Source organism: Eublepharis macularius, chromosome 19 (assembly GCF_028583425.1).
Source record: "Eublepharis macularius isolate TG4126 chromosome 19, MPM_Emac_v1.0, whole genome shotgun sequence".
Lineage (NCBI taxonomy): Eukaryota > Metazoa > Chordata > Lepidosauria > Squamata > Eublepharidae > Eublepharis > Eublepharis macularius.
Genome location: NC_072808.1, coordinates 16,445,261 through 16,516,412, shown reverse-complemented (window position 1 = coordinate 16,516,412; position 71,152 = coordinate 16,445,261). Strand labels below are relative to the sequence as shown.

Here is a 71,152-nt window from a genome sequence, read left to right as displayed (position 1 = left end):
GGGAAAAGATGTGTATCCCAAGGAATCATATGGTTGCCCTGGGAAAGCAAGAAATGCCCAGGGCTGGCACAGCTTAAGCTCTGCAGCTGGCAAGGGGGGGGCACACTCTAACAGGGACATGGTGAGAACAGCCAACAGTGTGGGGTTGTTTGCAGATTTTTTTTGCCCCACCTCTTTTTTTCTTTTTGCATTTTACTCTGCAGAAGGGAAATTTGACTCTCGAAAGCTCACGCCCTGGAAATCTAGTTGGTCTCCAAGGGACTATTGGAGCTGAATCTTGCTCTTCTACTAATGACCAACATGACTACCCACCTGCAAATAACTTAATGACTCCAGATATCCTCCAAGCATGGTGCCTGCCTGCCTGCCTGCCTGCCTTATTTCCCAGCAGCTGTTCTTCCTTTATCCCTCCCTCTTTCTCCTATATTTTGGTTGGGGGCTGTCTGTAGGCAAGAAGTGGTCTTCCACCCAGGGCTTGTGAGAGAGAGGCATCGTTTTCCAGGATGGGCTGTAGGTCACTGAGGATACGTTGGATAAGTTTGAGCTGGGAACTATAGGTGACAACCAGTAGTGTTCTGTTGTTGGTTCTTTTTGCTTTGTCCAGGAGCAGGCTGTTTCTGGGCACCAGTCTGGCCCTGTCGATTTGTTTCTTCACCTGATTTGGTGGGTACTGTAGCCCCAAAAATGCTCATCAAGCTTCTGACGAAGAGAGCTGTGGTTCTCGAAAGCTTATGCTGCAATAAAGTTGGTTAGTCTTAAAGGTGCTACTGGACTCTTTACTATTTTGCAACTACAGACTAACATGGCTAACTCCTCTGGAGCTACATTTTGGGCTGCTAGCTTCCACCTCCCCCCATATGACCGCCTTCCCAGCATCCTCTGGAAACCAAACTTAGAGTCAGTTGAGTCAGTTGATTACCTTTTTCATAAAGGAGTTGTCCTTTATGAAAGGACAACTATTGTTATTGTTAATTTTCTCTTCGCCTCCCAAAGGCTCTGTCAATTTCACCTCCCCTTCTAGGAGGTGAAGTGAAATTAACAAACCCTCTGGGGAGCATCTCCCTGGCTCTGTAGAGAGGGGAAATTGACAAAGCCTTCCAATCTCTCTTAAAACTCAGCTTCCCAGCTAACATTGAGACTTTCTTCACCTGCATGTCCTCCGGTAATTCGTCTCTTGTAGCTTGGCTCTGAGATAGGTGGTTTGCCATTACCCGCCACTGCAATCCTGAAATGCTTTAAAGTCCCAACGTGAAAAAGATCCTGGTCTTCCTTGAAGGTCTCCCATCCAATTACTATCCAAGACAGCCCCTGTTTAGCTTCTGAGATATGATGACATCAGGCTCACCTATTCAGGGCAGGGCACTCTCTTCTAGCAATGTGTTAAAGTCTAAGCTAGCAGCTCCTGCCAGGACTGGATATGAGATACAGCATGAAAGAGCTTTCCTATGCTTGGCCTCTGAATCAAGGTTGAGAAGGGGGCTCCTTCACAAGTCTCACCCAGGGCGCATGCAGCAACACGTCAGCAAGGGAAAGAAAAATTAAGCAAGACCTTTCGATTTATGCCAGGAAATGTTGCCCCTATATCAGTTTGCTTCAGTCAAGTAAGAGAATGAAGAAGCGGTGGGGGGAAATGGGGGGGGTATTGGCTTATGTAATCAATCAATCTATAATAATATAATGGGATCCTGATACAGTCTGGAGGTGTATCCAGAGGACAGGAGAAAATCGGGGTCCTGCCTGTATGCTGAATCCTGTACATCCAGGTTGCAGATTCCTACCAGTCTGTATCTGGTCATGGCTGCCTCTCCACCAGGGCAATTTTCAATCGCATGTGAAATCCAGCTAGAACCGCTCCTGCGGAGAAAGTCCAGCATCTTCCTCCTGCTTCGTCAGCAGCTGTGATTTAACATCAATGTCTGGCAGTAGCTCTGGAGTCTAATTTCCATAGAAAGCTCTCTCTCTCTCTCTCTCTCTCTCTCTCTCTCTCTCTCTCTCTCTCTCTCTCTCTCTCTCTCTCTCTCTCTCTCTCTCTGCTTTTTCTTCCCCCCAGCAAAGAGAAGCAGGCTGAGAGGATGGGAGGGCTGGTGGAGTAAAACTGTAAGGAAGGACTGGGAGGGCCAGAGGCACATGAAGGCAGAGGGTAAATGACCAGAGCCGCAAACCCAGCAGATTTGCAGGGAAGCATGTGGGCCGCTGCACGGAAGAGACCTGAAGGCCGCATAAAATGTTCCTTACCGAAAGAACACCAGTATTGGTCAATGGCAATTTAAGGCCAGCCAGAGCTGTTCCGCATGTCCTTAGGAGACAGATGGATGGCAGGAGTTTCTTTGTTGCATGCCGAGAGAGTCCGCAAGCGGTGGGCACCCAATGCTGTTCTGACTCAAGGCTGCAGGGAGCTGATGTGTCGAAAGGCAGTGTCACCCGGTCAAGGGGAGCGGTGAGTCAGCTGATGCAAGTTGGCAGTGAAGCTGGCAGCTGCATTTTTGGAGGGGCACGTGACAGGCTAATCAGGCTGCCGAATGCTGTTCGGAGATGCCTTGTAGCATGTGTGCCAGTGAGAACCAGGCAAAGCTGCAAAGGAGTACAGCACGAGAACCAGCATTCCATCTGTCCCAGGAGGGCACTCCAAGCAACCAGGATGGGTCCATGAGTGCAACTCAGAGGTGGGAAAATCCAAAAAAAACAGGAATTTGCCATAGATTTTAGGTTAAACTGCTTTTGCTTCACCCACCAGCTTTCTGGTCAAATCCCATCCCCCGCACTTCCTCTATGCTTCGCTTCCACAAGAGAGTTGGATGCCGGTTTTAAAGACAGCGGAAAGGCCACCATTCATTCGCCCGGCCTCAATCAGAATTTTTCTTCTACCCTTTCAATCAGTAATCAATCTGTCTTTATTGCGTCGGTGAATGAGCCATAGTGACAGCACAATCATTCCATCAAGATAAAATCAAGACATTTCCACACGTTTTCATAGGAAAAATGAAAATACATAGTAAACATTTAAGATCTCAAAATAAAACTACTTTACAATCCAAAGGCTGATGACACAGAGTTGAGCAATTAGCATGCGGGTCAACCATATCAGCCCACCTCGTTGTCATCTTTAACTTTATGACAGCAGCAACAAACCCATGCCATTTGGAACGTAATGAATTTGTCCCCATCTGCCAATAATAATATTAATTTATCCTGATGTGACCTTCCTGGGAAACAAGATGGAATAATCCTCAGAAATCTATTGCACTTCTGCAGTTTCATTTGTGAAAATAGCTTCACGAACCAAACCAAATCAAATTTACGGTAGAGGTAGGGTAGAATTGGACATCTTAAGCGGAAGCTGGTTAAAATTTGCATTGATTTAGACTATTTTTTCTTTCAAGAGAGGAGCAGTCTGGATTTTGTGCTTTGTATTTAAAAGACTGTGAGATCCATAAAGAGGTTTGTCATACTAACTTTGCCCAGATTCTAGACACACCTCTCAAACCCTACTTAGGCCATTCATTTGTCTGGATTCTTCACTTTCATTTTAATAAAAACAACAACATTTGATTTATATACTGCCCTTCAGGATGACAACACCCACTCAGAGCGGTTTACAAAGTATGTTACTATTATCCCCACAACAAAACACCCTGTGAGGTGGATGGGGCTGAGAGAGCTCTGAGAGAGCTGAGACTAGCCCAAGGTCACCCAGCTGGCTTCAGGTGGAGGAGTGGGGTATCAAACCCAGTTCTCCAGATTAGAGTCCCGCGCTCTTAACCACTACACCAAACTGGCTCTCCAGACTTTATCATTACTAGTATATTAAAGAAAATATGCTGACAACGTTCTGCCCAGACTCAACACAAATCACACCTGATCTTCATTTCTGGAGTTTATTCCATGTGATGACTGACAAGCAGTGGAACTGCTGATATCATGTACCAATAAATGACAAAAATACTAGCAGGATTTTTACTGCTTTGTACTTTTTAGCAAAGTTTTCTTTCTTTCTGCCTTCTAACATATTATTAGCCTACTGGTGATGAAAATACACTTTGCACATGCTGAAAGCACCCATTTCCTCTATTATATCAAGCTTTTCTGATCCAAAGGAACGGAGTTCCTAGTTCATTCAAAATCATTCAAAGAGAGAGAGAAAGAGAAATCAGTTTCAAAGGTAGATTCTTGACAGGATTACCTACACGAGGGAACACCGGTTATGAACATATTATCTATTATGGCACATATATACGGCATCTGAAAAGAAAGGAATAATGGTTCCCCCACCACCAATTATTGTTTTATTCCCTCACACATTTATTCAGATTTAATCAAAATAGATTAAACTCATACAATTCATTGAGTAACATATTAAATGAGCTGATAGCCCTAGAGAGTAAGCAAATAAAAAGAAGAGAAGCCAAAGATGGTGGCTCTGAGCGCTCCCTGCTGACCTTGGGACATGCACAGCTCTCTCAGAGCTCTCTCAGCCCCACCCACCTCACAGGGGGATTGTCGTGAGGATAATAATAACACACTTTGTAAACTGCTCTGAGTGAGTGTTAAGTTGTCCTGAAGGGCGGTATATAAACCGAATGTGGTGGTGGTTCCTATTATTATTATTAAATTGGCTTCATAGAACACAAACAAACAAACAGCTAGCATTCAGGGATGATCGATTGCTGTTTCCTCAGTGGAAGCAAATGTCTGGACAGCTTCTTCTAGGAGGGCAATATATCCTGTGCTCTGCAAATAGGGTGTGCATAAAAAGTAGTTTTGCGGTTGAGAATTGATGCTGAAGCATCCTTCATGTCGAGTGGCTCCACGCACAATCTGGTGCAGTGATAGCATTTATATTGCTTGTGGCAGGAGCCTCTTTGCGTCCATTTGTGTTCTGCTGGCGTGTTTGTAAATAAAACAGGCCTTACAAAGCTGCTATGAGCCTCCGGGGCTCACAGCCAAAGGAAATGACAGTCAACAGCATGGCCACCGCACTGCTTATTGCTCAGGTAAGTGGGGAACGTGTACTCCATGTGCATCGTCTCAAGGGGTGGAAGTGCAGCTATGCTGAAAATCTGGGACTGAAAAGGGCCCACTTGTTTTTCTCATGTGATTTGAGACACACAGCTTATAGATATCTAAAGCTTCAAATTTTTCCTGAATGGGACATTTATTGGGAGGGCAGGATGGGTGTGTGGGAGAGAAAAGAAGGCAAGCACATGGCTGTAGTATTAACCCATGGTTGGGCCCCTAGGCTTTCAGGTATTTTGGGCCCCCTCCAGCACACATTTTGGGGGTATAATTGTTCAACACTGTAATATTCTGAAGTGAATAAAACTGTTATTATTTATTAAAAATATAGAATTTGTGGATAATTGTTTTAATGTAAGAGACAATTTGTTTCACTTCAGTAAGGAAGCAGGTAATTATCTTATTAATAGAGGTTATATAAGAGAATCGATTGTAATTTATGTGGGGGTGTGCCTCAGCAAAAAAACTGATGGGCCCCTCATCCCTGCAGGGCCTCTAGGCTTCGGCCTAGTCAACCTTATGGATAATACGGCCCTGGCCTAGGCTTCGGCCTAGTCAACCTTATGGATAATACGGCCCTAACCTAGGCTTCGGCCTAGTCAACCTTATGGATAATACGGCTCTGGCCTAGGCTTCGGCCTAGTCAACCTTATGGATAATATGGCCCTAACCTAGGCTTCGGCCTAGTCAACCTTATGGATAATACGGCCCTGGCCTAGGCTTTGGCCTAGTCAACCTTATGGATAATATGGCCCTGGCCTAGGCTTCAGCCTAGTCAACCTTATGGATAATACGGCCCTAACCTAGGCTTCGGCCTAGTCAACCTTATGGATAAGACGGCCCTAACCTAGGCTTCGGCCTAGTCAGCCTTAGGAATAATATGGCCCTGGACAAGCACACTAAAAACAATGAAGCTAAGATGCAGAATATACTTTTTTTTAAAAAAACAAGACATTAATTACTAGGGTTGCCAACTCCAGGTTAGGAAATTCTTGTCAATTTGGGGCAGAGCCTGGGAGGGTGGAGTTTGAAGAGAAGTAGGAACTCATAAGGGATGTGGTACCATACAGCCAGTCCTCCAAAGCTGCCATTTTCTTCAGGGAAGCTGATCTCTATAGCCTAGAGATACGTTGTAATTCTGGGAGCTCTCCAGGCCCCAACTGGAAGTTCACAAGCAGCAAAAGGGCAGTCTCTGAGCCAAAGCAGTGCCAAAAAGAGGAGAGAAATCCACCAGAGACTAAATACTATAACTCAAAGATTTCTTTCAAATTTCTAAGTGGCACATATTGTTTTAAAGTGCAAGAGCTTAAGCCCATATCTCAAAATATTACAAAATGTGTAAACACAAGCATTGATATCCATTCTTTGAACATATATCCACAAGATATAACAGGCCATTCATACATCCTGAAAGACTGAAGGCTTTGGACGGTCAGCCTTCAGTCTTTCAGGATGTATGAATGCTTTTATGAACAATATTGACGATATATTGGACAAATAAAGAGCCCATGAAGAAGAATCCCCGAAACGAGTGGATTAAATAGCTAGTAAAGCCCATTGGCCATCTTTATTCCATGAACCACAATGTACATGCTGAATGGGACGTTCCATCGTCATTCGTCAGCAACTGAAAGACAAACAGAAAAAGTGATTAAATATTTGGACTATGTAATTACATGAAACTTACCTTGAAACTTACTTTGTTACTTACTGGTCTGACAGTAATTGAAGTCTACCCTGCAAAGAAAATGTGATTAAGCCTTGTTCATCGAACAGAAAAAAATAATTTTGAGGGTATATGTTCAAAGAATGGATACCAATGTTTATGTTTACACATTTTGTAATTTGCACTGGATTTGCACTTGCACTTTAAAACTTACAAATTTAAAAATTTGAAAGAAATCTTTGAGTTATAGTATGGGTAAGTCTCTGATGGAGTTTTCTTCAGCTGGAGGTTAGCAATCCTATTCATTACATAAAAATTAGAATTGCAAAGGTTTTGTCTCCTTGGAAGTCCTTCACTTGAGTCCAGCTCTATTTCAGAACCATTCCTTTGTAAAACCCTGAAAACTTTGAGGCAATGGAATAAAACTGACCCTTTTGGTTTTTTTCTGGGAAAAACTGGAAAATTTTGAGAAAATCTGAAATATATGCAGTGCTTATTGTCCTATCAAACCTAAACCTTGTCTGGTTTCTTAAGAACACAAACTGCATCTTTTATAATTTAATTGGTATATTTAGGGAAATTGAAGGTTTCAGTCTTAAGTTTTTTACATGCAAAATGGCAAATACATTCAATATTACAGTGAGAGAGAGAGCTGTAAACTGCTGCATGCTATGCTGTCTTAGCACATTTTGCTCACTCCAAAAAGATATTCAGCCCCCCTCCCCAAATTTTCTATTGGCAAAATGAGTGGGGGGAGTCTTCGATTTGTTCATGCTATGCATTTTGAGTAAGTACAACCATATAATGAGAATCAGTGAGATGTAGTAGTTAGAATGTTGGGCTAGGATTTGGGAGACCCAGGTTCGAATCTCCATTCCCCCATGGAAGTTTGCTGGGTGACCTTGGGCCCGTCACTCACTCTCAACCTAACCTACCTCACAGGGTTGCTGTGAGGATAAAGTGGAGGAGTGGAGAACGATGTAAACCACTTTGGGCCGCCATTCAGGAGAAAGGCAGGGTGTACATGGCAAACAAGCAAAACAAATAAATGTATAAACCTTGTCTTTAAAAACATTTTGCTAATTAATAGCAAATTGTTTTTTTAAAAAAAGTTTTTTATTAGGTGAGTACATATTACAAATAACATTTTTATTTAAAACCTAAATATCAATTTCCCCCACCCTTTCCCTCCCCCTTTTCTCAGACTTCCAACAGTTTTCCAACCCTTATCTTACTCTATTCCTTACTTATCTGTTCCATTTATAAATTATTATTATATTTCCCTAATAAACTAAATAATATCCATTAAATTCAGATCTATTCAGAACTTATACTTAACAATAATTAAAACTTCACTTTAAATGGTAAAAATCCCTATCTCCAATATTTTCCCCAATTAGTAACTTTCAAATTGCCATAATTTCCCCTTCACATCCCATTTTTTCTCCAAATACTCCTTCAGTCTCCCCCAGTCCTTAAAAAATTCTTCAGAGTTCTGGTCTCTCAGCCTTCTTGTCATCTTGTCCATTTCTGCCATGTACAGCAACTTTTGTATCCACTCTTCGATAGATGGTATTTCTTGCACTTTCCATTTCTGCGCATATAGTATTCTTGCCGCTGCTGTCATATAAAATAGCAATGTCCTGTGTTGCATAAGAACATCTTCCATATTTAAGTTCAGTAGCAGGAGTTCTGGGTTCTGTATTATTGAAATCTGCAAAATCTCATTTATCATTTCTAAAATATCTCCCCAGTACTGCCTAGCTACCTCACAAGTCCACCACATATGGTACAACGATCCTTCATGCTAACTAATAGCAAATTGGATCCACATTTGTGTTTCTGGAGGTACACGCTCTTGCGCCCATGGAACAAGTTTTCCTCCACATCAGCCTCAAATGCCCCTCTCAATATTGTTCCTGGGGGTTCCCGGGAACAGTATTTGGGGAGGCATTTCAGGCTGCCACAGGAGGAAAAGGTGGGGAAATCGTGTTCTGTGGCTTTAAGAGCGTACGCCTATGGAAATGCTAGGGATTCAAGCCAGGAGTTTTTCAGTGTGCCTCAAAACCTCCATCAAAAAACTCCATCCATAGACTTTCAGGGTATGCATTTAGACTGAGTACAACCTTGTCTTAAATTGCATTTCACTCATTTCAAACTATTTCAGTGGCGATTTTCCCCCCACTGCTCCCCAAATTTTCCCAGTTTTCCAACAGGTAGAATGGAGAATAAGTCCTCAGGGAAAAAAGTTATTTCCCCTTGAATATTTCTGGTTTCTTTCTGAGTCTTCACATCTCTAATAAAGATGCACTTTCCTCTAGGGCGCAACAGTACTTGCCCAGAACTATACTACCTTGTTTAAAAGGATGTCAGAAAGAATCAGGGAGCAGCTATTATCTTTTTCAATTAAGGAAACTGGACCAGACCTATAGGAAAAATGGTCTTGAGGTAAATATTAGAGAAAGCTTCTCCATCTTTTGTTTGTGACCAATGACTAAGCAGTAAATTACTAATATGAACATATAGCAATGCATAATAGCAAATCTACCTGACATTTGAAAAAGAACTGCTAACTATGCACTCTTTACTGCCTTAGCACGTTTCTTTTTGTCATCGGAAATATGGGGGGGGGGGGGCGGGGAATAAAGGTTAAAATTAGAAAATGCATTTGCGTGCTATCTGGACAAAACCAGACTCATAGAATGACAATAGGTAGGACTGCCAACATAAATTTCATAACATTAAAAACGCTGAACTCTTTAATAATTTATCATCAAACACAGTATAGCATATTAATTGCTGCCAACATTATTGACATTTAAACAGTAAAACCTATCTCTGAAAATATGCTGCATAAGTCTGTGGTGTACAAAGAAATTATCCAGGGCTGCAGATTGGTTCTTGTTATACGTTTTGAGTGAGTGAAATGCTGCCTTTAAAAACATCTCACTGCTTCCAAACAAAAATAAAGATTTTACAGGAGCTCCCCCCTTCCAGTACTCAGAAAAAGCAGAGGGTGACAGCTATGCATGTCCCATGGAAGGGAATGGAGCACGTGTTATATCTTTCTCCACTGTAAGGAGTTCTCTGAAGAACCAGGCGTCATGTGAATCGTGCACTGTTGAGCCTCACTTGGGTGGAAATGGTAGAGGAACCACAACTGAAAAGCGTGCATGTGAAGGCACACATAATTTGTTGCTGCAGCTGCGGAGGCCATAAGCACTCTGTTTCATGGCAGAAACTTGCCCTGAAGTGGCATCCATACCACTCCTGTGAAGTGGAGTTTGCATGTAGAAAGCAAGAGGGTTTTTTTTTTTACCATGTTACATAGTTCCACATTGTGAAAGAGAATGGGAATCTTGGGACGCTCCAAAAACTCAGCCTCCACACACACTCCCCCAAAGCGCTTACCTTGCGGTTTGGGAGGGGAGGTCGGGCACTTCCGTCATTGTCGCCCGTCTCGCTTTCAAAGGTTTTTATTGCTCTGCACATGCGTGATTACGTGCTGAGAGCTTTGGGGGAGGAGCTGGGCTGTGATCGAACGATTCCTCAGAGCGCTTTAACTATTTGCATGCCCAAGAATGCAGAAGAAGCACTCCGTCAGCCTGCAGCAAAAATAAAAAAAGACCAAGGAACGTGCAGTCCCAGAAAACATGCCGAAAAAATGGAAAACAAGCAGCCTGCAAGTGTTTTGCAAACGGAGATGTATGGAATCATGGGGGAAAGCCACCAGCGTTCTGTGAATGGGCTGTGTGGAAACAGCCTTAGTCAGGGTAGCGAAAGAAACCTGAAGAAAATCAAACAGGGACTAACATCTGTTAAACTAGGCTATTTTTTTTTCTTTTTAGAAGCTCAAGAAGAAAGGAGGGGGGTTCTGAGATGATCTCAGAGACATTGATAGTGTCATCATCCCCCCCCCCCCCCCGCAAATGTGCATAAAGATATCTCTCTCTCTGTTGGGGAAGGGATTCAAGTACCGATCCTTTTGCTAGATCTCTAGAACATCCCCAGAGTTGCTTCTGGGTTGGTTCAGAACTCGTGTGTGGATCGGCACAGAGACCATGAAGAAGGATCTGGGATTTCTGCAGCTGTGGTTTTTAACAGTCCACAGTCTCGGGATAAAAAAAACAGAAAAAGGAGTTGAAACCTAACTCATTACGCTCTTCCATTGTTTGAGTTGGGATATTTAATATCAGAATTAAAATTACTTCCATTAGGCAATCAGTCCAACAGTCATTTCCAGGGTCTTCAGTGGGGAACACATTTCCGGGCGTAATGTCCCCCCCCCCCCCCGCTCCCTAGAGCATCCACTTTCTGTAGGCAATTACATTTTCTCATTTGTAGAGTGGGCGGTGTGCATTTGAATTAGAGGGACCTCAAGCCTGCCCCCTCCCCTGCTGTTATGCTCTACTCTGCTTTTTCCCCCTCCTGGGACAGGGACTTGCAGACAGGGAGTCTGGCCAGGAAATCTCTGCTTCAGACAGCAATAATAGAGGGAGGCAAGCAAGGAGAGAGGTATGGCTAGCTCCCCTTCCTGTTGTATTTAAAAATATACACATCCACTTTACACATGAACAGGCAGGCTTGTGTAGATTGGACGCTGCCCCAGATCCAGTGCTTTTAAACGCAATAGCGAGATCTCAGATGCTGCTGACACAGCGGTTCTCTCTCGCATAGAGAAATGATCTTTTCCTTCCTCATCACTGTTTGCTCTCGCATCTCCCAAATGAATCTGTAGCTGCTCTTTACTAGTATGGGAGCAGGGAAGCCGCTGCCTCTTTCCCCACCCCATTCCACAGACTGCCGACGACATGGGGCACAGTCTGAGCCTCTGCCTTGCTGCAATGCCTATGCAGCAAGACCCACCGGAACAAGCAAAATAGATTACAGGGAGGGTCCGTGTTCATACAGAGGCAGATAGCCCCTCTCCCATAGCAAGCAATTGGCAGGAAGTGCAAGCTCTGTTCACAGCAATGGCAATCAGGCAATTTTGTCCGGGGGGAAGATCAGTGAACTGTTCTGGTTGGACAACGGATTTATGAGGTAGATCTCTGCCAAGTTGCGGTCTCACCTGGCTGCCCAGGAGAATGAAAGACACTGAGATGCCCGAATTATTGTCAGATTGGAAGGTTTCCAAGCATTCCCAAATGTCAGGAATAATTCTGTATGGGCGAGGAGTATCCTACTATAAAAAAGACAAGCCCTATTGGCGACGACTCACTTTTTATCCTTGCACAGGCACATTGCTGACGACTTTTGCCTTGAGGCTGCTGCGAAGCACCCGCTTGCTGCCAGGAAGGGGCTGCCGAATCGATCGCCTAAGCACTCCTCACCTCAGCGCCCTCCCGCTCTGGCCTTCAGGCCACTGCGAAGGGCCTGCTTGCTGCTGGGAGGAGGCCCATCGAATCCGTTTTCTAGAGCCCGTTGTATTTTTTTCAGACGACAGGCGTTGTTCCTAGTTTACTAAATTCATAAGTGAGAATGTGTTAGGGTAATCCACCTTGAGTCTCAGTGAGAAAGGTGAACTATAAAGAAAGAAAGAAAGAAAGAAAGAAAGAAAGAAAGAAAGAAAGAAAGAAAGAAAGAAAGAAAGAAAGAAAGAAAGAAAGAAAGAAAGAAAGAAAGAAAGAAAGAAAGAAAGAAAGAAAGAAAGAAAGAAAGAGAAAACTGCATATCCCTATTCTCAGGGTTTTTTCTGGGAAAAGAGGTGGTGGAACTCTCAAGAGGGAAATGAGGAAGAAACATACGGGATTCTTTGAAACCATAATACTTTCAAGCACTATTGCCGAGTATTTTCAAGAGGTGTCGGAACTCCGTTCCCCTGCGTTCCCCCTGGAAAAAAAGCCCTGCCTATTCTCAACTCAGAGATGTTAACAAGCACTCCTTAAAACAGCCAGACCGGTAGTAATTCCTCTTTTACACTTTAAACTTCTTCATTTTTTAAACATATCTCCTAGATTTTTTTGGTAAATGCATGCTACTGGACCCTGGGCAGTGACATAGAACATAGGATTGACTAGTAGCATAGGCCAACAGAACCATCTGTGGGTTCCTCTGAGTTGTTTTTACCAGTGGTTTATGAAAGCATATTTCCTGGTTCCTGAGTTAGTCCTCCGAGAGTCCAAACTGGCACAACACAGGCTACCTTCACTCAGCAACAGACTGAATGGCAAAGAGCAGATCAGGAGGAGAAGAGAATGAGATCCACTAAGAGTATCTCTATACGAGTCATCTGATACATGAAGAACACATGTTGGGAGCTGCAACGTTAGTTAGGAAGGGGAGTTTAAAAAGACAGAGCCGGCGGCAGGGCAAAGGTTTTGCTATATGCTGGCACCTTTGGGGAGGCAAAGATGAAATTAACAAACGCTCTGAGGAGTGATCGCCGCCAGCTCTGTCTTTTAAAACTGCGCTTCCCAGCTAACATTGCATCTCCCTACACTTGACGAACACGTGCCAAGGTGTCTCGTGTAGAGAAACTAACTAATCTCAGAGGCTGTTTTGTTTTATTCATCAGCCTTATTAGATATTAATACGGAACTTGTTGTGGTTTTTTTCATGGAAAGGATAGGAGCCATTGGTTGCTCTGGGTGGTGGAAGGCGGGCAGGGGGGATCATAAACAAACAGCACCATGAACATGCTGTTCATGTACAGCAGCTTCACTTTCCATCCAGCAGAGTCAGTGCTTAATTTCCATTAGATCAAAACCAGATGAAAATCTTAACCATGAGTTTCATTTTCAAATACACAAGCAGAGTCTATTGGAAATAAACCAACACTCCTGCCGATAATAATAACCAACTCCTATAGCAGGCGGCAAGTTTGCAGCCTCTGCCCCACACCCCTAGAACAGCGTTTCCTGGTCCCAAAATGGGCTGCAAAGTGTGTGAATGCGGCTCCCAGGCTTTTGCAGTTTGACTGATTTGTGCATGATCTTTTTTTTTTTTAAGTGGGTCACTCTGCCAAGTAAATTTGGACTTGTGGGTCACCCTACTAAAATCGTTGGGATGGGAAATCACTGCCCTAGAAAATGTGTTGCAGGCCCCCACAAAGATGCATCCTAGTTTAGCTATTTCCTCGGCTCTCTCTCCTCCCCTTCAAACTGCCTGACGTGAAACCACAGTTTCTCTCTGACTCACCTCTGCAGATGAACGGCACCTGCCCATTCAAGGAATCCTCCGCAGCCATTGAAAACCCGAAACGTCTTTGGTTAGATCAAAGATACCAAGCTAGCCAAACTCACACCCATGAAGAAATCGGCATAGTTCAAACTTAACACCACTGGGTAGGTTACTGCCTGGTCTCTAAGCACTGGCTATTCCCACAGATGACATAAAAGGTCAACCAAGTTTTAGAGTGCCTTGACCTGACTAGCCCAGGTGAGCCTGCTCTTGTCAGATGTCAGAAGCTAAGCATGGTTAGCCTTGGTTAGTACTTGGATGGGAGACCTCCAACAAAGACCAGGGTTGCAAAGGCAGACAAAGGCAAACCACCTGTTAGTCTCTTGCCACAAAAACCCCACCAGGGGTCACCATAACTCAACTCTGACTTGAGGGCTCTCTTCATCGCCAAGTTTTAGAGTGCACAAATAAAGTGGACAGCCACAATTTCTTTTTCACGAAAACCAGACTGGTCTTTAAAAAAGAAAATAATGTTTCTTAAGAAGGATATTGTTGTGAGCAGGCTGGCTTGGTCACCTTGGCTAAACGATGAACTATTTTAATGACTGTGTCGGTGCTCTGGCTCAGGAAAGGTCCAGCTGTGGGTTTTAAGGGGCCTACAGACTCTGTGTGGTTTCCCCTGAACGGTCCATCCCTCTGTAGGAATGGGGAGCCGAACTGTACATGACATTTCCTTTGTGTCCTCCCCAAATCCTTCATAAGGATTTATTATCCGTATAGGCTGGGGGACAAGGAGCTCAACCTGTGTGGGCTGGGCAAGGGGCGCTTCTATTCTGCCTGCCCTGTTCCTCATCTCAGGCAGTGTCCCTGCACAACCTGCTCTCATGGTCCTTTAGCAAACGGAGCAAGTCACTGTTCCAATGTGGTGGTGGTACTTGAGCTCCCCCCCCCCCCCCGCAGTAGTGACAAGCACAGGGGGATGAAGCATGTCCCTTGGATGGCACCCCCGCCCTGCAATCCCCCAGAGATGTCTTTTCTTTCTGCATCAAAGCCCTTCCGGCAGTGAAGAGCTGCAGTGCCCTCAGCTCCCATTATCCCATCTCCCACCTGCCACTTCATTTCCACTTCAAGGAGCCACTTTGTGTCAGGACAAAACCCCATTAAGTGTTGAGCAGACTCTCTTGGGCACGCAGGGACTGCCTGCTTAGGGAATTAGGAAGGACCGGGCCACCCAAAGGCCAGTGGCAAACCTGGGTGAGAGAGCTGGGGAGACGGCACAGCCCAGGCAGGGCATTTCTTATTTAGATCTTTCTAGCCCACCCCTTTGTAAGGGTTCAGAGGCAGTTCAGACAGCTTTTTTGCAAAATCTACATAGAAAGCAGAAATGCAGATAAATAGTTTTTATCCAGGTTGTTTTGTTTGTTAGAATTTATATTCATTTTAATTGCTAAAGTTGTTATACATGTTTGGATTCCCCCCCTTTCTTTTTCTTTCTTTCTTTCTTTCTTTCTTTCTTTCTTTCTTTCTTTCTTTCTTTCTTTCTTTCTTTCTTTCTTTCTTTCTTTCTTTCTTCCTTCCTCTTTTTGATATTTTCTTTTATTAAAACAAAAAAGGGAATACAGAAAAAAGAGAGATAAAGGAAGGGGGCGAGAAAAACAAATATAAAGCTAGATCCAGAGGAGTTAGCCGTGTTAGTCTGTAGTAGCAAAATCAAAAAGAGTCCAGTAGCACCTTTAAGACTAACCAATTTTATTGTAGCATAAGCTTTCGAGAATCACGTTCTCTTCGTCAGATGCTTGGAGGGTAGAATGAAACTGTGCTACAAGGATGATTAAAGTACAGAGTACAAAAATCATACCCTTTAAAGGTGCCTTTCTTTGTTTTCAATAGGAAAACTGGAATAAAGTTCTTGGGGATTGTACCTCTCATCAGGCAAAGAGGAACACTTGCCCTTGTTTTATACACCGTTAAGTTTCTAGCTTGCGCAGCAGCAACAAGGAAACATTAGTTTTTCCTCCTTGTCTGGGATCCTCAAGAGGAGGTCAGAGGCATTTTTAAACCAAAACAGAATATGTGGGTGAGGGAAGCAAAATTCCACCCACCCCACATACTCCTTACTTCACAGTGCTGTGTTGCCAGAAGCATCCTGACTTCCATTTCAGCTGTTGGGAGAAAATGGAAACTGTCCAGTTTACAGTCCTGACTTTAAAAACGGTGTCAGTCTATTTTTCCCGGCATCTCTGCGATTGGCTGCTTTTAATGATAGCTATGGAGAAATTTCAGATCCTCAAACCACGGATCGCTCTCACGCCGAGAAGTGAGCTTTCCTTTTCACTGACCCATTGTAGCCCCCCTGCTCTGGTTTGGCCCCAAGTATGTTGCCTTTCCTCGACCAACCACCCCCTGCCCCTCACCCTGCCGTCTGCAAAGCAGGCAACTGATTTATCACAGGTTTTGGCTTTAGCTCTTCCCCCAGCCTGCACAACTCTACATGCATGCCAACAGGGCGAGGGTGCTACTACCTTCCAAGAGGGGAACTAAGCCTTAGTCTTTACCTCTGCCTTCTCCACCAATTTGCAAAGTAGCAGAGCTGTTTATCCAGCGGTGGAAGGCAAAACTTTAGCCTCAACCTCTGCCCCTTCCCCAACAGACAGTACTTCCTGCTTGCCTGCCAGTGAGTACAAACATAGCATGTGTCTTTGTCCCCTGGGAGGGGAAATGCCTGCCTCCTGGCCTTTGTCCATCACCCGTCTGCTCCTGCCTGCTTTCCAGCTAGCAGATGATACGAGCACACAATTTGCCTGTGCTTAGAAAGGAACAGCTCATGGGAACAGGACTGTATAGAATCAAGACAGCCCTTCCAAGGCCACAAGGATGGACATTTCTGTGCCCAGCATTTCTGCCAGTTGGGACGATATTGGTTAGCAGGGAGATTTGATAACTTTTCTGTTTTGACAATGGCTTTGTCGGGCTCATATATACTCTCAGAGTTGGAAAAGACCATATACGCCATGTAGGCCCACCCCTTAAGCTTTGGTCATGTTTAGTCATTCAGCCCTTTTGGGAGGAAGTTATTAGTCATAATAATTTTGTGTTAGAAAACTCGTTTATTTTTGAAGATGTTAATGCACCGTCAAACTACTTGCCTGCCTCTTGGAATCTAACCGATGGTCAACGGAAATGGATCCTCAGTGCTCGTACAGTTGCTAAAAGTCTTATACTTCAACACTGGAAAGACAAAAGTCCGCCTCCAGTAAATCACTGGATTGACGACCTTATAAACTTATCCACATTTGAACGCATTACATGTAGAAGGCAACTTATTTTTAGCTGTTTGGAAATCTTATATATATATAAGAAAGGTGCAATCTTTTAAATATTTGGAAATCTTATATATATATAAGATTTCCAAATATTTAAAAGATTGCACCTTTCTCCCCAGCAGGGTCCCAAAGCAGCTTATATCCTTCTCCCTTCTTCTTTTATATCCTCACAACAATTAGTGAGGTAGGTTAGGCTGAAAGTGACTGGCCCAAGGTGATCCAGCAAGCTTCCATGGCTGAGTTTCGAACCTGGTTCTCCCAGACCCTAGTCTGACACTCTAATTACCACTCCATAGTGTCCAGCCTCGGTCTGAAGATCTCCAGTGAGAGCCCACCCTATCTGAATTAGCTGGTCTGTCGGATTGCTTTCTGCATTTGGAATTCCAGCTAATGATCAAGACACACAAAGCCTCGGGTTACTTATACCCATTAGATCTAATCTTGCCTTCTGGAGCAAGAGAAGACTTTGCCCTTTTCCACATGGCAGCCCTCTGGTACTTAAACAGCACATTCATGCCATCCCGAGTCTTTTCTCAAGGACAGACATACCCAGTTCCTTCAACCTTTCCTTGTAGGACTTACTTTTCCAGACGTTCATGGCCATCCTCTACCTTGATCCAATTTGTCAACATCTTGCTTAAAGGGTGAAGCCCAGACCTGAACACAGGCCTAGAGATGTAGTCTAACTAGTGCAGAGGAGAGTGGGACTAGAACTCCTAGAGACATAAACACGATGTTTCTAGTAACGCACCTTAAAATTGCATTTGTGGATGAAGCCATTGCTTGCTATCGACAGCCATCCCACGAGCCTTTTCGCACGGACTACTGCAAGCCGAGTACCCTCTTTTCATGCTTGATTCTTTTTGCCGAAACACAGAACTTTGCTTTTTCCCTGGGTTGAATTATTGTTTGGTCATTTCCATTCAGTTTCCTCTCTCTTTCTTGTTTTCTAAGTCGTCAGTGACACTTCCCTGGTTTTTGTCCTCTGCAAATCGATAAGGACTGCTTCCACCTCGTTGTCCAAATCATTGATGAAAATACTCAAGGGTGCTCGGTCATGGATAAGACTTTATGATAACCTGCTACAGATTGTTCTCCAGGCTGATGGCACCAGTTTGCATATGGTTCTCCGGCCACCTGTGGATCCCATACTATCATCTAGCCACATTTAACCAATTCGCTAACCAAAATATCACAGGGGACTTTGCCACGTGACTTTCTGGAGTCAAGGCACATCACATCCATAACACGGCTACAGTCAACTAGGCTAGTTACCTACTCAACAAATGCTAAAAGATTAGCCCGGCAGGGTTTATATTTCCACAAACGAGTAGGGACAGGTTTCAAACATTGCCAAACAAGGACCAAACGGTCTATAGAAACCTGATAGATAATAATAATGCAATTTTAATGGAAGTGCCAATGCAAAGAGTGCAAAAAGTGCAAGGTAAGTATTCCAATATATACACTCCAAAATTACTAGGGACTATCCGTCTGCACGCATGTAGCCCCAATGCATGGAATACAGTCCATACAACACCTGTATAATAACATGCATAGAAATACAAAGTTGGTCTTTCAAATGCACAGTTCCAACGGGTTGTTTCTTCTTTCTTGCAGGCAAACCTGCCAACGAAAGGTGAAGAAGGTCCGACGGGAGCCAGGAGGTCGATAAGGAAGCTCCCGGGCTGTTGGCAACGGGTGCGCTAGCAATTTAGACAGCCCGTTTCGCAGTGTTTTGCTTTGTCAAGCCATTCCTCTATTGCATCATCTTCTCCAAACAGCTTTTTAACCAGCGTTGGTAAGTTTCTTCCTGAGTCAACTTACCTTTCACTTTTTGCACTGATTGCATTGGCACTTTCATTAAAATTGTATTATTGTTATTATCTATCAGGGTTTAAATTTTGACAAATCCCTACCAGTACCACCTTCTAGAAATCACTGCATTGTCTGAAAGGAGCTTGAAGAAGGATCATTTTATTATCTGTAGTTTCTCTGGTACTGAGGTCGGACTGACCAGTTTGTAGTGTTCTGTATCCCCCCCCCCGCCACACCCCAAATCAAGACAACCTCGTGGCACCTTATTGGTCCCCCTGGAATTCTCAACAATGAGCTTGTCTGAGAGAGTAACCGTAAATCCCTTTGGTACCCCAGCATGCAAACATCCATCACAGAAAGCTTGAACTCATTCAAGTTCTCTTGGTATTTAACATCTTACTGATCCTGGGTGGCACCCCATCTCCTGCCCATTCATGCTGATTTAACGAAGATGTACACCAAGTTCTCCTTTTGGGATGAGGCACAGACAAAAGAAGAGTTCCAACAGTTCTGCTTTGTCTTCTTCATTCGCCATCCTGTTTCTTTTCTCTTCCTGGCATGTGCTAAAGCGGCGATGGTGGGAGGCTCCAACATATAACACACACACATACACACCAGATTTGTGGCACAGAGCTATAACAGTGAAAGGGCCAACGACACCCGGTTTTTGTTGAAAGAAAATACGTCTGGGCCCTCTTCTGTATCCCAGAACGTTCTCCAAGAGAGACGGCCGTGGCACAAGACACGGAGAAATGGCTCTTCCAGTGAGCAGAGGGCAGGCATCTATAACAGCAATAGAATGCTGATATGGCACAACTCTCTCCAAGTACTCCGAAACCCAGAGGGAAATGCTCTCACCAAGGAAAACTCTCTGAAGACTAAACACATATACATGGCCGTCCACAGGCAGGATGCTCACTTTTATGTCTGCAGTTTCTGCAATACCCAGAGCCCCTGGGATGGGCGGTATATAAATTGAATAAATAAAATACTTAAGCAGACTTTGTGCCATCTTTAATAATAATAATAACTGCACTTATATACTGCTCTTCTAGACAGATTAGTGCCTTGCCCAGAGTGGTGAACAAGTTAGTGTTGTTCAGGGCTTTTTTTCTGGGAAAAGAGGTGGTGGAACTCAGTGGGTTGCCCTCGGAGAAAATGGTCACATGGCTGGTGGCCCCGCCTCCTGATCTGCAGACAGAGGGGAGTTGAGATTGCCCTCCGCACTGCTGAGCGGCGCGGAGGGCAATCTAAACTCCCCTCTGTTTGGAGATCAGGGGGCGGGGCCACCAGCCATGTGACCATTTTCAAGAGGTTCCGGAACTCCGTTCCCCCGCGTTCCTGCTGAAAAAAAGCCCTGGTGTTGTTATTATCCCCACAATACAGCTGGGGCTGAGAGAAGTGGCTTACCCAAGGCCACCTACTGAGCTCATGGCAGTCGTGGGATTCGAACCAGTAGAGTGCTGATTTGCAGCTGAACCACTTAGCCACTGTGCTACAGCAGCTCTCTGGCACCTTATTGGGCTCCCTGGAATGCCCTTGAAAAAGTTAAGATGAAACGAGCTTTCTCGGCCAGCATCTCATTGGGCATGACAGTCAGCCGGGTGATGCCCCTCTATCCCTACGGGGGCACTTTTGTGAGCACCTGTGAAAACACAAGAGAAAGAACTGTTTGATATATTGGAATTTATCCTACAGTCCTGCTTACCTTCAGGAACTAAAGGATCTTGGAAACTGGTCAAATTTGGAGCATCTGGACATAACAGAAAGCCTGAGAATTAGAACTGGATATATATGTGTATTTTACTGCCACATTGCATCCTTTGTATTTATTATATTTATGATTTTATTTGGATTTAAGCATGAGTGAACTGAATTATTGTATTGGAGGACTGTCCAGTGATATCAATAGTTTATTCTAAGCACACAAGCACTTTATCTACAATGAGTTATATATATATATTTGTATAGATACATACTTGTATATATGTTTAGTATTCAGAATGTTTTCCTTGGCGAGGGCATTTCCCTCTGGGTTTCGGACTACTTCTAGACTGAGGTTGTCTCTCGACTAAGTACAATTCTCTCCAAGGCAAGCCCCATCCCCACTGGAAATGAACGAATGCTGTGGTGGGGGGCTTTTGCGTGGCTCCCGTTCATTTTAACGGGTGCCTCTGGGTAACCAGCGACAGGTGCCACGTGGACTGCCCCTCCTCAGGCACCAAAATTTCTTTGGCTGGCCTTGCTTTCAAGGAAGCTGGCCAGGAGAGCCATCCGTGCTGAATCTGTGGAGCTGTTTGGGTTGATTCATTATTGATGACGGCTAATGACTGGCTAATTGACACAGAGGAGAGAGCCGGAGATATCAATTATACATGGGACAGTGGACAGCTGGTGCACACAGAGAGAAGAGCAGACTTGGAGTTCTCACTGTCATCTGGACTTAGAAGCCTCCCCAAAGACTTCTGACCCTACCTTGCCCCTGCCAAGTTGGCCCAAGCCGAAAGCGGGCGCATAGTCCTTTGGGGTGAAGGTGTTCTGATATCACCTGGAATGTCCAGCTCTGGTCTGGGGGTGGAAGTCATCTGCCCCTCCAGACAAGAGTGTTAAAAGAGAGAGCACGTTAAGTTCACTCCGGTATGGGTGTCCTGCCTTGTCCTGCATCTCTGTTCGAGAGTAAGGCACCCCACAGGTGCTCAGAGGTGATCTCCCATTTAACATGAATTCTGAGATTCCAAGCTTCGCTCAATTACCCGATTCGGGAATTACTGTTTTACTGAGTCCAGTAGCACCTTTTAAGACTAACCAACTTAACTGTAGCATAAGCTTTTGAGAACCACAGCTCTGACAAAGAGAGCTGAGGTTCTCGAAAGCTTATACTAAAATAAAGCTGGTTTGCATCTTGAGAGATACTACTAGACTCTTTGCTATTTTGCAACTACAGACCAACACGGCTAACGCCTTTTACTTTTACTACTTTTTTCCTACTTTTACTACTTTTACTTTTACTACTTTTACTTTTACTACTTTTTTCTACTTTTACTACTTTCCCCCCCTACTTTTCTACTTTTACTGCCACTTCTACCAGGAAGTTCGGCTAAATACAATTTCCCCTCTGCTTAAGAATTATCCTGAATGTTCTGATGCCGATATTTTAAAGAAGCTTTTAACGGGTGTTAACCAACAGGTTACTATTAGCTGTGCTGATTTTTTTTTCAACCGCTTGCAGAAATTCTATGTACAGATTTTAAATTTTAACTATCAGTCAGGAGGCCACAGCTGCTGCCTCTCTCTTGGCAGGTAGCAGGAGGGGGAAACAAAGTGTGGCTCCGCTTCTTGGCTTGTTCCTTATGATGATACACGTCCTGCTTCACATGCTGCATTTCCTGTCCCCAGTTGCTGGCCCTGCTGCTCACAGTCTCGACTTCGACCTTGATGAGGTCATAGCTGTGTAGCTCTGAGGTCACACGGCTTCCTCTGGTTTGGGTGCAGTTCTATGGGGCCCAGGTCTATAAAGGCTGAAGTTTACCAGTGCAAAGGACTGGATAATAATAACAACATTCGATTTATATACCGCCCTTCAGGACAACTTAATGCCCACTCAGAGCGGTTTACAAAGTGTTATTATTACCCCACAACAAGCACCCTGTGAGGTGGGTGGGGCTGAGAGAGCTCTGAGAGAGCTGTGACTGGCTTTGTGGAGGAGTGGGGAATCAAACCCGGCTCTCCAGATTAGAGTCCCGTGCTCTTAACCACTACACCAAACTGGCTGTCATGGATGAGGCATGTTTCTCAGATGATGGAGTGCAGCCACTCTGGGGACAGATGTGAAGGCTGAGAGAAAAAAAACCTTGGTATTTCCCAATGGAAGAACTGGAAATTTGGGAGGTGGGGGCTGAAAACTATGAAATATTGCCTCTTTTGCAATAAGTGAAATGCTTCTAAAGACATGATTTTATGCACTCGGAATGTGCAAAACGAAGATCTTTACGTAAAATAATCTACCCCATTTAGATTCTGTGTTATACTGTAGAACTATATAACATTTTCAGGCATATATTTAATGTTTAGATGTGACTAATTTTGTCCATCAATAAATATGCTACTGTGTGTATGACAGCAACACATTCTTACAACGAATATTTGCAACTTTTATGCTTTCGTGGCAAAAACGAAGATTTCCAGTCACAGAGTGTGGCAGTTCGCACTGCGTGTGCATTCTCTCAGATGCTGGCTGGGGACAGAGCTAGGAGAAAGGAACCTCCCTTCGACACTGACGTTGTGCAATGCCAGGTCCATAAATAATAAGACTGCAACATTGCAAAACTTCTTTGCAGTAATATGGATGTGTGACCGGGACCTGGGTGAGGGAGGGTGAAATGGTTGCCCTGGGAGAACTGACCCCCCCCCCAGGGTATTTGGTCCTTCATCAGTCCCGAATAGGAGGCTGGGGGGGGAGGGGCGGCAATCCTCACTTGAGAGTCTTTCTCCTTCAAACCGCTCCCCGCCCCTGAGATCTCTGGCATTGAATGTGTAGGCCTGGTGTGGGGTGCCGAGGAGAGTTTGGCCATCTGCTTGGTGTACCGACCGCCTAGCGCACCAGCAGAGTGATGTGAGGATACGAGGGACTGCCTTACAGCGGCTTTGTCTCTTTTCTCCACGGTCAGGGACAGAGGGTGGCACTTGGGGAGAAATTGTCACCTCATCACCCATTGGTGTGCGGGGTCCCGCAGGGGGCAATACTCTCCCCATTATTGTTTAACATCTATATGCGCCCCCTTGCGCAGCTGGTGCAAAGTTTCGGGCTTGGGTGTTATCAATATGCAGATGACATCCAGCTGTATCTGATGATGGACAGCTGGCGCGGCTCAGCCCCAGATGTCCTAGAACATGCGTTTGCAGCTGTGACTGATTGGTTGAAACAGAGTCGACTGAAATTGAACCCAACAAAGTCCTGTAATTGAGCCACAGGGGACTGGGTTCGGGATTCTGGCTCCCGGCCCTTGATGGTGCACAGCTTGTGCCAGTTCCGAGGGTCAGGAGCCTGGGGGTGATCCTGGATGCCTCCCTGAAAATGGAGGCACAGGTCTCAACAGTTGTATGTCTTCTTTTTTCCACCTGCGACAGACCAGGCAACTTGTCCCCTACCTGTGACTTAACTACAGTGATCCAGGCAACGGTCATCTCTAGGTTAGATTACTGTAACTCGCTCTACATGGGCCTACCCTTGAGCCTGACCCAGAGATTGCAGCTGGTGCAAAATGCAGCAGCACGCGTCATTATGTAAGCACCAAATAGGGCACATATTACACCAATATTGCACGAGCTGCATTGGTTGCCAGTGGAGTACCGGGTCAGGTTCAAGGTTCTGGTATTGACCTATAAGGCCTTGTGAGAACTGGGGCCAGCGTACTTGAGGGGCCATCTCTCCCCATATATTCCCCAGAGGACCCTCTGATCAGGAGAAAAATAATTGTTATCGGTCCCTGGCCCCAAGGAGGCCCTCCTTCCCTCGACTAGAGCCAGGGCTTTTTCAGGGCTTTCTCAGTCCTGGCTCCTACCTGGTGGAACACTCTGTCTACTGAGACCAGGGCCCGGCAGGATTGACTATCTTTCTGCCGGGCCTGTAAGACAGAGTTGTTCCACCAGGCTCATGGCTGAGGTTGGGCCTCTGCTGGCTGGAGGATGCAACATCTACCCCCCTCCCTGTGAAAGCTGCCCACCCTGTTTGTTTTTTAACTGCTGTTATTGTGCTGCTATATCTAGTTGTACTGCTGCATTGCATATTAATAGTTGTATTGCTGCCGCCAGGCCAAAGAGTGCTGCTATTTTTATATGATGTTTTAATGTTTTAATATGGAACATTTTTAAATGATTTATCCGCCCTGAGCCCACTTGCGGGGAGGGCGAAATACAAATATAATATAAATAAAATAAATAAAAATAAATTCACAATTTTACTGTAGAAAATTAAGGCATTTATAAATTGCACAAATATGTCTTATAGGTACAGCTGTAAATGCTAAGTTATAAATGGTGCATTTTTGTTGTTAAACCAGGAAAACAAGTTTAGGCATGACAAGTAATTATTGCCCACATCTCAATTACCCCCTAAATTTCCTGTTTTTTCTCCACAGCTTCAAAATTTCTGGAAATCTTTACTAGCCATCACAATATCACAAGACCATAAATCGACAGTTCATTGTCCAACTCCACACACTCCGGGACCTCAGACTGTGCATTGATGTGGTATAGCCGATGAGAATGTGGGGGACGGTGGTGTCTGTCTGTCCCTCTCTTTCAAACACATTGTTGCGGAGACAAAATAAGAGTGGGGAAAATATGTATTTCCCTCTGTCCTGCAGTTTTTGGGAGGTATGATGGGATAAGGCGTGTGTGTGTGTGTCCTAATAGCAAAGCATAACAAAACGGCAGAGATACAGCCGAAACACAACTGAAATGGGAAAGGAGCATTGCCCGGACTACGATGGTACCATGACTGAAAATCCAGGCCGTGTGTTGCCACAAAGAAACTCGCTTTGAGGTGCTCAGCCATTCCACACAGTCCTGTATTTAATCGATAGTCGTTCTTGATGCCCCTAAGGAAGGAAAGCAACACAGGCACAAGCGAGGAGTCTTTTTCTGGCCCAGTGAGCCACAACTAGCACGGAACACCCAGGAACGAAAGATCGAGAGCTGAGGCATGGGCAGACGTGACTTAAATCTTGGGTCCCTTGCTGAGGATCTCAGCTCCTGGCAATAATAGGGAAATAGGGTTTAATTGTCTTGGCTGCCTAAAAATACATCCTAAAGAAATGCCTCAAGCCTGCAGTGGCTCTTTTCAGGCTCATCAGTCCCCAAAGAGTCTACCAGGATCCCGCTCAAGCAGCGCTCTTCAAACAGGCCCATCCTATATCGCTCAGCTTCCCGGCCGGATCTGGAAGGTGATGGAAGGCCCTTCGTTCATCTGGAGCCAGGTTCCTCCTCTCGCGTGCTCAACGCCCCCCTCCCCTTCGTTGCAAAGGAAATCGCAATTGGTGATTTATTCAATCTCACCCACCCACTGCTGCTAATCTCTGAGCCTGCAGCTCTGGGAGTAAATTCAATCAAGGGAATGTTTTAAAATAGGCTCTCGGTTCACAGCAACAACTCAAGACATGAGTGGCAAGGAACCTGTCCAGCCCAGAGGAAGCATGGGTCTTTGGCCACAGCCCTGGCTCTTCCTGGACCCCTACATAAAGCAGCGTCCCACACTATTAGTCATAGATCCAGAGGAGTGAGCCGTGTTAGTCTGTAGTTGCAAAATAGTAAAGAGTCCTGTAGCACCTTTAAGACTAACCGACTTTATTGTAGCATAAGCTTTCGAGAACCACAGCTCTCTTCGTCAGATGCACAATTGGGAAAGGGGTATAAGCCAGATACATCCACAGGTCAAAGGTACTGCCTGGGTAAGGTAGGCACCACTTGCCCCGACAGGAGTGATTTCCTTCTGCCAGGAGGAACAAGACCAGCATGTCAGTGGAAGGGCTTTCGAGTACCCCATTCATGCAATGAAGCGCTTGCAAAACCCTCCAAGCAGATGCACCCTCTACAGCGGAGGAAGCTGCAATTCAAAGAAGATGGCAGGAGCCAGCTCAAGCTCTGAGAACAGCATGGGGACCCGGCCCCCCCTTGAGCTCCAAGGCCTAACCGCCCCACCCACCCACCCCACTGCACCCCCACGGCACAGGCCAGAGGAGCAAATGCCTCAATCTTCTGGCTAAGCCTATTTCTCACTCAAGCTCTTAAAAGCATCCAAGGCGGGTGGGGTGCATCCGCTGGGAGGTGGAAATCGTCTCCCATTTTCTCGTCCTCTGATCCAATTTCCTCCCAGAAGAGGCAGCGTCTGGTATTCACTAATAGCCCAATCCGTCTTAATTAGCCAGAGGGAGGGGAGCATGCAGGCATCTCCCCTTCGTGGAGAGAAGACAAAGGAGGGAAGGGGGGGAGGAAGAGTTCCTGGCCCAGGGCCAGCTGGGATTTGTGCAGGGAGGTTACGAACAGCCAGCTCAGGGGTAGCGCTCTACAAGCACCTGCCTGCTCTTTTGTTCTAACAGATTTACTTTCTCCTCGATGGAAGTTTCCAAACTAACAAGGACGACACCCGGGGGCAACAGTACCCACCACACCATGTATACTCTGTCCACTAGTGTGGAATACCAACAGAGCAGGGAGCACTGGGGAGGCCGGGCCTTCGACGTGTAACACTGGCCCCTGCTGCTGGCACTCAGAAACAACATTCACATCATGCCCTTTTTATTGGACCAACCCAGTTAGCGCGAAATACTGTGCAAGCCTTGGAGATCACCAGGATTCTTCACCACGAGGTGAAAGTCTGGCCTTGCTGGGTTTCCTTGGTGAGATTCTGGCAGGCGAGAAACTTGAGTTTATCGCTACAAACTTAAGTTTCTAGCCTGCCAGAATCTCGCCAAGGAAGCCCGAGACTAAATCGTCACAGCGTGGCCTGAGAGATCCCTGCTTCTGCTTTACTGTACCTTGTAACGTCTAGCCTGATGAAGAACCTTGGTGGGCTTGAAGGTTTGCACCGTGTTTTGTGCAAAGACCTTCTTCATGGATGTTGTTCTTGATTCGGGGTTTTTGCATGAGAATCGTTTTTCTAAATACAGAGAGCCTGCTCTTCTCTTTGCTGCTCTTCAGCTCGAGCAAATGGACTCGGGCGGGGGGGGGGGGGTCCTGGACTAGCCAGGTAGCTAAGCTACAACTGGCCAACCCATTCACCACATTCTTCCCAGGGAAACATTCTTAGCCACCTGCAATTTATACAAAGGTCAGAGATGCTGGGGATACAGGCCTGGCTACAAAGCAAGCCCTTCGTGAACTGGCTGCAGCAATCCCAAAAGGCCAAGCCCAAGGAGCCGCGAAAAACGCCTTTGCTATTCTCCACTGTCACCTGCTTGCTTCTGAGCCTTCATCAGGGAAATCCGGAAGCTGCAAAATACGAATATGCTTTTCCTCCCTTCATCTCTTTACAAGAGGAGCCCTGTAAATCCAGATTGCAGACAGTAACGGGGCGGCGTTCATTAAACACACTGGATTGGTACTTTTTATGTTCTGCGACTCATAAAGCACTGCCCAAAGGTAGAAACACACCCACACCTCACATATTCCAAGATGCTTCCCTTTCCCACCAACCAGTACCAGAAGCAGGAACGCTGAGCCGGGCTTCCTTGGGCAGGGCCCCCACCCAAGAAATTAAAATAATCCCAACAGCCTTGACAAGTTGTGTCTTCTTGAATCCAATGAGCTTTCCTCTGCCTGTAACTAATATCCTACACCGTATATTGAAAAAGGTCTATCAACTTTCCAACATATGTTTATGGTCGCTTTAGAGCCGGGGAGGCCCGCCTAGCCTCGACCAGAGCCAGGGCCCTTTCAGTCCTGGCTCCCACCTGGTGGAACTCTGTCTTGCGAGACCAGGGCCCGGCAGGATCGCCTCTTTCTATCTGGCGGACAGAGATGTTCCGCCAGGCGTATGGATGGGGCTAGACTAGGCCTCCACTGGCCTGGATAGAGGAGAAGGAACGATCAGATTCCCCCCCATCAGAGGCGTCCAACTTCCAGCTGTTTAAAGTGGTAGATTGCCTCCCATTAGCGATTGCTGCTGTCTTGCATATTTTTTAAATTTGTATGGTATTGCTATGCTGTCTGTGGATTTTAAACTGTTTTAAGATGTAAGTTTTTATTAGAAGGGTTTTTACCTGATGTAATCCGCCCCGGGCCTGCTTGTGCGGGGAGAGCGGAATAAAAGTAGAAAGTATTCCACCCTCACAGACGGATCTTCGTAGACATCTGGATCGAGGTGGCTTGCTGCTGCTGCTATTATTGGATCTGTCGGCAGCGTTCAATACAGTCGATTACAATCTTCTGACTCACTGCCTCACCGATGTGGGGATACGAGGGACTGCCTTGCAGTGGCTTCTCTCTTTTCTCCATGATCGGAGACAGAGGCTGGCGCTTGGGGAGAAATTGTCATCCCGCCACCCTTTGGTGTGCGGGGTCCCGCAGGGAGCAATACTCTCCCCTTTATTGTTTAACATCTATATGCGCCCCCTTGCGCAGCTGGTGCGATGTTTCGGACTTGGGTGTCATCAATATGCAGATGACACCCAGTTGTATCTGATGATGGACGGACGGCCCTACTCAGCCCCAGATGTCCTGGAACATGCTTTTGCAGCCATGACTGGTTGGTTGAAGCAGAGTCGGCTGAAACTGAACCCGACGAAGACGGAGGTCCTGTACTTGAGTCACGGGGGATTAGGTTCGGGACTCCAGCTCCCGGCCCTCGATGGGGCACCATTAGTGCCAGTTCCAAGGGTTAAGAGCCTGGGGGTGATCCTGGATGCCTCCCTGAAAATTGAGGCACAGGTCACAGCAGTTGTCAGGTCCTCTTTTTTCCATCTGCGGCAGACCAGGCAACTTGTCCCTTACTTATCAACCCGTGACTTAACTACAGTGATCCAGGCAACGGTCATCTCTAGACTAGATTACTGTAACTCACTCTACGCGGGGCTGCCTTTGAGCCTGACCCAGAGATTACAGCTGGTACAAAATGCAGCGGCGCGTGTTATTACGAGAGTGTCAAATAAGGCACACCATTCTTATGCGAGTTGCATTGGTTGCCAGTGGAGTACCGGATCAGATTCAAGGTTCTGGTATTGACCTATAAGGCCCTGTGCGGTCTGGGACCAGCTCATCTATGGGACCGTCTCTCCCCATATATTCCCCACAGGACACTCCGATCAGGGGACAAACAGCTGTTGGTGGTCCCTGGCCCCAAGGAGGCCCACCTAGCCTTGACTAGAGCCAGGGCCTTTTTGGTCCTGGCTCCCACCTGGTGGAATGCTCTGTCTGCTGAAATCCGGGCCTGGCAGGACTATCTTTTCGCCGGGCCTGCAAGACAGAGTTGTTCCACCAGACGTATGACTGAGGCTGGGCCTCCACCGGCCTGGAAAAAGGGGTGTATAAAACCCTCCCTGTGAAGGCTGTCCACTATCCTGTTTTAAATGTGTTATTTTTAATGAATGTGAATTTTTATTGCATTTTAATTGTATTTTTAGTATGTTGGTATCTGCCCTGAGCCCGCTTGCGGGGAGAGCGGAATACAAATTTGAAATAAAATAATAAAATAATAAAATAAATAATAGACAGACAGAGTGTTTCTATCCACACTCTTCTTGGACCCAAACAGCATTCTGCTCTCTGCAGTATTCCTCTGAGGATACAGTTCTATGATGCTCTCCACCAGGTAGGAAACGTGTGTTGCAATTCAACATTTTGCTTGTCAAATGCATTCTGGCAAATCTTAAAACAGCCTCCACGATCATCTTTGCTTTCTTCATGGACCAAAACAAATAATGAAGAGTGAAGTAACACTATATGTATTTGTGATACTCCTCACCCACTGGGTTTCATCTGTGCTACAGCGTGATTGCTGTATTCAAGCATCCCTTTTTTCGATGCTCAGCCAGCAGAAGCGAACGGATTTGGATCATTTCATGAGATGCAGAAGGGTTCGTGGGAACAAATGTTTGCCACTGTTTATTAGATGTCCCATCCTGTGGATTGTATTGTATTTGTCTTATGCCACATAATCTATCTTGAATCTCAGTGAGAAAGGAGGACTATAAATAACAAATAAAATAAATTTCTTCCTCCGCACAGAAACCCCAGACTTTCTTGGTCTCCGATCCATGGCCGACCCTGCTTAGCTTCCCCATCTTGATGAGCCCAAGTTAAGAAAATTAATTTCTCTGACTACTCTCATTCTTAGTAACCCAGAAGGAACTATAATGAACATTATGTATGTAGGAAGGTATATACAGAATGACAGAAGCACCTACCTGCTAAAAACATTAAAGGCATTTGGCACTCTCTTTGCAAATATGGTTAATTCTTTTCGGACATCATCACTATTGAGGAAGTCTTACAAGGGCCAAGCCAAACACCGGCGTTTAAACAAAAGTCAACCAATGGCCCCCCCCCACCAGTAGTCGTTAAACTATATAAATGGAACCTCCCATTTGAGAGTTAGGAAAAGAGTATGCTGCAGAGCTTCTGACAAGGTGCTATTAGTCCTAAAAGAGAATGCAGCTGTGAAAAGCCCCCCAACCAAAACTTGGTTCACCGCTCAAGTACAGATGTAGTTAGCCATGTTACAAAATAGTAGAGTCCAGTAGCACCTTTAAGACTAAGAAACTTTATTGCAGCATAAGCTTTCGAGAACCACAACTTATGCTACAATATGATGCATCGAACAAAGAGATCTGTGGTTCTCGAAAGTTTATGCTACAATAAAGTCGGTTAGTCTTAAAGGTGCTACTGGAGTCTTTACTATTTTGCAAGTACAGATGGGTATGGGAGATGGGGGTGGGGGGGAGAGTCAAGTCTTCCCAATTACAAAAACTGCACACCACTCACGCTAATCACCAAGGGATCAAAACCTTCCTTTAATGAAGCTGTGGTCTAACAGAATTTAGATTTATTTGTTTCAACCAAGAACTCAGCTGAGGGGGCCTTTACCGTTGGTATGACCGGAGTGGGGAATTCTACAGGTATTCTGCACCATGAACTAGCAAGATACCCCGAAGAATCTTGAAGGGCGAGGACTTGCATTAATTAGGAGAAAACGGCTTGGGCTCCCAGCTGTAGACCCAACTGCCCACTGCCAGTGGTGCCCGACAGGCAGCACAACTGACACAACATTCTGGAGGGCATTTTTTTGCATCATTTAACCAGCTCATGCCATAATTTCAAAGTAAGGGCCTTCCTCACTGCAGAGCTCTGGGCTGTGTGTGCACGCACTCATACAAGGTGCCAAATTACCAGGCCTTTCCCAGCCAAGCATTTCCTGAAACCACGCAAAAGAGGCTACAATTCTACGGGAGAGAGCGTGTCCAGGTTGTGACCCCAGGAGAGCAGCTAAGATCAGCCATCCCCTGAACTTGCATAATTCATGGGATTGGCTAGGGAATTATTTATTCAACACTATTTGAGAGGAAGTATCTGGATGCATTTATAGCCAATGCAAAGATGACAAGGCCTGAGGTATCAACCTGCTTCTTAAAGTAAAACACGGCGGGGAAGCAGGCCTGGGGAACGGAGCTAGTTGACGTTCAACGAGGGTTTCTGTAAGAGATAGTGGGAGAGACGGAAATCAGTGGCGGCTCATTGGCAAGAACTGGACTGGCGAGACCCACAGTAGGACTGAAAGAAAAAGAGGAGCGTCTCGTGGTTAGACTCCAGAACTTGCACTTGCAAGCCAAAGAGCTCCAGAAGCAGCCCACTAGGAGGCGCTCTCTCTGTGCACGTGAGGAACTGAGAAAAGGCTTTGCATGGAATGTAAGAGTCTATGGCTACAGAATGGCCCCCACCTGCATAAATGGGATGCAGCTAGCAAAGGCCAGGGGGCGAGCCAGGAAACTGGTGGGTGGTCCCAGTTCTGTAACAAGCGGGATGTGTGTGTGTCAAATTCCTGGCCTGCTTTGAGAGCTGAGGGATAAGGGCTCTCCAAATGTTAAGTGTGCCAGCTCAGCTTTTACTCCAGGCACCATCTGGGACCAGGCTCAGGGCTAAAAGCCAAAGCGGGAAGGTAGAGAAGGATCCCAACCAGCCAAATTGATTGAGGCGAGAGTGCAGAAACTGGCCATGAAAACAGATGAAGGGGGATACCAAAGGAGAGTAGAGACCCTCATGCCAAAGCAATTTCTACTGTCGTATGAAGTCAATGGGCCAAAAGAAACCCAGAGGGGCTTATCGGACCAACAGACATCTACGGCAAAACTAAGGCAGTTACTGGCAACGATTCAGGGCTCAGAAGCTTTGGGGAAGGGTAGCTTGAAGGAGGACAGAAACACTGTCAAGTAGCTCAGCAGGAGGAGGGAGAGAGGGAGGGGTCACTGGTGGTTTGCGTCAGAAAAACTCATCAAAGCAGCGGCACCAGACTCCATGTCTGTAGAAAGCTAGCAGTGCGGGCTTTTCTCTTTCCCGCTTCCACTGCCCCTGCCCTTCCTGTAGCTTTGCTTAGATGTTCCTCAGGTGCCATCTGCTGGGCGACGGCTTGAATTACAAGAGGAAACAGCTGACTTCCCTCAACGGCTTGAAGAAACCACCTAGCTCAACAGGACCCAATCAGGCACAGTTTCTCGTGGTGGGCGCTACTAGGGGGAGGCGGGGAGCTGAGAAAGGTTAAGACAGACGTTGCCTTCGGAGAACACTTGAGGGCCATTTAATCCCAACCCCACAGAAAATGATAACTGCATCCCCTTCCTGTATGTAGGATAAACAAGGAGTGCCGGAGGAACCATTGGCTCCTCATAGCTGGAACAGCATCACTCCCAGAAAGGAAGGCAGCCATTCCAGGGGGAGACTGACAGTCAAGGAGCATAAATAGGACAGTCACAGGAAGATGCAAAATGCTATTACTATTTTATGCCTACTCCTGAGATTCAGGATTGTAATGGCAAGGTTTGGAGTTGTAAACAGTATTGGAGAAGGGAATAATTAAAAGGAAGGTGCAACTAGACAGTGATGGCTTCTTGGTGGCTTTTCTACATTTCCACCAGTCTTGGTGCGTATTCTCAAGCTTTCTTGTAAGCCTGGCTGTGAGAGAGAGGCGTTTTTTTTTAAAGAGAACGGAAATCCACAGGAGGCCAAATCCCAGGCCCTGAGGTGCATCACGCCCACATAGAGTCTTGGATAACTAAAGGCAGGGAACCAAGAGCAAACTCCAGGGGCCCTTATCTGCGTCAGTTTAAAGCCACGTGCTTAGAGCTGCAATCCGAGAAAACGCAGGTGGCGTCTCTCATTCCTTTGCCCGCACAGGCAAAGAACTCTACAAGACTACGGGGACGGTTGCCTCCAACATTCAGGAGTGCTCTGGGTCCGCTCACAGCTCAGCTCATCCATTCGCAACCATCACAGAAAAGCTCAGCCAGCTCCTTTTCCTTCCTGCCACTCAGAATTTAGTACTAAAATCCCTAAATTTTGCCATTGGAACAGGGGCGCTTTAGGCAAGCCTGAGATTGGCCTTTCAGCTTTTTGCACAACATGTGGCCTTTGTTTTCCAGATTTCGTCTTGCAAAGACAGGCAATGAGGGGAAAGGGCACAACCGAATCTTTTCCCAGGCCAATAGCAGCCCCGACAGAGAATACAGCCAGAACTCCGTAAGACTTCAGCAAAAAACAACACGCACATCCCTGCCCAAATAAAACCTTCCACGTTTTCTTTTTCATTTTAGATAGGAAGAATAGAAGGCTTTTTATCAAATGAAAGTTTCAGTTCCCATGATTTTGATCAGGCTACAGACCTATGGCTTCATCACAGCTACGTACATTTCTACGGCTCCTATTCATAGAGAGCACTGAATAAGACTGGCAGAGGTGGATCTGCCCTTTTAGAACACCTGGAAAGCCCCCGGAGAGCCAACAGCAGCCAGAGGGAAGATAAGCCAAGACGCCCATGGAGGGCCGACAGCATGAGAGGGTCTGCCTGACCTGCGACGAGGTTGGCAATGGATGGAGGTTCGCGGGCAAGTCTGCAGGCGCTGCCATCGGCACTACGGCCTGAGCCCAAGGCGCTGCACGGGTCGCTTTGCTCAGCTCGCAGCAGGGCTGTTTTTAACACCCCTGTCCGCTTTTGACAGAGGCCCCAGACAGGCAAAAATCTTCTGGCAGACACAGAGCATCTGGATCCCCACCACCGTGCTTGCAGGACTGCTCACGTTCTAGAAAAAGGCAAACTCTGGGTTGTCTTCCACCACAACCGCCTGGAAAAGCTGAGAGGCAGAGCTCCCAATATCACAGCCAGATTTACAGCAGACTTCTGTTTTGCCACATCTTTGTATTTGTGAGACAGGAGCAACAAATGCAGTCAGCTATAGAGTTGCCTTGTCCTGCCCTTAACAGATGTAAAATACTCGTGCGAGCCGCCTCGAGGAGCCTCCAAAACTGGAGGCAGCTTCTGCTCCGCTAGTCGTAGGAAACAGGGTGCTTTGGCTCAGCTCCTGATTCTGTCCAAGCAGCAGGTGGCTGTGGCAGAGCCGCGATGCTTCTCACCTTCCCTTTCTAGAGACAGGGAAGCTGGTGCACCACAATTTCCAATTAAGGATGGAGTGGTCTGATGCTCTTTGGACACTTCCAAGCTCTGCCCGGTACCTGAGAAAACTGGCACTTGCACAGCCAAACTAAAGCCGCAAGTCACCGCCTGCTCTTTACCATATTCCCCGGCATGACACAGACACAGGGACGTGCATCTCAGTGGGATGTGGAATGCCTCACTTGCCCAGCTGTGCGTGTGTGTGCAAAGAGTGCCTCCATCTGGTTTGGGACCTTTGGTGGGCCAATAAATAGTGGTCCCTGGCCGGGATCAGGTTGCCTTGTGATCCGGGTGGCTCTTGAGCTTGTGGAACTTGACGCTGTCCAGCTTCTCAAAGCGCTTGCCGCAGTGCTCGCAGGTGAAGTTGTAGTGGACGTCGGAGGTATGCTTCTTCATGTGCCAGTTAAGAGAGGCCCGCTGCCGGCACTGGTAGCCACAGATCTCACACCTGCAGAGGGAAGTAGCCATCACTCCTCTACACTCCCCTGCTTGGAAGGAGCAGCAGAGAACCCCCAGAACCAGGGATCAGCCCCTCTCTACAGCATAAGATGGGCCTCTTCACTAAGATGGAGCAACGCCCTGCTCCATCTCAGAAGCACTGGGAAAAATGGCCGTGCCTAAGTGGCTCTCCCCAGTGGTTCCCAGGAGAGGTGGGTGTGTTAATATTCCCAGACGCGGCCCTGTGCTTCATCGCAGGGCAGGCGTCTGGATGAACTCTTTAGGACAGATTCTCTAATTGTACTCCCTTCGATCAAAGTATACACGGTGCTGTGGGAACTGCTGTATGGAAACTGCAGACCCCTCTTCAGCCAGGCCACATGCTTAGGGGTAAGCTTCTGAATACAGTTTAGTTAATGAGTGTCATACAAAGATAGGGCAGGCATAATTTTCGGTAGTCAATACACTGGATCTAAAGGGCTTTTAAAGCCAACTTTTCTTCTCAATGACTGGGAAGACTCATCCTAGAATATTCGGTCCACATTTTGGTCCCCCCCCAGGGAAACGTGCCGCACTCCTAAATCCCCTGCCCTTCTGCCTCCTTATACCACCCCATTTACTGGCACTTTGAATCCACTAAGCTGCTGCTTCTGCCACCTCTCCTCACTCTTCTCTCCAAGACTTGCTCCCTGGCAAACTGTCAGATAAAAACCAGGAAATTTCTTTTCAAAACCTGACTCAGCTCTGAAGTTGGCAGGGGAACGTGGCCAAAAAGGCTCAGGCCCCATCATCTCTTCTTCCCGGCTTCCCAGTCTCTGGCATAACGTCAAGCAGAGACCAATGACCAATGTCAGAGAATGGCTTTCTATTCATTCCCCCACTCCAGGGCACTCACTGGAGAGGCGTCTCTCCCGTGTGTGTTCGGCGGTGAACTTCTAGGTGATTCTTTCGCTTGAAGGATTTGCCACAGGTTTCGCAGGTAAACTCACGGACTCCTAAAAGGGAGAAGCAAGAAAACAGATCAGCCCGTATGAGAAAGGAAAATCTCACTCAGAGGCCTCTGCCGCAATCCCAAGGCACGTACCAGGAGACTTGTCCAGTCACCAGATGCTGGCATGAGCGTTCCGCTGTTGCAAGCATCTCTGCACTAACCGAGTGGCTGGCTGCAACTCCCACAAAGGCACCGTGTCTCAGACTTTACCAACTCAGGTTCCGGGACTAAACCTGCTGGTCTTCCAGACACCTGGCTCACCCAGGATCACCGATGACCTGCAGAACTCCTCTGATTCCCCCTTCCTCATATCAAAAAGAGTCCAGTAGCACCTTTAAGACTAACCAATTTTATTGTAGCATAAGCTTTCGAGAATCAAGTTCTCTTCGTCAGATGCCTGATACAGAGACTGGTCAAATACAGAGGAGGAGTAGAGAGAAGAGGCAATTAGGCAAATTTGACTCTGTCAAGCTGGGACTGAATAGGGACTATGAATGGTTATCACATTACCACAGGTAACAGATTTCCTTTACAGAGGTGGGGTCTGGGGGGGCTCAGTGGCACCTGGCGTGGGCTTTCGGGAACCACAGATCTCTTTGTCAGATGCATCTGGCAGGGAGAACAGTGGTTATCGAAGGCCCATACTGCATTGGAATTGGATGGTCTAGCTGTTTGGCTTCTACAAACTAACAGGGCAAACTCCTTTGAAGCCAACTGATACACACACTAAAAGGAGATGTTTACATATACTAGCAAAGGAATGTTTTGGTTGCTCCCTCCCCCTTCCTCCCCCTAATTGCCTCTTCCATCTACTCCTCCTCTGTATTTGACCAGTCTCTGTATCAGGCATCTGACGAAGAGAACTTGATTCTCGAAAGCTTATGCTCCAATAAAATTGGTTAGTCTTAAAGGTGCTACTGGACTCTTTTTGATTTTGCTACCACAGACTAACACGGCTAACTCCTCTGCATCCCTCCCTCATATGCATCTCTCTTCTTCCCTCTCCTGGTTCCTACACAGCTCCTCTTCCAATAACAACCTGCTCCTTAGCAAGACTCGTGCTTTGACTCTGAATCACTAAGGAATACAAAATCGCCTGGATAGACATACACAGAGGGCTAGTTTCCCCTCAGACCACACAGCTGAGAGAAGCGGACACGAGAACCCTCAGGTATTCCCAAGGATTTGTGCACTTAAGATGGTTAATCCACCAATGTGATGCCCCCCAGAAAGGTTCCTTAACAGAAAGCTGAAGGACCCCTATTATACGGTGACAAAAACGTCAACTAGGACAATATATATTACGATTCTCGACAAGAAGAAGAGGGGAAAAGCCCCAACTTGATGAACAAGTCAGGAAGCAGCAAGGTTGAGCAGCCAAGAAAATAGAAAAAATAAAAAAGAAATAAAATTATTTATTGCATGGTGCAATAGCAATTAAAAATCATGGAACAAAGTTATATATCCAAGTATCTACTTAGGTGCAAATGGACAGGAACACACACTTGGAATGCAACTCTGGGTCATGACCAGGGCTCATTTCGAGGGGGAACATGCTAGAATGCAGTTCCGGCAGTTCCCCAAAGAGGTCACATGTCAGGTGGCCCCGCCCACTTGACTCTCGGCCATTTTGGGCCCGTTTCAGCCTGGATTGGGGCCCAAACAGCCCGGATTGGGCCTCTGACGAGTGGTGGATCACTCTCTCACTCAGTAGAGGCCTGATCCTGACCATTTTGGGCCCCTTTTCGGCCATTTTCAGCCCCTTTTTGCCATTTTGGGCCCAATTTCTTCCCTGAATGGCCAGGATTGGGTCCAAAACAGCCAGGATAAGTGATGTCATGGGGTGTGGCATATGCAAATTAGTTATGCTAATGACACACTGCTGGTGATGGCAAGGGGCATGGCATATGCTAATGAGTTATGCTAATCAGTTCCTCCAGCTCTTTTTCTACGAAATGACTCCTGGTCATGACAGAATGCTAGTTGAGCACCACTTCTGTGGAGAGAAGCCACCCAAGTTGACAAAACGTTCCATATTTATACTACCTGGCCTGAACCAGCAACATTTTATATTTTACAGTCATCATTTTAATGTGTGTGTAATAACAAACTAGACCACTGAGGAAGGCCCAGAGGGCCGAAATGCATTTGGTCTCTGTACGTGTGCAATCAATTTTGTGACTTGATTCTTTTATACGTGCCCATCATTTTGTGACTCTGTACAGCTGATGTTACTAGGTCTCAGGGTTTTTAACTTTGCTCCATGGTTTTTAATTGCTTTTCCAATACATAATTACCTTTCTTTTATATTTTATATTTTCTTGGCCGCTCAACCTTGTTGGTTCCTGACTATATTATGATTCTCATCAGACCAACTGACCTGCCCCGGAAGTGCTAGGAACAGAGTCACTGGGATTCTTCAGCAATGCTACCCGAGGCAAGGTACAGAACTCTTCGCCTGAGGCATTTAAGGAATACCCAAGCCGCTCGGGCTACATTTAATGAAACAATGTAAGTGTATCCTCTCAGGTCAGTACATGACGAAGGCAGGCAGTGAGTTATAGTTGGCAGAAAACTGGCCTTGAACTGGGGAAGCTCTTTATGTATCATGAAAACCAGCTGGCAAGAACTCAAATGCCAACAGGCTAGAAAAGCATGCCCCAAGTCCCAAGTCATGAGCCCACGGAAGCCACCCCCTGTACAATGAGGACTCCTGGAACCTACAGAAAGAACACAGGGAACGGGAACAATAGAAACGTGAAAAATCAGGGGAAACAAAGCAGGAGTTCTCCCCTGAGGACTTTTCCCCCCGTTTTTCTGATGGAAAAATGGGACATTGGGGGGACCATTTTTTTAAAAAAAAAACTCCTATGAGATACTTTCCCTTTTGGATTCTTTTTTAGACAAATTGTCACCCAGCGTGCAGATTTTTTGGCAAGACAATTTAGAGTATTAGATCATGATAATTTCTGTGTATACTGAAGACATTCACAATAGTTTCAAGGATATATTTGTTGATGTAGTGTGACTAATTTTGTCCACAATATCCTATGGCTGCACTCCTTAGCACTGACAAATACATCCTATTGAATTAAATGGAGCTTACTTCTAAGTTTACATGCTTAGGACTGCTAGACACCCCCCCGCCCAACAAAAGAAACTTAAATTTAAACTTAACTTCTGCCAACCTAAGGAAGATAAGCTTTGAGACATTTGAAGACCAGCTCTTTTGTTCTAACAGAACTCTCCTAGTGGAAAGGAGTGAATCATAGAATCATAGAGTTGGAAGGGGCCATACAGACCATCTAGTCCAACTCCCTGCCCAGTGCAGGATCAGCCTAAAGCATCTCTGACAAATATTCGTCCAGCCTCTTCTTGAAAACTGTCAGTGAAGGGGTGCTCACCACCTCCCTAGGCAGCTGATTCCACTTCTGAACTACTCTGACCATGAAAACGTTCTTCCTGATATCCAGCCGGTACCTTTCTGCATGTAATTTAAGCCCATTGTTTCAAGTCCTGCTCTCTGCTGCCAACTGGAACAGCTCCTTGCCCTCCTCCAAATGACAGCCTTTCAAATGCATAAAGAGAGCAATCATGTCCCCCCTCAACCTCCTCTTCTCCAAACTAACCATTCCCAAGGCCCTCAGCCTTTCCTCGTAGGGCTCAGTCTCCAGACCCCTGATCATCCTCGTCGCTCTCCTCTGCACCCTCTCGATTTTGTCCACATCCTTTTTGAAATGAGGCCTCCAGAACTGCACACAATACTCCAGGTGCGGCCTGACCAAGGCAGTATAGAGAGGGGCTATGACCTCCTGCGATTTCGAGGCTACCCTTTGATACAACCCAAGATTGAATTAGCCTTTTTTGCCACCGCATCACACTGACTGCTCATATTTAGTTGACAGTCCACTCTTACCCCAAGATCCCTTTCACATATACTATTGCCCACAAGTGTATCCCCCATCCAGTATTTGTGCTTCCCATTTTTGTGGCCCAGATGTAATACTGTGCACTTGTCTTTGTTGACAACCAACATATTTCTTTTTTCTGCTTATTTTAACCTTAAGCTAGAAGGGAGACTGCGAATACCGCAAACTCTTCTGGTGTTATGTTGGAAAGCCCCATTCTTCCCTCCTTTCTCCCCGACCATGTTTAAAGTCTTAAACTAGAATGAGAAGAAAAATGGATCCATTTGCAAATGCATCTCGAGATTCCAACCCTCACCCTACACCGCTCTGTCTTCTAGCAAACTTCACAGAGGTTTCTTTCAGCCTTGCGATTTGAAAAAAATGGGAGTCAAAAAGGAGAATTTACATCGGCTGCTATGCACCCTCGATCCAAGCTAACGGAAGCATCCTGGCATGTTAAGAGACAGCTGACGAAAACAAAACAAAAAATCCTTTAAAAGGGCATTTAGACAAATTGATGGATCCATTAATGACAGCTAAATGGAACCTTCATACTGGGAAGCAGGGCTTTTTTCTGGGAAAAGAGGTGGTGGAACTCAAGACCACACAATGACATCACTTTGGGTCAGCTGGAAAAAAGGGGGTCAGCTGGAAAAAGTTTAAATTGCCCTCGGCGAAAATGGTCACATGGCCGGTGGCCCCACCCCCTGATCTCCAGACAGAGGGGAGTTTAGATTGCCCTCCATGCCACTTGGAGCAGATCTAAACTAATCTAAACTCCCCTCTGTCTGGAGATCAGAGGGCAGGGCCACTGGCCATGTGACCATTTTTAAGAGGTGCCGGAACTCCGTTCCACCACGTTCCAGCTGAAAAAAAGCCCTGCTGGGAAGTAGCATATTATAGAATGCCAGTCGCTGGCTTGGTTGGGCCTCCATGCTCCGCTTGTGGGCCTTTGACAAATCTGGCTGGCCATCGAGGGAAAGAGGATGCTTAGCTATTTGGATTAATCCAACAGGCCTTTACTTATGCCTGAAAACAAAACACTGCGCCCTCAGAATTTCAAAAGAAGAATGACGTACTAAATCAGGTTAACGTTTGTCAAAACCCACTTGGTGAGTGGGAGCGCACGCTAGTCGTGCCCTACTTTGCTTTTGCCCCAGTTCTAGCTGACTGACAGAGATCCTGATTTGTGCATCTCGTCAACGATTCATCTGAAAGGATGAACAGGGAGGTAAGAACAGATCGCAACAGAATCAGCAGCAAGTGGGACTTGCAAGCGGAGCTTTATTCATCATCCCAGATTAGATCATTCCAGGTAATTAGGGGGGAAAGCCTTGGAACAGTGCTTTATTCTGACACAGGGAGCTTGACTTTGGAAAGCTTATGCCCGTGGAAATCTTGTTGGTCTTTAAGCTGCTGTTGTACTTGGATCTCACTCTTCTACTGCAAACACATCTGTGTGAAACTTTCTTTATTCTGGTTTACAGACAAAATTGGGTAAAAGTTCAGAACATGAGTATTTTTCCCAGTGCTTAAACTATAAGCTTAGTGGCACAGCCATACTATTTCTTAACCTTTCTTAACCAACAGTTTCACCAAATAGCCTGGCCTTACCCCACTACGATGCAGTTAAAGAACCACCAGAACTTGCAACACACCTGAGTGAATTATCATGTGTCTCCGGAGATGATTAGACAGGTAGAACTTTTTGCCGCAACCTGGGTGAGGGCACACTTTTGTCTTTCCTTTCCGATGAACAAGGTTAACGTGGTTCTAAACACAGCAAGAAGAGATAAACACAAACACGTACAAAGACATTATGGGAAAGCTCTAGCGATCCCATCATGAAGAACAGGGACTCCACCCCAAGCTTCGGTATAGCGGCTTACACATAGCCGTGAGACTTGGGGGAAATGCTGCATTACTTCCTCTGCCCACAAATTGTCATGCTCAGCATGTACAGAATGCTTTTTCTGAGGGGAAGGGGAGCATCAAAGAGTTCTCTAAGACAGGCAGTGAAGTTCAGGTTTGCCTGGACACATCACATATCACTAAAAAGAAAAGTTGACGGGACACTGGCCAAGCTTGTTAAGATCTTCACCGCTTTGGGGACTTCTCAGACCTGTCACCTTGAGACGCAGTTTGGAAGTCAAAACAGCAGGACAGAGGAACCACACCTGAAAACTGCTAAGTGCGACGTAGACCTGGGTGCATCCTTCGTAGGGACAGTGAAACATCTCCAACATGCCATCTGCATCCATCGTGCGACCTCGCTTGCTCCTCCTCCTCCTAAAGGGAGAGAAAGAGAAGGCTGTCCACAGGGAAGTCGGGAGTTGAGGTCACCTTTAGCACCTCTATCCCAGAAAACCAAACGGAAAAATTCACATTCCCTATGCATGCCTCTCAGTGTGCTCTTGGTCTCTACAAGGAGACGGAGAGCCAAAGAGTCTAGAGATGTGCCATCAAGAGATTTCACCAGGCAGCCAATCTACTGAGGATCCGTTTTCAGAACTGCAGTGTTATTTTTTTAAAAAAGCTAAAAGATTTGGAAGTGAGATATGGCTTGGGAGGGGCTTCCTGGAATCTACAGCTCATCTGCAAAAGAAATCTATGCATTAGTTGTCAAATTGTGTTGAGTTTTCTAGGGGTGCCGATGTGGAACATTAAACTCGCTGGCAATGGCCAGTCACTGGATCCCAGATAAGCATTTTCTGGAGTCGGAGGGAAAGTGGAGTCCTTCCCCACAACGCAATGCCCGAACAAGGCAATTGGAAGCTCCTCAGGCTGACTCACTTTTCAGGCTCCTTGGGAATTTCATAGATAATGGAGGACACGTGGTTGCCATCGGCCTCCTCCTCGGGTTCGGGCTCTGGTTCCACAACCCCAGTGTCACAGGCTGCCTCCAAGTCACAGGGGGTGTCTATTTCTGTTGGGGGCTGAGGCTCCTCTTTTTTGAGCTCAAACAGCTCCTCGTTTTCTGTCAGCAATGACAAAACATAAGGCAGGAGGTAAGAGCTGCGCCAGGGCTAGGTGCTCTGGAAAGACATGCCCCTCCCACCCCCTCACCAGGCAAGGAACGCAGCCCTGGCCATAGGGAAGGCAAACACCATCTGTGTACAGCATACCCTCGGTTTTTCTCTCCAGATGCATCGAGCAGTTCTTCTCTTACATTCAATGTGCAAACCCCCCTGAATGCGTGATTCTAAATTCCACATCTATCCAGGTATTAGTCCCCAATTTCCTTTTTAAAGTGAATGCATACTGGCTCTTTCTTACAGATAATGTATGCACGTTCCCAGTAACATGTGAACAGGCCTACTGGTACATTTGCTTGGGTCAGAAGCTAAGTGGGGTCAGGGTTTGGCTGAGATTAGTTACTGGTAGAGAGAAGCTGACTTTTGAATTAGATAGCCCAGGCTAGCCCGATCTCGTCAGCTCTGCTCTCGGAAGCTAAACAGGGTCACCCGCGCTTAGTACAGGGACGGGAGGCTACTCAGGAACGTCAGGGTCCCTATGAAGAGGAAGGCAATGGCAAGCCACCTCTGCTCATCGCTTGCCTTGAAAACCCTGCAGGGTTGCCATAAGTCGGCAGCAATCTGACAGCACCATACAAACACACAGAGAGAAGCTACATGTGGGAACCTGAAGGGAGCAACTATTGTGTGCTTCTCCAAGGGGAAGTGTTGCACCTTTCTTTTTACAAGACCTTGATTCTTGTACATAGGCTGATAAACTACCACACGCATCATTACATGTAGCAAGTAAGAAATGCCTCCAGGCGATCAGTCAGGTGAGCTTTATGCCAGGTTTTTGTTTTTAAGCCACAATACAGACATGTACTGGGTACATGTGCAAGTAGAAAATGCTTGAGAATTTGCTTACAAGGCTACCTTCCTCCTAACTGTCATGTGCTATGAACTTCGCAGAGCACATTTTATATTTTAAAAAGAACATGTGAGACAATTGTATATTTACAGAGCCCCGCGGCACAGAGTGGTAAGCTGCAGCACTGCAGCCCAAGCTCTGCTCACGACCTGAGTTCCGATCCTGGCGGAAGCCGGGTTCAGGTAGCTGGCTCAGGATTGACTCAGCCTTCCATCCTGCTCAGGGTTGACTCAGCCTTCCATCCTGCTCAGGGTTGACTCAGCCTTCCATCCTGCTCAGGGTTGACTCAGCCTTCCAACCTTCTGAGGCTGGTAAAATGAGTACCCAGTTTCCTGGGGGTAAAGTGTAGATGACTGGGGAAGGCAAAAAAGGTAAAAAGTCTGCCAAGAAAACGTCGTGATGCGACGTCCCCCCATGGGTCAGTAACGACTCGGTGCTTGCTCAGGGGAAAACCTTTACCTAATTGTATATTAGCTGACTGATCCAGACAAATGGCAAGCCTTGACTTCTAATATCATTAGCGCTTTACAAGCAAATTACTGGTCTTTTGGTTGTTGTGGGTTTTCCAGGCTGTATTGCCGTGGTCTTGGCATTGTAGTTCCTGACGTTTCGCCAGCAGCTGCTGGCGAAACGTCAAGAACTACAATGCCAAGACCATGGCAATACAGCCCGGAAAACCCACAACAACCATCATTCTCCAGCCGTGAAAGCCTTCGACAATACTGGTCTTTTCTTAAGAGATGAACTTCCCTTCTTTGGACTGAGAAGTTAAAGCTGTTTTCTATTAGAATCACAAAGGGTAGAAGACAAGAGGCTTGGAAAAGAGGCATTTGCTGGGCTCAGGGTGTGTTCCTCACAGCAGCCAGATTTGGCATCTATGGAAGCTTACTTGGGAGAGGTGGTGGCAGAAGCAGCAGAGGTGAAAGGGAGCGTTTGTTAGCAAGAGACAGGTTGACCTTCATGAGGCACCTTCTGCGGGCAGCTCCTTTGGCCCTCCTTCGATCATGGGCAGGCAACACCAATAGAAGATCTATAAGCCCGGCCTCTGAATGCAAACGGACAGGCGGATTTTGCCTAGCCCTCTTGAGAACGGAGAGGAGGCTGGTGGCAGAAACTACCTCTTTTTGTTCCGACGTACTCCGTGCCCTCTGTCGTTCTTGGCTGCCTGCTCTCGGGTTCTGTCTGTGTGTAGGCTGCCACGCCCTCAACCATGGCGCAGGACAACTCCTCCCCTCCTGTACTGGTGACATTCAGCTGGATCCCCTCGGCAGTCAGGGCGTCGTAGCCGGGCCCGGCGATGATGATCACCTGTGAGCCCTGCATCATGCCCTGCACGGGGCAGCTGGCCACCACTTCCCCAAGGGCCTCCTGCGTGACGTTCTCAAACAGCGTCCCGTGGCCTGAACTCATCTGCATGGGCACAGGCACGCACACCACAGTCTCCATGGTCTCTGGGCCACTCAGGGGCGGGCTGTGGCCGAGGCCGGCACCCTGCTCTGCGGTCAGGTTCTCAATGTGGTGCTCAAAGGGAATGTGGACGCCGTCCTGGGTGATGAGCCCGCTGGCGTCCTCTCCTTCCGCTTCTGCTGGTGGTTGTTCTCCACGGGCTTTGGCCTTCTGGCTCTCAGACTGTCCCTCCGATTCAGAGCTGGAACTTTCGTCTGAGGATGCGGAGCTCCCAGCCCCTGTGCCGTTGCCAACTGCAAAGTCCAATCAAAGAAAAAAAGGTTAGCAGAAGGCCACAACGTCCATGGCCGGATCAAACGAGAAGCCCTGCCCTCCCCTGACCTCGCTGCCTGCAATATACAGCCTTGCAGAATAAAATACCTCTGCTCCTCCCCACCAGCAGATTTTATTTATTAAAATATTTATACTTTGCATTTCCCTCGTGGGTCAAGGCCGCTGACAATTCCAAAAATTCTAATTATAAACAAACATATTGACTCCATTTATTCTCCCCTTCCCGACTACGAGTTCCCTCACTCTCATCTTTTCCCAGAAAAAGTGCCTCCTTGTAGGGACAGGTTACTTCAAAACTGCTCCACATGCAGAATCTGATTACTTCACTTTTAGTTGCAGCTAAAACAACCACAGCATCGTGCTGGCAATCTCCACACCCACCTAAAGCAAGCACATGGTTTAACAAAAAATGGGAACATATAGCTATGGATAAAGTCACAGAAAGAATACAACATTTTTCACAATATTCCGAACCTCAAATTTTATTGTGGAGTGGCAACCTTCTTTAGACTCTCTCTCAACGAAGGATCCAGAATTAGCAACCACACCTTAACAAAAAATTTTGATTATGGATCTCTGAGCACATTACAGAATATTTGTAATGGAGCGTATACGTATTTTCGCCAAGACTTGATTGATCTAACCTTGTATTGAAAAAGCTGAGAAGCTAAGTTAATAATGTTATACGTGTATGTCTATTTGTTCTCTGTAATCATCGTAACAACGGCTTTCCTTGGTTATAACCTTGTTTAATTATGTATTGTTTACATTTGAATAATAATAATAGTATTTTTTTTAAAAACTGCTCCACACGGCAAGTCAACAAAGGAGGGCATCGTCTTGCCTTACTTCTCTGCCACCATCTCTCCTCCCCCCAAGGAGTGAGTCAACTACTCTCCCCAAAGGTTGATGTTAGGAGCAGGCTGGATGTTAGCACCATTCTGCAGACTCTACTGCAGCCCCGCTCTTTCTTCTGGGCAGAGATGTAAGATTTTCAGAAGTTTTGAGGCTATGAGGGGAACCTCGCCGCAGGTAGAAAATCTGGGGGGAAACAAAATAAATGCCATACTTCTTTTCCTATGAAACCCAAACTTATTCACAACATGAGAGGCATTACTTTTATTTGGTTAGCATATCAAGTTGTACTATTTGGCATTTTTGTGGAATTTAGAAGTAGAAATGCCTTAATTTTCTACAAGCAAAGATACAAATATGCAGCACTAAAGAGAATGCAGCAGGTTACTGCACTCTTATGTTTCCTTGGCCAAAATTAAAACACATGTGCAATCTGAGAGGTAGAAAAACGAAAAACTGAAATCAGAAAATATATATTGTTGTAAACAAAATAAAGTATTTTTGACAGAAGCAGCCTAATATGGTCACAATAAGTAGGACTACCAATATATGTAGGTATCAAGTGAACATTTATAACATTCAAAACAATGATCGCTCTAATTTACTATAATAAAAAATATTATGTATTAATTGTTTCTAAAAGTATTCTCATTTAAGCAACAGATAAATCTTTGAAAAGATCCCCAAAGGAAATATATTTCATGCTTGTTTCCCCCCCCCCCCCAATGATTCCATCAGAAAAATTGAAGGGAAAAGCATTTGGGGGCGGGGGAAACAATAGTTTTGTCCCAAGCATAGTCAGGACTGACTATGTTCCTTATGTGATCTAACCAAAGAGACTCCATTTTAATCCTGTCAGTGTTTTAAGTGCTTCTTTTGCAGGTGGCAAGCAGTCCAGCAACACTTATCTCAAAGAAGAGGAATGTTATGACTACAGCCTTTCCAGCCTTGGGAAAGTTTCACTCTCTCAGCTTCGAGCCGTTTGTTTTGAGAACTATGGGGGAGGATGGGGCCTACAGGGGTATGCTATTCTGTACCTTAACTTTTGCCTGTCATTCGTAACAATACTCGTGTACCAGCCAAGATATTGCATCTTGGTTAGTGGACTATAATGGTTGTTTATATTCAGTAAAATCTTTTGAAACCAATGGACTCATGTCTAATTGCAAGAGATAGGCTGGATTGCAACTTTTAGTAAGCCACTGTCTGACACATATCTCTTGTTCTGCAAGAAAATCCATAGCAATAATTTTTCCAGGTACTGTACTATCAGAAATCAGATAGCCAATAAACCATCCTAGAAAGGTATCTTCCTTTCAGTAGAAAATTTATGAAAATATTAGATCCATATAATGCAGCAACAAAAAGTGCAATGTGAATGGAATTGTTGAGTAAGTCTATTATATCGAGATAGTTCATTATAAACCCTACTAAGGGTGGCAACTCTTCTTTAATAGTATTCAGATAGCCACCCTTTAAGCACAAGTCCTTTCCATTTTTAACAGGCAGGGGATGAAATGAAAGATTTCATTAAGGCTACCAAGTGACTTCACAACTGCAGTGGGAGATGTACCCAACTACAAAGCCACCCCAGGGCACCTCACTGGACCAGGAGTTGACTGCAGGGGCCACCACTGATTTAGCGCTGACCAGTTTTCCCCAGAATTCTTGGTGCTACCCATCACTCAGCAGGAAGAAGCTTCATCAGGACTTCTTTGGGTTACCATGCATGGAAAACTGGGGGGGGGGGGCGCTGCGGGCGCACGGGGATGAAGCCACAAACCCATGAACGACCTCACCCCAACCACTGATCCACAGTTCATAATCCCAGCTGCACAAGTGAGCATTGCATCTGACAGACTCATAGCACTTGGAGAGCAGCCATCTTCGTCACAACAATGTGGACAACCAGGACACTCCTCCAGTGAGATCCAGACATACGTCGTATGATCCTTCATTCCACAGAGGGCACCCCGAAAGATCAGAGGTAGTGCACTGTATTCTCATACGGCCTCCAATTTGCCTCGTCATCTGAAGCATTCCCCCCACCAACACCCTGCTCCCCAGTAAAGCAGCCAGCTCTCTCATCGTCCATTAACAACCTAACCAGGTCCAGTCTTTAGCAGAATCACACCTGACTTATGACACACCCGGGCTCTCCCCCTCCCCAGCTCTTCCCTCCCCCCTCCACTTCTGTAATATTCCTGATAAAACACAACAGAAATAATCTTTTCTTCATTGCATCTGAGGAAGCGGGCTCTGACCTAAGAAAGCTGAGGCTGGAATACATGTTGTTAGCCCCGGAGGACTCTCCGTTCAGGTGGGAAACATCTTTTAAGGGTCCCTGGCCCTAGGGAGGCCCGCCTGGCATCGACCAGGGCCAGGGCCTTTTCGGTCCTGGCCCCAGCCTGGTGGAATGCTCTGTCTTACAAGACTAGGGCCCGGCAAGATTTGCTTGCATTTCGCCGAGCCTGTAAGACAGAGCTATTCCGCCAGGCATATGGCTGATACCGGGCGGTGCTCCCCCCCGCCCGTGGACGGGGGGGGTTAAACCATTGCCCCTATGTGAACTCAGATGCTGCTGTCCACACCCAACAGTGTATATACTTGCTCTGGAAGAACCGCTGTGTGGAACATCAAATCTAAACTATGTGCTGCTTTTAATTATTTTAATTATTTATATGTAAATATATGACACTTATATGCTTGCATAGCTGTAATTTAAATGATTGATGTAGTGTTTTTAAAGTTTTAATGGTTATTTGATGTTTGTGTTTTTTGTTATCCGCCCTGAGCCTACAAAAGCGGGGAGGGCGGAATATAAATGTAATAAAATAAATTAAATTAGCCTTTAAGGGGCTGCTTTATTTTGCTCCATTCAACAAGCCACCAGAAACAATTTCTTGTTTCTGGCATTTGCTGTAGCATACTGAACCTGGTGCCCTGACCTGGATAGCCCAGGAGAGCCCGATCTCATCAGATCTCGGAAGCTAAGCAGGGTCGGGCTTAGTTAGTAATTGGATGGGAGACCTCCAAGGAAGACCAGGACTGCAGAGGCAGGCAATGGCAAGCCACTTCTGTTAGTCTCTTGCTATGAAAACCCTGCCAGGGGTCGCCATAAGTCAGTTGTGACTTGAGGACAGCCTCCATCGCCACCACTGAACCTGGTAGAGGTTGCATGGTTTGGTGCCTTAGCCATGATGAGAGAAATCATGGCCACTGATCGAAAAGCAGCCCAAAAGCATGAAGTCGTATCCGTATCGCTCTAGACAGATGCCAGCTTGTTTCATCAGTTTCCAAGAAATACAAATTAGGGATCTCTCGGGAAACAGCCACTTCTAGAAGGAAAGCAAAAGCTATAAAATGGCAGGTGGCAGCATCGGAATGAAGCAGGAACATTTTAAAGCGGAGACCTCCTCGTGCTCACCGTTTTCACACTCATTTTCAGAATCACTGAGGGGCTTCAGGGGAGAGTGCAGGTCTTGGAAATAGCGGTGCCCTGCTTCGCACTGCCACACAGCGGTCGTATACATCCCAAAGGTGGGATCCAGCTCTGCCAGGTGAGGCTCGTAAGGGCAGCGGTTCTTGTGGTCTTCATACCAGATCACCGTGTTTTTCAGGCAGTTCACGTTTCGCCTTCTTCCTTGGGAAATGGGGAAGAGGAAACAAGGGAGAGAAAGGAGGTGAGTTTAAGCAGTGCAAAATGAAAGGTGCTGTCAAGTGGCTCTGGAAGATAAGGAGATCTGAAGACGGTACATCTCCACGTACCCGACCAGGCAGACGTACTCTCAAGCACAGAAGACTGTAAAGAACATTAGCAAAATTATTTCAAGTAGAAAGTGTAGCTGCAAAAGATGCTGTGACTTGAGAAGTGGAATATGTAGCATTTACCACAAGCATGGACCTCACAAGCCACCATATTTACTATTATGATCAGTCAGGGTAAGGAAAAAGCTCTGTGGGGTTCTACATTCCATAAGCTTCTTTCATATTTCCAGAAATGCTTCGCTAATGAGTTAAGGACCATAGACTTCACCACCATGTTGCTTTACGTACAACCTGCTGTCTGAAGTATGTGCTCCTATGAGCTACTTGTGCTTCATGTGGTCTAATGTCAGCCCTAGAATTGCTTATGTTGTTTCAGCATGTCTTCAACTCTGTATCAGATCCTTGCTAATGTCAAGTCTTTGTAAACTTGTGTTTTTTACCCTATGGCATTGTTTATGGAAATATCCTTGAAATTGACTGTACTGGCCTCACACTGTGTAATCTGCCTTGAGTCTCAGTGAGAAAGAAAGACTATAAATGACATAAATAAAAACATAAAATAAACAAAAAATGCATCCTAGCATTCCTTTCAGCGTCATCAATCCTAAAACAGCATATAAGCCAAAAGGCATGCTTCAGCCTTCTGTGATAGCAGATGAAATTTACAACAGTCAGCGGACCATTTCCCTTGGCCACATGGAACGGAGAGAGCAGCTCTTAACGTGCTGCAACAAATGTTGCTCTCACTTGAGTTTCTGCGAGAATGCCACGCTAGAAACGAAGAGAACTAGTAAAGAAAACAAAAGGATGTCATTGCATCACCTGCTAAAACCACACAGGTACAGAAATCTAGATCCTTTTTTCGTCCTGCCAAACTTTAGGCATTCGCAATTTCTGCCCGTGAGAGCCTTAGCCCAATACACCAGTTTGCTTGACCTGGGACTGGAAACTGACAAAAATATTATATTTTATAAAATATGGACTATAAAATATAATCAGAACAGGTGAATGTTATAGATTAAGGGAAATTATTACTGGGTCTCTCAACTCTTTTGCTAGGCTATGCGAAGAATCTCATAGCTGAGGAAGTTATTGAATTGGCTTTGAGTATAACAATACTGACAAAAATAGAGATTGTAGGAAGGTAGAAATCAGACATTTCAAGAAAAGATAGAGAGGTTCATACCCTATCACTCTTCTCAGAGAGGCGTGAATCTGTTTTCAAATTTAAGAGCATCTTCCCACAGTTAACACAAGCCAGTAACTGTATAGAAACTATGGGCTATACAATAGCTATAACAAAACCAAAACTTGATTTAGATTAGAAAAAGAATATTGGAAGTCAAAAGGAGTTATTTCGTATTTTCAGCCATCTGTACAAGTGTATTGTAAGAAATAATTAGCACTCATTGGGTTTCAAAGAGCTTCCAACAGTGGCATCTTGGCGAGGAATAAGGTTACAGCCCATTCCAAAGCCTGAAGAATTGACAAGCTCCTCAGTCTCTGTAATTCTGCAATATCCACCGTCTGCCATCAGAAAACTCTACACCTGAAGATCTTCATACAGAACAGGCCAGAACTGAGGGCCAGACATGCCTGAAAAGTTGCCCCTCTCCACAAAGAAAATTATTCAGCTGGAGTCACAAATCAAGCTAGACATTTACTTACTTTTTTTCCGCTGTGGCTCACAAGGCATCTGTTCCCATGGCTTTCTGCAAGAGACAACAGGGGTGTATCACGGCATGCATACTATGAAGTAATGGCTGCGCTCGATCAGAAAAGTATTTTGCTGCAGCCCCCAGGGCAAAACATATAATTGAGTTTTCATGGCAAGTGAAGGCAAATCTTGCAACGTTAACCAATGTGCTTTACATAACATTACAAAGCGCTCATCCCCCCTAAGAATCCTCATTAAGGGGTAGGGCAACTGAGGCCGAAAGGCTTGTCCAGAGTCACCCATTAGGTTCACAATTAAGTTGACATTTTACGCTCAAGCCCATCTCAACAGCTGAAATGTAACACAGTTCAAGCTTTAATGATTCTTACTCAACCAGAGCAATATTAACTAGTTGCTAAGAGAAGCCACAGAGGGTTCTATCAAGAATGACCATCAATTCAGAGAAAGCTGGCCAAGCCTCACAACACTGATTCAGAAGATTGCGACACTCGCCAATTCCATTCAGAGAACGGTTGTTTGGAAAGCCCCCTTTTTAAGCTCAGACCAGAGAGCTGCTGCCTGTAGATGCAGAACTAGACAAACCAATAGTCCACTCATGACGAATTTAAAAAAACTTGCTAAAATTACTATAACATGAGCAAAACAGAAATAGCTGTACTACAGATCTGATACTAAAAGTGCAATCTTAAGAAGAGTTACCCCAGTCTAAGCCCACTGATTTCAGCAGGCTTAGACTGGAGTAACTCTTCTTAAGATTGCACTGTAAGAACTCAACCGTTGCAGCTGCAACACCAATGATACCAACAAAGCTCCTGTTGTTCACTTAAGTAGGGTTACCAACTCCAAGTTGGGAAATTCCTGGAGATTGGGAATGGAGTCTCAGGAGGGCAGGGTATAATGCTACCCTCCAAAGCAGCCATTTTCCCCAGAGGAACAGATCTCTGTAGACTGGCAGTCAGTTGTAATTCCAGGAGATCTCCAGTACCCACCTAGAGGTTGGCAACTACACCTCCAACAGACCAGCTCAGTGGTTTATTCCTGATACTCCCTCCCAGAAGGAAGGTCCATGTTCTCTCTCCCCTTTCCTCCACAAAATGATGTTGGGATGAAGGGAGAAGAAAGGGAACGGAGACGATCAGGCTGGACTTTCTCATGCCTTGCTTTCTACATGCAAACTCCACTTCACAGGAGTGGTATTGATGCCACTTCAGGGCACGTTTCTGCCATGAAACAAGAGTGCTTATGGCCTCCACAACTGCAGCAACAAATTATGCGTGCCTTCACATGCACGCTTTTCAGTTATGGTTCCTCTACTATTTCCACCCAAGTGAGGATCAACAGTGCACGATTCACATGACGCCTGGTTCTGCAGTGAACTCCTTACAATGGTGAAAGATATAACGCATATTCTTCACCGCACTCCCAACCATAGGGTTGCCAGCTCCAAGTTGGGAAATTCCTGGAGATTTGGGGGGTGAAGCCTGGAGAAGGCAGGATTTGGAGAGGGAAAGGACCTCAGCAGGGTAAAATGCCGTAGAGTCCACCCTCCAAAGCAGCCATTTTCTCCAGGGGAACTGATCGCTGCGGCCTGGAGATCAGCTGTAATTCCGGGAGATCTCCAGCCACCACCTGGAGGCTGGCAACTAGCTGCACAGCTCGTCCACCCGGGTTATCCGCTCTCACCCGCGGCGCCCGGCCCGCTGCTCCCGCTCCAGCTCCAGCAAATAAGCCGCCAACTTGGCGTCGCTCCAGCCGCTGCGCTGCCGCAGGTCCACCCACGGCCCGTGCGACTCGCCCAGGTAGACCCGCCGCACGTCGTACTTCTTGCGGGACTCGAGGCGACGGCGAGCCCGGTCGGACTCGGTGAGGCGCGGCCGGCCCCTGGCCTTGCGCCCTTCGCGGGCCTTGCGCCCGTCCCCGGCGGCCTCCTCCTCTTCCTCCTCGGGCTCCCCGTCCTCCTCGCCCGGGCCTAAGTCGCGCTCCGAGTCGCTCATGCCGGCCTAGCAACCGAGCAGCCCCGCGCCACAGGGACCCCGTTGTCAAGCGCAGCCGCGGCGCCAGGCAATGACGTTGCAGCCGGGGCCGCTTCCGCTTCCGGCGCGAGAGAAACCTGGTCATAGAGTTTCAGAAACCAGAGCGGCCTTCTCCTGCGCTGGAGGCTCGGCCCCGCCCGTCAGCGCCATCTTGTAGAAACCGTTTCTACCCCTGAAGATTGTGTGGAAAATTCAACTAGGGCCACACAGGGGAACAAACCAAGGCCTCAATAACGACATGCATTGAAGAGAATAAAAACACGTTTGTCAAATTTTGCAAGGTTTTGCAAAGGCCAAAAAGAAAAACAAGTATATAAAGTCCATCATAAAGAGTTTCAAATGTGTAATCCATACAAAAATTCTCAGCATAAAGGATACATCATATATACCATCTTCCACAGCAAAATGTATGTGTGTGTACAGACAGACACTCCCTCAATATAACAACAAACAACAACTGTCCTGTACTCTATACTTTGCAAGTTTTGACAGAAGCTTCTTTAACAGAATTCTTCTTTAACAGAAGAATAACTGCGCTTATATACCACTCTTCTAGACAGATTAGTGCCCCACTCAGAGCAGTGGACAAAGTCCCTGTTATTGTTACTGTTATTCCCACAATACAGCTGGAGATCTGAGGCTGAGAGCAGTGGTTTATTCAAAGGTCGCCTACTGAACTCATGGTGGCAGTGGGATTCAAACCAGCAGAGCGCTGCGTCACAACCCAACCTCTTAACCACTATGCTACAGCAATATAAGCAGAGAATCACAATGAAGTCCAAACAGTATATCAAAAATACAATTTACAGCAAACAATTGTATACAATCACAACAAAATTTATCCATCATATATACATGAACTCCCTCAGGAGAATCACAATGAAATCCAAAAATTATATTTGCCATCAGTGTAATTTTTTCTATTTTCATCTTAATTTTATTTATTCACATTGTTTATGGTCCCGCTTTCCCACCGAGACTCAAGGTGGATTAGAAAGTGTTAAGTCAATGCAATCAATAAAATGAGGCATCTAATATGCAAAGTAATAGGACTAGGAGTACAGAAATCTGAAACAAAGGATAAAATATTAGCCATGGTATTTTATACAATGAATAGTTTTTTCCATAATTTTTTCATATTGTAGGGTGGAGAAGAGGTCAGGATTCCATGTGGAGTCCTTCCCCTGTACTCTTCCTAACTTTCTATGTATAGCAAGGAGAGAAACATTCACACATTTACTCCTCCTCTTAGGCCACAATGCCCAGTATCAGAATAGTGGCTTATATGGGCCATGGAGGAGAAAGGGTACTGTTACTCAAAAAGCACCCCCTCCAGGAACTGTGTTTCTAAGCCCCCACAAGAAGCCAGAGGTCCAGAGGTGCATCTTCAATATCAAACCAGAGAATCACAATCTGGCTAGGTGCAATTAAGAGGTTAGGATGTGAGGGAGCACCACACTAATCCATACATCCCCAGCTATAGTTAATGACCAAAGTTTGCAGAACAAAAACTAAGGATTCCAGATCTCTCAAGAATATCCCTTCTCCAGAAAACTAATCAGAAATGAATGAAGCTGGATAACCTCAGCTCTGGTTCCATCAGCACCAGGCATTAGTCATACAAAGTAATTATGCTCTTTTTTCTCCACCACAACTAAACAAACCCATGAAGGGTCCTGGCCAATGAGGGTCTAAGCACCTCAGCATCCTCATTTCCACCAGTCAGCAGAAGCAATATTAGGGATCCCCAACAAACACCATTTAAAGTTAGTTTTCAGTCCCACAACCTTTTTCCACTGCTGATCCAAGATGACAAGATACATTCTTCAAGACGAACGATTCTTCAGGGGCTCCCTTCAATTTCTCCCATTCTACTTTCCTTTTCACATCCTTTTCTCCCTTCCCACCTCTTAGCCCATCCAATTCCCACCCGTTTCTGGCCAGCTGGTCTCCCACTTTCTGATCTCCCACTTCCAGTCTCAGTCTCCCACTTTCCCATTGCCTTGCCAGACTTTACTTTCCCCCTTTCATTCAGCTTCCTCTCCCACCTAACCGCTACAATTTTGCATCAGTTTTGGAGGCAGTCCCAATACCTTTATCTGCTGACAGGAAATATTTCTCCTCAGGTGAGCAAAGTGGGAGAAACACATTAATTTGTATGGGGGATCTGCGGGAACACCTCTCCCCATATGAACCCCAAAGGACTCTCCGTTCCAGTGATAAACATCTGTTAAAGATCCCTGGCCCCAGGGAGGCCCACCTGGCATCGACCAAGTCCAGGGCCTTTTCAGTCCTGGCCCCAGCCTGGTGGAACGCTCTGTCCAATGAGACCAGGGCCCAGCGGGATTTGTTAGCTTTCCGCCGGGCCTGTAAGACAGAGCTGTTCCGCCTGGCATATAGTTGATGCAAGGCGGTGCCCCCTAACCGGGGGAGTACAGCACATGCCCTCCCTACTAGTGACACCCCCCCACCTCTCACATATTTCCCTGCCAAAATGCTCTGGAGATGGCTAAAAAGGTGATTGGCTAGATCATTGTGCCGCTGTGTTTATATATATGTATTTTAATTACATTATTTAAATGTTTTATGGTTTTAAATTGTATAGTGAAACGTAATTTTAAATTTTAGTTGTAATCCGCCCTGAGCCTGCTGATGTGGGGAAGGCGGAATATAAAATAAATAAATAAATAAATACAACTGGATACTTAGATTTGACAAAGTGAATGTTTTATTAGATTGCCACAAGTAAATTTTAATCACTGAACTGCCTAGATTTGCTGTCTTATATTGCTGCTACCATTACTTTTCTATGCTGCTGTGTATGTAAGACAATAAAGTTATTCTGTTTCTCCTCATATTCCTCTCGAGAGGAATGTTAAGCTAAAACCCAGAGTTTTGTATACATCAGAGTTGTATGAACTAGCTCAGGAGTCTCCAACTGTGGGCAAGATTGGAATTTTGAGAAAGGGTATCCATCCGATCTCGGAAACTAATCTGACTTGGCCTTGGTAGGTAATTGGATGGGAGATCGCCATACAAGGCCAGGGTGGCAGAGGCAGGCAACGGCAAACTACTTCCGTTAGTCTCTTGCCTTGAAAACCCCAGCAGGGGTCGCCATAGCTACAACTTGACGGCACTCTCCACCACCAACAGCAGGTGCCACCACAAGATGGCTGCCATCGTGGTGAGAACAATCACTCCCTGGCCCCACGGATGCTGGGCTCAGAAACTTCGGAAAGTTTGTGACTATGAGCAAACCAAGAGGCAGCTGGGACAGGGCTGCCTGAGACAGTAACTTCAGAGTTCGGCTAAGTTAGGAGAGAGGGAGGGGCATGAATCAATGGTAGAACATGTGCTTGGCGTGCAAAAAGTGCCAGGTTCGATCCCTACCATCTCCGGGTAAAAGGATCAGGTAGGAAGTGATGTGAAAGTCCGCTACCTGAAACCCTGGAGAGATGCTGCCATGTGAGTAAATAATACTCTGATAGCTCACTGGCCTGATTCAGCATGTGTTCAGAGAGTGATCCCACGCTCTTTGTTTCCTTCTGTTCCACTCCAGACACTTTGGATTTTATCCCCAAGACTCAAGAAGGCTCTCAGTTCCTTCTAAGCACCAGGCCTGCAGCAATGGGTAGGAAGCTGCCAAAGGACCCAAAAGGTCAGTCCTGGAGGAAGGAGGAGGAACACAGAGAAGGCTCATCTGTGCTGCACAGTCCTTTGGGATGACTTTTCTTTCAAATGTGGGAGGAGACAGCCGCAACCTCTCACACAAGACAACAAAGAGAAGCAAGGATTAAATCAACTCGTCAGTTCCTTGCAATTTTAATGCTCAAAGGCAGGCTAACTTCAACAGCTTGCATTTTTGAGAAAGCAGAGAGACAGTAACCATGCCCATCTATATTCGAAACATCACAGGCCAAGAAAGAGCTGGCCGGTTCGGGAGCGCTGAGTGCTCCTAACTCTTGCAAGCAAAAGTTTCTGAGTCCCATTCGAAGGAATAACCACACCAACATTTTGGGGCTCTAATGTACAGTTAAAACGGACATTATTGCAGCTTTCAAACAAATTCTAGATTTCAGGCCTCCCGGTTGACACTCTGAGATCGCGCCGTCTCCTCTTCACTGTTCTCCTCCAAGTCAGTTCCGGACTTCAGCTCCCGGGGCCCTGGGGTCAGACGGAACACGACTGGCATCTGACTCAAAACAGGGTTCGTTTCCTGAAGTCCCACGATCCATTTGGCCAAGGTGGCCTGGTCTCCGGCCCCTGCCATGCACATGGCAAATACAGGGCCCTCTTCAACTACAAAAAAAGCACAAAGATCGGCAACGTTACTTTGAAGGAAAACAGATCTCGGCAAGGATTTTGCACGTCATTTTAGGGGGCATAGTGGTGGCGCCCCAGACCAGCAGGCAGAGCTGAAGATGGTCCAGTCTTTACTCAGCTACGGCCCCTGCCAGCCCCTCCCCAGCCCCACGTGTGCAAATAAAGAAGCCACATAAGCATTTCTGCCTCTGGCAAACATTTTTTGTTCAGAATTTGACTCCCGAGACTTAATTTTCTTGAAGCCAAATGGCAGTTTCTAGCCCTCGTGGGCTGACTGTCGGAAAACAACTACACAGATATCGTTAAATTCTCTAAAATATTTTATTCATTCATTCATTCATTCATTCATTTCAAATTTGTATTCTGCCCTCCCTGCGAGCGGGGATGTTATATCTTCAACATATGATTCTAAAGTAAGATATAGTAAAATAGAGAGAGGAAATGATTCTGGTTGTTATAAATCCAAATAGGATATCCAAACGATATACGGTTATTGTATTCTAGACAATCTTTGTAATGGGTACCTTAATCTTCTTTTTGCATTTCTGTTTTGTATCCTTTTTGTTATTCAAAAAGGCCTTTTTCTCAGCTAAGAGAGCAATATTGTAGGAAAGGGGTTCCAGATGTTTTGCTAATGAGTTAGGAACCATAGACTTCACCATTATGTTGCCTTACATATTATCCGTTGCTTTAAATATGTACTCCTGTATACTACCTGTGCTTCATGTTGTTTAATGTCAGTCCTAGAATTGCTTATGTTGTGTTTCAGCAATTCCTCAACCCCACACTGGATCCTTGCTATTTCTTTGTAAACTTGTATTTATTTACCCCATGACATTGTTTATGGAAATGTTCCTGACACAGTATGGAAATGCCTGCTCTTGTTCTTGCCACTGATTGTACTAATATCACACTATGTAATCCATCTTGAGTCTCAGTGAGAAAGGCGGAATATAAATGACATAAATAAATAAATAAAATAATAGAAAATAAAAATATATACTGAAAAAAGAAGAAAACATCTACAGAGGAGTGATGAAAGAGAAGTACTTTTAACATCTAACCCATCCCTAACTTTACCACCTCCCAGCCAAAATCATGTTCCAGGGCAAGGTTGGAGGCTGCCAGTAAAGCCAGCAGCATCCGTGCTGGTTCTCCCTTGGATCCGTATCATCTGGGCAATTCCCAGAAGGACGACTAACTGTTATTGTTTGACTTAAAAAAAAATCTACAGTAGCAGATACATGAACTACCTTCATCGATGTCAAATTCCTCATCCTCCCACTCGTCCCGTTCCAGATCAATATCCAGCTGCATGGGGTAGTAGAAATTCCTTTCTGGGTCGATCACTTCCTCTTTCTACAGAGAAAGGGGAGAAAAGGAAGCGGATGAGACAACTACTTCATTAGTCAACGAGACACCCTATCTGCAAAGCACATGAGCCCTAGGGTTTCATGTGGTTATCCACACAACCCAGATTTGTTTATTTAATTTTATTTTTAACCCGCCCTCCCCGCAAGTGGGCTCAGGGCGGGGTACAACATTGATTAAAATACAACTTAAAATCAATCATAACAGCAACAGATAAAATACTGTACCCCTTTTGGGGCTACCAGCGGGAGTGGACTCTCCATACCCCTTGTAGAGGGAGACCGGTGGAAGGCTCGGCAACGATGGGCTAAAATTAGCCTCCACCATATGCCTGGCAGAACATCTCTGTCTTACAGACCCGCCTAAATGATACAAGATCCTGGCGGGCCCAAGTGTCCTCAGACAGAGAGTTCCACCAGGTTGGGGCCAGGACCGAAAAGGCCCTGGCAGAGGCCAGCCGAGCCTCCCTAGGGCCAGAGACCACCAGTAGATGTTTTCTGGTTGAATGAAGTGCTCTCTGGGGCACATACAGGGAGAGACGGTCCCTTGGGTATGCTGGTCCCAGTCCGTTTAGGGCTTTATGGGTCAAAACCAACACCTCATTAGGCCCCTGACTTTTCAGGCAGGTACGTCCCTGGCTGCATATCCTTCATTTTCCAGGAAAATTGGGCCAGGCAGTCAACATAATCTGCATTGTTTATGGAGGATCATAAAATATTCTTGGTTTCTGAAGTCTGCTTCAACAAACCACCAATTTGGTTCTCCAGGAATGGAAGAGCCATTTACTGAAACTCTAGAGCTTGCCAGCTGTGGATGGATCTCACCAATGGGATTCAGTAAGTTAAATTAAAATGGGGAAATTTCCTCTTACCGTGAATCTCCATTCTTGGTGGACCAAGGGAGGGCAGTCATAGATGTCTAGACAAACACCCTCGGTGGTGCATGGGAAAGGTCTTCAGATTTGCAATGTTACCAAAGAGAGGGGCTTTCCCTTTGAACTCCAGACAGCGCTTGGAAAAGCCCCTCTAGAAACTCAGCCTGTAGCCAACTAAAAGCCAAAATCTAAACAAGCTGTTCCAACTGGGCAAAGAGATGGATTAAGGATAGAGGAGTGTCTCACAGTACTTGAGCTGCCTAACCCTACAACGATTCAACTGACAGGCTATCCCCAGAGAAACCACCCCATGAACAGGAGGTGCCGTGCCATTTACCCTTTCTTCGAGAGGTAACAGCTCTGCCCTGAGCACATAGTAATACACGCAAGTCTTCTTCAGCCACAAGGGGAAGGGGCCTTCAACAAAAACGGGCCTCTCTGGATTATGGCATGCCAAGAGCGACCGCTGGTCGGGACTCTGGATTCCTAAAGAGAGATGGGAGAGAAGAAAAGGAAGAACAAAAGATCTGCCATCGCAGTCATTATATCAGCACTACCAAAGTAAAGATATAAATCTTCCGTGGGAAACTAACACCAACAGTTTAGTATATTTAAATATTAGTTTTGAAATTTTCAACTCTTAATTTTTGGTATAGTAAAGTGGACAGGGCTCACAGTGAATAGTTAATCCCATAGACAGCCAGTTTGGTGTAGTGGTTAAGAGCAGCAGGACTCTAATATGGAGAGCCAGGTTTGATTCCCCACTCCTCCGCTTGAAGCCAGCTGGGTGACCTTGCATCAGTCACAGCTCTTTCAGAGCTCTCTCAGCCCCACCCACCTCACGGGGTTGGGATAATAATAACATATTTTGTAAACCACTCTGAGTGGGCGTTAAGTTGTCCTGAAGGGCGGTATATAAATCGAATGTTATTATTATTATTATCTCCTAAAATATTATAAAAACAATAAGCACAATAAATATACTAAATACAGTTCTGAAGGTCTCAGTACTCAATCAATATTCTCTTTATGAAGTCGTTAATGACCTGTGCTTATTTTCATAAGGACCAGCTGGGCATCCAGATACCAAAGGCTGATTCCGCACACATTGGATAATGCACTTTCAATGCACTTTATCAATCGTTTGAGGTGGATTTTTTGTTCCGCACACAAAAAAATCCATTCCAAATGATCTATAAAGAGGATTGGAAGTGCATTATCCAACGTGTGTGGAATCACTCAATGTCTCAAATATTGACTTCAAGAGATAAGGTAAGTATCGTTATTTCCAGCCAAGTTCTCCTCTGCGTATATTTCAAGATTGCTGTCCCTCCTAAAAATCTACCTTTTCAGTAAAGCTTTTGGCAACCTTAGCATGCTTTCCCCTCCCCACCTGGGGAAACCAGGGCTAAATAGAAATGAACACATGCAGGCCCTGCTGTTCATCCTTCCCTCAGTTATCAGCTCTCAGGCAACAGGACTGGTCGTCTTATACTCTGAAAAGCACCAGGGACATTGAGGGAGGGAGGGAGGGCATTAGAAACACCCGGCTGACTATTTCTACTAGATTGTATCCTTGCAATTCCTAAAATGGAAAGAGCACTGTGATGATTTTAGGTGTGGTACAGATGCTTGGTGTGGTACAGATGAAGAATGGAAGTGAAAGAGCTGGACAAGTGAGTGAGATGATTGGTTGATGACTGAGAGTGTGGGCAAAGTGAATGCAGTTTTCAGTTACTGAGTGGAGAGAAAAGATTTAGTCTGGGGAAAGCAAGCAAGCTGTGTGCCAGTTTGAGCAAGTCTAAGCATTTCTGAGAGAAATATTGCGTCTGGTTTTACAGCCTGAGGGCATCTATGCATTTCTGAGAGAAATATTGATTCTGGTTTACACAGGCAAACTGTGTGCAGCCTGAGGGCATCTATGTATTTCTGAGAGAAATATTGATTCTGGTTTAGACAGGCAAACTGTGTGTGTGCCTGACAGAGAAAGTTTATGAATATCTGTGACTGAGCCTATGAAAAGAAACTTTAAGAATTGTGAAACCATCAAGCTTAAGTACTAGTGTAAAACTGATACACTTCTTGTAAAAATAAAAGTTTATTTTGGTTTTTTTGTTCATCCCAGAGTATATGTTATTCCTATATCCCATTCCTATCCTCAGGGCCTCATAGTCCCATGAAAAAGCCTGACCCTTGGGTACGTTATTAAAAGGGAAATTTAAATTAACTATTTTGGGATATAATTCCTGGTGGCAGCAATCTACCCAGAGGGTGTAAGAAGAGGGTTAAAAGCAAAATCTAACTGAAAAAGAAAAGGGGTGATAGCAAGCATCGTAGAAGCAGCCCTTGATCCTATTCGCAGCTGTAGGAGGTCAGGGCAGAGGGCAACATAAGAAAGGAGAGAAAGACCTACTCTGTCTGTCTGTTGAACTCAAGACCTTCGCTTCCTTGCACAGCCATTCCTATTTCCTTTGCAGAGATCTCCAAAAGCCAGGTTCTCTTTTGGTCCCCAAACCCCGGACTTTCCATCCCCAATAAAGAAAGTCCAAAGGAGTTAAGTACCTATGATGTGCGGGTAGTCGACCACTTTTCCAGAGTCCAAGATCTCCACATGAGGCAGCTGTGAAGATGAAGACAAAGCGAGTAACAGGACAGGGAAAGAACAGTACGAACAGCCATAAAGAATCAGAAGCATAACGTCGGAGCCTAAGCTTCAAGAATTCCTCATTACAAACGTTATATAACGTAGCAGATATAATAGAACTAGAATATAATATAACTAGTGAACTAGAATATAACATAACTAGTGGGAAATGTGGCTCTGAAGAACTGTTTGTATTAACCTTTTTTGATATTTTATTCTGTAAACAATTAGCAATTATTCTGTAAACAATCAGTGCTGAGAGTATATAAGATCCTCTGATGTAACTGGTCTTTACACATGTGTTCCTAAAGAGAGGTGTTATGTGTCTGAGCTTATTCTGTAAACAATAAACCCATTTTTCTTTTATAATCACTGTGTCTTGGAGTCTTGAAATATATGTGGGTAAGTGGCAATTGGGGAACTTATGAATTGGCAGCAGAGTCCTATTAAAAATTCCCCTATCACCCAACATCACACCTGCCTGCAGAAAGGACACAGCCTGACTCATGTCATAGGTAACATGTAGTTTTGCTCCATCGTGGAGGCCCAAGGGACGTTGAACAGCAGCAGCCAACAGACTGGGACTGAGCCATTCCTCTGAAATGTCCCTGACGCTTTGATCAGCTCATGCCCTGCTGAAAACTGCAGAAGGGCTAGCACTGAGGGATGCCACATTTCTACAGGGGAGAAATGCACAATAGTGGCAGGTAACCCAATGATTACAACAAAGGGTATCAGCAAGACTCTATTAGAGATGGGCACGAACCAAAATACAAACCAAAGTTTGTCACAAACCGGGCTGGTTTTTGGTTTGCAAACCGGCGGTTCGTTGGAGCTCATTACTGATGAACTATGATGAACTGCTATGATTTTTAGAGCGGTTTGTATGGTTCGTTTTTCGGTTTGACACCGCAGACAGCCTGGTGCCAATCAATCTGTTACCTAGGCAAGGGGGGATGGGCTCTCTGCAGACCGTCTGCAGCCCCGGAAGTGACGAACCGACGAACCAAATGAACCAGTTCGCAAACCAGACAAGTTCATGGCGGTTCATGGTTTGTGAAATGCAACGAACCATGAACCGCAACAAACCACCATTTTCCCAGTTTATGCCCCCCTCTATTCTCAATACTTCATAAAAATACTTTGCACAAACACTATTTCAGTCGTTTCTGAAAGTATCTTCCACTGCCAAGACACACAGTAATTTGGATTCTTTTTTAAAAAACTGTTTTCAAAACCAAGCTGATATTCTCATTCTTAGTACGGGGAGCACCTATTGCTAGAAGTGTTAGGATTTTGATTTTCCTTGTTACAGATTTGGAAGTTTGGCCTAGGATTGTAGAGACCCTTCCTGCAAGGAAACAATAGTGCTAGATAGAGTTGACAGAGGTGCTAACTGTCCGTGCCCACAAAACAAACCTGCTGTAAATCTTTTTTCATGTTTCACAGTGGCTGACTCCGCACACGTTGGATAATGCACTTTCAATGCACTTTATCAATCGTTTGAGGTGGATTTTTTGTTCCGCACACGAAAAAATCTGTTCCAAATGATCTATAAAGAGGATTGGAAATGCATTATCCAACGTGTGCGGAATCAAATGGCTTCAGCAGGTCTCTCTCCTTACCTGATAGGTCGTAATTCTGGCATCCAAGTCAGCTGCTATTCTCTGCAGGCTCAGTCTAGCTAGGTCCACGGCGTCCGCTGGCAAAGGGTCTGGAACTGGATAAGGGTTGATGTGTTTGAACTTAGGAAACCAGTACATGATCCGTTGGTATTTCCGCATAGGATGGCTCTTGGCCCCAAAGATCTGCAGCAATAGAAATTTTGTCTCCTTGTTGGGCATGACACCTTCAAGGCAAGAGAAAGAACATGTCTGTTAGGAGTGGAGGAAAGTTCCTTTATGTACAACTATTCAGAGTGAATATCCTGACCGGGATAGCCCAGGAGAGCCTGACCGTGTCAGATCTCAGAAGCTACACAAGAAAACTAAAGGACACCGTAGAACTCAAGTAACAATGGAAGATCTCAGCTCTTCCGCAGAGGAAATTGGCAATCTGCAGATGTTTAATAATATCTGCAGATTGCCAATTTCCTCTGCGGAAGATCTGTGATCTCAAAAGCTAAGCAGGGTCGGCCTTGGTTAGTAATTGGATGGGAGACCTCCAACGAAGGTCTGCAGAGGCAGGCAAAGGCAAACCATCTCTGATAGTCTCTTGCCTTGAAAACCCCACCAGGGGTCGCCATAAGGGGAGGGGGAAGAGGAAAGAGGGTGCAGGGAGTGAGGGCCATGTAAATGGAAATCAGTTGCAAAAGTCATGAAAGGAGTGCACAATCCAGGCAGGGTGGATTGCGCACTCCACAAGTGCTGGTCACACACAGCCTGGATTGCACACTCCACCTCTTCCACAACTTTTGCAACTGATTTACATTTACACTCCCCACCCCTCCCCACCTATATATCCCTGGCCAGTTTCTTCATGCCCTCCATGCATCTGACGAAGAGAGCTGTGGTTCTCAAAAGCTTACGCTACAATAAAGCTGTATTCTGTATTAAGTTTTTATGCACTTTCTATTGTTATTTGTATTTTTCTTTTCAAATAAAATTTTAATTTAAAAAAAAAATAAGGGAAAGACTTAGCAGGACACTCACTTCCCCCCGTTACCCAGCCTTTTATTTGACTCGAGGCTGTAGGATTTCCTCTTGGGCTCTGCTCTTTCCCACTATTTACTCCATGATCCTTTTCCTTGAAAGAGCTCTGGAGATACTTGGGAGGGGCCGTGGCTCAGTGGGAGAGCCTCTGCTTTGCATGCCGTAGGACCCAGGTTCAATCCCCGGCACCTCCAGTTAAACAAAATCAAGTAGGAGGTGATATGAGACCCTGGTGAGCTACTGCCAGTCTGAGTAGACAATACTGACCTGGATGGACCAGCAGTCTGAGAGCTAAGCTACAAGAGACGAATTACACGAGGAGGAGCACGTGAAGGGAATCGCTATGTTAGCCAGGAAGCTGAGTTTTAAATGAGATCGGAAGGCTTTGTCAATTCCCCCTCTCTACAGAGCCAGGGAGATCCCTGCTCAGAGGGTTTGTTAATTTCCTCTTTGCCTCTTAGAAGGGGAGGTGAAACTGACAGAGCCTCTGGGAGGCAAAGAGGAAATTAACAAACCCTCTGAGCAGGGATCTTCCCTGGCTCTGTAGAGAGGGGAAATTGACAAAGCCTTCCGATCTCTTTTAAAACTCAGCTTCCCGGCTAAGATGGCGACTCCCTTCAGGTGCACCTCCTCATGTAATCTGCCTCTTGTAGCTTGGCTCTGTGTCTTTATAAGGCATCTTCATGTGTTCAAGTTCCACCCTCAGCTGAGGTATCACAAGACAACTCCAGTCAACCCGCTCTAGGATAACCAAGGACAATCCTTGTCCACTACAGGCTTCCAGCCAGATGCAGCCACTATGTTCACCCCTGGACCTCAGCAAATCTGCCCTGCTGGCTCATCCCCATATCTTTCAACTTTCCCTGCACAAAGGCTAGCAAGAACCCCCTAAATTATCTCCATTCCATGACTGTATTATACTATCTATAATCTCAGTCCAGGATAAACAACAAAAATAACCAAAAAACCAAAAGTATTCTGTTACTTAAAATTGTTGTCGATTTATATAACTATGTTATAGAATCTTTTTTTCCTCTCTCGTCTCTTCAATATCTTTCTTATTGTTAAGGGTTGTTTATGCATGGATGAATTTTCTTTAATATACACAACACAACAGCTCAATTTATTAAATTTGGACTGTATAACTAATATTAAAATAGATTGTTAAACTAAATAATTAAATAATTAAACAGCTAAATAGTTAAATTAACAAGCTAGCATACTAAATATGCTGAATATAATGTTGAATATAAAATGTTTAAAGTTTTGTATTGTGCTGAATCTTAAAAATATGTTATTAGATATTTTACCTAATAGTATTATAGTATGAATATGCATCTATGGCAAAATTATTTTTTTTGTAAACCAGACCAATCTTAAAAGTTCAGAAAAAATATAAAGGCTTTCTTTTTTTGAATAGGTAGCAGAAAATCAAGGAAAACTAAGAATGGCTATTGTTGAAGTGGATTAGTTGTAAAGTTAAAATTTTAAAATGTTGAATATATAAGGTTGAGTATAAGCAAGTAATGAGATGCAGAGAGAAGAAATAGTTTGGAATCATGCATTATGCCCTTTTATTCGTATTAATTTTTATGTAACTGATCTTTATTTTGTTGATATTATATTTTTTTATTCTATGCACAGTTTATCATTTTTTTGTTGTTTATTAATCTTAACTATGCTAATTTGTGCATGGTTTATTATTCTTATTCTTACTGCATCACTGTCCATTCTTTATATTTCTTTTTAAATAAAATAAATTAAAAATGGGGGAAAATAACTAAAAGCAAATAGAAATCTCTCAAGGGCCTTTTTTTTTTAAAGCTACAGTCGTTCTAAAGTGTTGGCTGCACTGAATACCAGCTTCAAGAAGCTTAACTGTGATTGAAACATACAGAGCATCTTTAGCATTCATAGCCAGTCCCCGGAAATGGAGAAGTTTAACTTCTCACTGGAAAGGGACCCATCTTGCCCGGCTTTTCTACTTCAGAGCAGAGAACGAGGGATGCCGGTGACTAGTTTGCCACAGCCAAATGTTGGCAAGTTGGTTGCAAAGAACAAAACGAACCTAGATTAAAGAAACAGCTTTTATTGATCCAACTAAAAATATAGTGGCAGAATATTTCAATAAAACGGGATTAGTACAGTAAAAAAAAACACCTCCTCACCTGATCTGCATTGCTTGCACGTGGCGTTCCTATAGCATCAAAACAAGAGAGTTCTGCTCTTTGCAGTGTTCCGCTCTTAGAGCCAACACCTAAGAATCTCATTTGCACCACTGCTCAAAGCATACCTCAACCAGATCCCTTAGAAAATGCACTCTCTCTCTCTCTCTCTCTCTCTCTCTCTCTCTCTGACACTTACCATATGTCTCCATCTGCTCAAGCACCTGGACCGCACATTCCTGTTGGCGGGGATAGTGGTTATACATTCTCTGAATGAAGTTCCGAGGCACAAACACTTCCTTAGGAAAGATATCTAATATTTTGTTGTAGATGTTAATGTCTTTCTCCACGCCAAACTCCACCATCTTCTTCAGGGCCGCATAGATGAACTCCACGTGGCCCCGGCGGCGGATCTCCCGTTTGCAGAACACGTCCACGGCTTGCTGAAAGGTAGCTTTGGTCTTTGCTTCTCTCTCAAAGAGCTCTTCAACAACCGTCAAGGATCGGTTGGCGGCGCTTTTGCCGCGGTCCTTGTCGCCCTGGACAGAACGGGCAATTTTGGAACTGCTAAATGTGGTGCTCGCTTGAAAACACCTTACAGGAACGGACCAGGAGTTCTAAGAAAGAAATGGACAAAAAGGACACGCTGGCTGGTCGTGCTCTGCAAAACCACGTCCCATCCACCCGGGAATGCTGGTACAGAACTCTGCGAGGCCCTTCATTCTACAAATAACTTCAGGGGGCCTGCTTAAAAATGCTTTACCTGAAGACCGCTCCTTCTCTGTAGTTGCAGAAGATTCTGTTTTGAAGCTGCCCGTGCCAGGAGACTGCTTCTTCCAGCAGAAGAGCCCCACACCGGCATTAGCGATAACATCCGCACCCGATTCATGGCTGCCTGGCTATCCTTCTTTCCAATGTCATGGATCGCAGGACAGCTGCGATCCTGAAGAAGTTGAAGTCACACACGTCAGCAGCTTTTGGGATAAAGGCTGGGGCGAGGAAATACATAAAGGACAAGGAAGTCATAGCCAGCCCCGCAGGGGTCTGATCGTGGCTCCAAGGCATCCAGCGCGGTGAGCGCCCTCCTGACCTAGTGCATTCCTGGGCCGCTCCCCGCAACCCTCAGTCCTTTCCCACACATGCCACAGAGCTAGGGAGGCTATGCTGCATCACAACTGCCTACCAGCATTTGGTGCGCATACAGCCATCTGATTTATATGCTGCCCTTCAGGACAACATAACACCCACTCAGAGCAATTTATGAAAAGTATGTTATTTTTATCCCCACAACAATCACCCTGTGAGGTGGGTGGGGGTGAGAGAGCTGTGAGAGAGCTGTGACTGACCCAAGGTCACCCAGCTGGCTTCAAGTGGAGGAGTGGGGAATCAAACCCGGTTCTCCAGATTACAGTCCTACTGCTCTTAACCACTAAACTGGCTCTCATGCTTTGCCCACAACTCTCCAGGCACGTCCACAGAATGTATGGATCAATACATGGGATTTCTACAGCATCTTCATCCCCACCCCCCACCCCCCACCCCCATTTAGCTACATTATTTATAGTCCACCTTTCTCACCGAGACTCAAGGTTCAAACCCCGCCTTCTCCAGTCTCCAGCTCAATCCTCAAGGAATTTTCCAACCTGGAGTTAGCAACCTCGGGCTGCAAAGATAAGAATACAGGGGGAAGGCCTAACCCTAGCACCCAACCTTTTCTCGTCCCAGAGCCGTAGAAGTTGTCTGTGGTGGCTACTCACTAGGGAAGGGTGAACATCCTCAGACACACACGCTCAGATATACGGGGAAGCGCAATTGCGTAAAGTGCAAAAAGGTCGCCGACTCTGAAGAATTTGGCCACCCCAGCCGGCTCCGCTGCAACAAAGCCGGCTGTCCCGCAGCAGCAGCTGCAGCCGAGCACACCTGCAGGGGACACACGGCCGTCTAGCCAGCCCCGCAGGGTCCGATTGTGGCTCCGAGGCGTCCAGCGCGGCGAGCGCCCGCTTGCCCTAGCGCATTGCCGGGGCCCTCTCCCTGGGCGCAGCCATCTTGGATTTCCCTTTGGTGACGTAGGTTCGCCAGGCAACCAATCAGACAGCAAGGGGAAGGGGAGGTCTCCGCCCCCTTTTTATGGGGATAATGAGAGACGGTGTGCCAGTGGGGCTTCCCCCAGGGATGCTGTCTCCATGGAAACCAGGCCACACCCTCCCTTGCAAACGGGGGATCTTCTCCTCCTCCCTGCTCTTTAATGCGCTTTGGCTTCGGAACGCGAACAGATTTTTTCCAGTGGAAAAAACGCTGGTACCCGATTGCCAACCTCCAGGTGGGGCCTGGAGATCTCCTGACTACAGGGATCTCCTCGAGTCAGGGATTTCCTGGAGAAAATGTCTTCTTTGGACTCAATGGCATTATACCCTCTGTGTGTGTAAAGTGCCATCAGGTCACAACTGACTTATGGCGACCCCCAGCAAGGGGCTTTCAAGGCAAATGAGAAGCAGAAGTGGTCTGCCATCACCTTCCTCTGCAGAGTCTTACATCCAAGTACTGACCCTGCTTAGCTTCCAAGATCGGGCTATACCATGCTGCCTTCCTTCTGGTGTAATACCCACCTGTCCCCAAACTCTGCCTTCCCCAGGCTCCACCCCTCAAATCTCCAGGAATGTCCCAACTGGGAGTTGGTAACCCAAACTAGGGTTGCCAGTCTCCAGGTGGTGGCTGGAGATCTCCCGGAATTAC

At 45.8% G+C, this 71,152-nt stretch overlaps 2 protein-coding genes across 6 annotated transcripts; both read right to left on the bottom strand.

The window, feature by feature from the left end:
* Window positions 1-31,362: 31,362 nt before the first annotated feature.
* On the bottom strand, window positions 31,363-54,412 carry ZNF653 (zinc finger protein 653). 2 transcript variants are annotated; one of them, XM_055003949.1, is made up of 9 exons: window positions 54,042-54,412; window positions 52,349-52,392; window positions 50,340-50,555; window positions 45,436-46,017; window positions 43,226-43,409; window positions 42,610-42,721; window positions 42,091-42,205; window positions 36,429-36,528; window positions 31,363-35,543 (listed from the first exon to the last, which is right to left on the bottom strand). In XM_055003949.1, exons 1-9 carry the CDS (start codon window positions 54,350-54,352, stop codon window positions 35,366-35,368), a joined length of 1,842 nt encoding a protein of 613 aa, XP_054859924.1. In that variant the 5' UTR covers window positions 54,353-54,412; the 3' UTR covers window positions 31,363-35,365. The 2 variants fall into 2 exon arrangements, with proteins under 2 accessions (XP_054859924.1, XP_054859925.1); XM_055003950.1 differs by lacking the exons at window positions 31,363-35,543; window positions 36,429-36,528 and adding an exon at window positions 41,750-41,908.
* A 2,720-nt stretch (window positions 54,413-57,132) lies between these two features.
* On the bottom strand, window positions 57,133-70,470 carry ECSIT (ECSIT signaling integrator). 4 transcript variants are annotated; one of them, XM_055003164.1, is made up of 9 exons: window positions 70,177-70,470; window positions 69,998-70,082; window positions 69,183-69,408; window positions 68,619-69,036; window positions 65,229-65,452; window positions 63,522-63,579; window positions 61,297-61,445; window positions 59,968-60,073; window positions 57,133-58,690 (listed from the first exon to the last, which is right to left on the bottom strand). In XM_055003164.1, the coding sequence occupies exons 3-9, from the start codon at window positions 69,306-69,308 to the stop codon at window positions 58,467-58,469; spliced, it is 1,305 nt and encodes a 434-aa protein (XP_054859139.1). In that variant the 5' UTR covers window positions 69,309-69,408; window positions 69,998-70,082; window positions 70,177-70,470; the 3' UTR covers window positions 57,133-58,466. The 4 variants fall into 4 exon arrangements, with proteins under 4 accessions (XP_054859139.1, XP_054859137.1, XP_054859138.1 ...); XM_055003162.1 differs by having other exon boundaries at window positions 69,998-70,470; XM_055003163.1 differs by lacking the exon at window positions 69,998-70,082.
* Window positions 70,471-71,152: the final 682 nt, after the last annotated feature.

Coding starts and splice junctions, on each gene's coding strand:
- ZNF653 (XM_055003949.1), bottom strand. CDS start 54,352: ATGAGCGACTCGGAGCGCGACTTAGGCCCGGGCGAGGAGGACGGGGAG. Junction 52,393..54,041: donor CAGCGGGCCGGGCGCCGCGG/GTGAGAGCGGAT, acceptor TGTCTCTTGCAG/AAAGCCATGGGAACAGATGC. Junction 50,556..52,348: donor TGAGCCACAGCGGAAAAAAA/GTAAGTAAATGT, acceptor CCATTTCCCAAG/GAAGAAGGCGAAACGTGAAC.
- ECSIT (XM_055003162.1), bottom strand. CDS start 69,308: ATGAATCGGGTGCGGATGTTATCGCTAATGCCGGTGTGGGGCTCTTCT. Junction 61,446..63,521: donor CGACTACCCGCACATCATAG/GTACTTAACTCC, acceptor ATCTCTCTTTAG/GAATCCAGAGTCCCGACCAG. Junction 58,691..59,967: donor GGAATTTGACATCGATGAAG/GTAGTTCATGTA, acceptor CTTTTTTTGTAG/TTGAAGAGGGCCCTGTATTT.